Source organism: Fundulus heteroclitus, chromosome 2, assembly GCF_011125445.2.
Source record: "Fundulus heteroclitus isolate FHET01 chromosome 2, MU-UCD_Fhet_4.1, whole genome shotgun sequence".
In the NCBI taxonomy this organism is placed as follows: domain Eukaryota; kingdom Metazoa; phylum Chordata; class Actinopteri; order Cyprinodontiformes; family Fundulidae; genus Fundulus; species Fundulus heteroclitus.
Window position 1 is genome coordinate 39,918,509 of NC_046362.1, and position 71,166 is coordinate 39,989,674.

Below are 71,166 nucleotides of genomic sequence, written 5' to 3' on the forward strand. Positions count from 1 at the left end.
CAGACAAAATGGGAAGAAGTACGGACATGGGGATTTTTTTTTGGTCTCTTGTCATTCACACACAACATAAACCGTGAGAGCCGACGTGAGTTTTGAAACTGCAAAGCTTTGTCTTAAGCGGACGATCAAACGTGCATCTACACAGCACAGTGCACAGACCAGTGTGATGCATTCGTGAGCGTCAGAAAGCTATGGTGCATTCAAGAGCATGGGACATTAGATTTTTCAGAATAAAAAGCTAACAGATGTGCATAATCAAAAAGTAACAGAAATACAATTATAGAGCATTCAGTATTGTAAGAAAGCCACACAGTTTCTGGATAGATACATTATTGTATGAGTTAAGTTCTGTTCCGTTTTATGCCTCTTTCCTTGTAAATTTGAAATGACCCATGCTCCTGAATGCATTGATATGGAGTTTAAATTCCTTTTTTGCAATTTTTTTTTAAAGCAAACGGTTTGTCTTTTGCTTAAGGACATATTAAAATGCATTTATATGCAGAAAATAGTTATATGTTGGTGCAGTAAACATACAGATATAAATTCATCTAAAATTTGTTCTTATTGAGAATAATTTGTAGCGTCTTTAATATCCAAATATTTGAAGTGCGTGGTCAAGTGGCCCTCCAATGGACGTGCTGAAAAAAATGTGGCCCTGTTTATCATGGAAGTTGCCCATCCCTGTTCTAGGCCGAGCAGGTTCACCATCAACAGAACATCCAGCATCATGGAGACCCAGGAACCCAGCAGGAGGTTCTGGTCCAGTTCTCAGCAGGTCAGGTTCTACAGAACCTCCCAGAGCTCTGATCATCATGTGGACCTGGAGAGAGGATGGACCACCTGCAGACCTACCAGGACATGGACGTCCACCTGGACTGACAGGCTGGACCAGGAGAGCATTGATCAGAGAAGCAGGAGGACCATGGTGGCTCTGGAGGAGCTGCAGAGACCAGCAGCTCAGGTGGAGGTTAACCAGGAGGACCATGGTGGCTCTGGAGGAGCTGCAGAGATCCACGGCTCAGGTGGAGGTTAACCAGGAGGACCATGGTGGCTCTGGAGGAGCTGCAGAGATCCACGGCTCAGGTGGAGGTTAACCAGGAGGACCATGGTGGCTCTGGAGGAGCTGCAGAGATCCACGGCTCAGGTGGAGGTTAACCAGGAGGACCATGGAGGCTCTGGAGGTCCACCTGGACTGACAGTGATGATGTCAGTAACGTTGGGTCCAACGCTTGGGGATTCTCTGCCTCCTCCTCCCTCTGCAGAGCTTCCCTGGGAGATGAGAGCGGAGCAGCTTTGTTCTGGTCCATCAGAACCGACTGCAGCTTTGTTCTGGTCCATCAGAACCGACTGCAGCTTTGTTCTGGTCCATCAGAACCGACTGCAGCTTTGTTCTGGTTTGAATGTAGCGGCTAATTGTGAACACAGCAACTTCCTGCTTATAGAAGGCATTTAGTTGTTTTCTGTTGGACCCTGAAACTTTTCAGCGTGATCAACAGCTCATTGTGACGGCGCTGCAAACCTTCATCGTGGCTTCGTTTCAGCGCTGGGGAAAAATGTGATCTTTGCTCCAAGCACTCAAGACACGGAAAATAAAGTTATATTAATATGGTAATAACTGTAGAGTTTATAAGGACGATGGATAAGTTCTTACTTCTATATTTTAATCAGGATAATTGGATGAAGGATATTAATGGCTATAATAGGCGATATAAACATAAAACAAAATCATAGCACCATGTCTGTAAACGTTTAAATTCACATATCACCTAGACTTTGCTTTTAGAATCACAGGTTTATTTGCCAGGTTAAAGTTTTTTTATGGAGATTAGCATTTAAGGAATAAGTGCGACTTTGTTTTATGATGATGAGCAGGTGACTTCATCCAGGAGAGAAACAGATGAGCTAAGAGACGGTGTGTGATATGTAGGAGAACATGAAGGTTCTGGATGGTTCCCTCCTCAGAGCTCACCAGAACCCAGGGCCAGATGTGTGATATGTAGGAGAACATGAAGGTTCTGGGTGGTTCCCTCCTCAGAGCTCACCAGAACCCAGGGCCAGATGTGTGATATGTAGGAGAACATGAAGGTTCTGGGTGGTTCCCTCCTCAGAGCTCACCAGAACCCGGGGCCAGATGTGTGATATGTAGGAGAACATGAAGGTTCTGGGTGGTTCCCTCCTCAGAGCTCACCAGAACCCAGGGCCAGATGTGTGATATGTAGGAGAACATGAAGGTTCTGGGTGGTTCCCTCCTCAGAGCTCACCAGAACCCAGGGCCAGATGTGTGATATGTAGGAGAACAGGAAGGTTCTGGGTGGTTCCCTCCTCAGAGCTCACCAGAACCCAGGGCCAGATGTGTGATATGTAGGAGAACATGAAGGTTCTGGGTGGTTCCCTCCTCAGAGCTCACCAGAACCCAGGGCCAGATGTGTGATATGTAGGAGAACATGAAGGTTCTGGGTGGTTCCCTCCTCAGAGCTCACCAGAACCCAGGGCCATGTGTGTGATATGTAGGAGAACATGAAGGTTCTGGGTGGTTCCCTCCTCAGAGCTCACCAGAACCCGGGGCCAGATGTGTGATATGTAGGAGAACATGAAGGTTCTGGGTGGTTCCCTCCTCAGAGCTCACCAGAACCCAGGGCCAGATGTGTGATATGTAGGAGAACATGAAGGTTCTGGGTGGTTCCCTCCTCAGAGCTCACCAGAACCCAGGGCCAGATGTGTGATATGTAGGAGAACAGGAAGGTTCTGGGTGGTTCCCTCCTCAGAGCTCACCAGAACCCAGGGCCAGATGTGTGATATGTAGGAGAACATGAAGGTTCTGGGTGGTTCCCTCCTCAGAGCTCACCAGAACCCAGGGCCAGATGTGTGATATGTAGGAGAACATGAAGGTTCTGGGTGGTTCTCTCCTCAGAGCTCGGACTGAACGGGAGGCAGACGCCGCTGCGGAGCGCCGAGACCCAAAATAAACCAGAAGTTAACTAGAAGTTAACTTCTAGTTAACTTCTAGTTAACTAGAAGCAGAGAATGTCTGCCAACAGCAGCCATATAGGAAAATAACTGGATATTTACTGGTGTGTTAAAATTACAACCTGCTTCACAACAACTGCCACTTTAATCAGAGAGCTCCGCTATGGTGAATAAATAGAGTCTCATGCTAAGCGTCAGCACGTGTTTTTATTCTTATCTATTAATTTTATTTATGTATTTATTGGACCATGAGTCCGGAATAAAGTTTATCTTAAAGTTTATCCTCATATAGCTCAGCGAGCCGTTAACTCACCCAGGAGGCCGCTGACGGTCCGCTTCTGCGACACCGACCCACCGGAGGACCTCAGAGACATTTCTGCCGTCGCTAGTACCATAAACATAAATATATATATAAATAGAAATATATATAGACACAAATATTATGTCTATGGCTAGGACGCTTCGTTTCTGCTCAACAGGACGCGGCCATCTTTGTTTGGCTTCTTCTTCTTCTTCTTTCCTTTAACTGGCGGATCGCAAACAACTTATAGGTGCTTACCGCCACCTACTGTACAAGAGTGTGTAGCTTTAAAGTTTCACCTACTATATTCTATTTTTTAATTTTGTGTTATGTAAAAATAAAAACAATGCTTTATTAATTACCCTAATTTCCTCCCTATCTCCATCTGTCCCTAATATTCCTTTAATACTCCATTCTCTCCTTTTTTCCCTAATTACTTTTCCCCTCCTCTCATATTTATAGCAACTCATCAAAACATAATCCACATTTTCTTTTTCTGCACAACCCCCACATATATCATTATTCCTCTTCCCTAGCATAAACAAAAACTCGTTCAAGTATGTGTGTCCAGTTCTCAGTCTAGTGAAAATTATATCTTCCCTTCTGCTTCTTTCTCCATAATTTTTAAGTATTACAGATTTTTGAACTCTATATAATCTTCTTCCTTTCTCATCGTCATCCCATATTTTTTGCCATCTCTATGTTTCTTTCTTTTTAATTATTGATTTACCTCCCCCTTTCCCAAATGGAATCTGAACTGTAATCTGCTTTCCTATAACCTTTTTAACTAGCTTATCTGCTGTTTCCTTTCCTCTCACCCCTTCATGTGTCCAACAGAACTGAACGTCTATTCTACATCTAAATAACCTAAATAAACTCTGATGAAATTCTGAGACAAGGTCTTTCCTATAGTTTCCTTCTGAGTGAATGCTTTCTATTGCAGCTTTTGAATCTGTGCATATCACCACCCTGTCTGGTCTAACCTCCTCCATCCACTGTAAACTAATAATAATTGCAACCATTTCTGCTGTGTATGCAGACAGAAGGTCTGTTAATCTTTTACAAATACATATATTAAACTCTGGAATGTATATCCCTATTCCCACATTTCCCTTTGACTTTTCTGAACCATCTGTGTACATTTTTAAATTACTATAATACAATTGTATAATATATAAGCTAGTTTTAACCCCAACTACGTTATGTTTCCATTCTGTTTTAATTTCATGTATTTTCAAGTCAGCTTTTGTTTCTGGAAACAACCATGGTGGCACAGCACTAATTGGGTTATTATTAGAGAATGTCTTATCATCTAACTCATATATTTTTGCCCATTAATTTCCAGTCCAGCCAAAGCCCTTTCTTGTAAATTTGGAATATTCCCAACAGTTCTTTATTATGCCTGCTGCTGGTTTTTCTTAACTACTGCTTTTAATTCTGATCCAGTATGAAAATGATATTTTGACCCGTCTGATTTCTAAAGGAGTTTCTCCAGCCTCTACTAAAAGAGCATTGATGGGTGTAGTCTTAGTTACTCCAGTAACTATTTGTAATGCCCTGTATTGCAATTTATCTGCTTTTTGTAATGTTGATTTTGCTGCTGCTCCATATACCATACATCCACAATCTATTGCTGATCTCATAAGTGCCCTGTAAATATTCAGTAGTGACTGCTTATCAGCCCCCCAATAATTCCAAGCCACGACTTTCATGAGGTTTATAATTTTCTTGCATTTTGTTTCTAACTGCTGAATATGCATTTTCCATGTATATGAACTATCTAGCCATAATCCTAAATATTTTAATTCTGCTACTCTTTTTATAGACTGATCATATAATTTTATTTCTCCTATATCAATATTTCTTTCATTACTGAAAATCATAGAATAAGATTTACTTACTGACAATTTGAATCCCCAATCATATGAGCTTTTTTCTATTTTATTAACTGCTCTCTTTATATTTTCTACTACATGCAAGACATTCCTTCCCCTCATCCATATGGCTCCATCATCTGCATAAAGTGCTGATTTAATGCATTCATCTAGGTTTAAAAATATATCAATAATCATAATGTTAAATAGTACAGGACTAATTACACTCCCTTGAGGAGTGCCGTTTTCTACTTTAAAATCTCTTGAATATTCATTCCTAACTTTAACTCTTATTTTCATATCTGTAAAGAACTTGGGGGGGTCGTAGCCTAGTGGTTAGAGCAGTGTGCTTGCGCTCTGAGAAGGATGTAAGTACCCGGTTCAATCCCCACTGCCTGCTCTCTGGGTCCCTGAGCAAGACCATTAACCCGCCGATTGCTCCCCAGACGCCGCACATGGCAGCCCACTGCTCCCCAAGGGGACGGGTTAAAAGCAGAGAACACATTTTGTTGCTTTGTACTTGTGACAGTGTAATGACAATAGAGTTAAATTCTATTCTATTCTAAACTTGCTATCTCAGTGACAGTCTAGGTCCACAACCCAGAGGCTGATGGTTTTCTAGAAATGGTGGAATATGTGGCTCCAGTGTCCACTAAAAGTTCATGCAGTCATTTCCCACTTTCGCTGGCAAGCCTCCTCCTTGGAGTGAATTAAACTGAGGTGACACCTTCTGGGTTGAAGGTGTCACCTGTTCACTTTTTGTTCATGTTTGTTTGTTTTGCCTTGCTTCCAGGAACTGCAATTTTAGTAGTTGATCTTGTAATTCCTCTTTTTCTTGCTTTCTCTTCCTCTCCCCATCTTCAGCCACATGAAAATGGTTTACCAAATGTTTTTCCCAGCGAGCATATTCTCAACCAGGCATATCAGGATTTAGTTTCATCAGCTGTGATACCGAAGAGGGTACACCTATTAACACTATTTCTCTAAATAATTCACCCAGATTGGACCCATCTTCTCTAGGACTCACACCTGTGTGTTTGATCCATTTTTCTGCTGCCTGAGTTACGTATTCCTGCGGATGCTGTTGTGAGTCCCAGTAAAACTTAGGAACCGCTGCCGGGGTGGATAAGGGAAAATGCTCAGTAACTGCATCCTGCAAGTAAGTAATTACTAAAGACAATAAAGTTTAATCTGGCATGTGGAACGTTCAAGCATCATTTTCAACATCAGCTGCAGCAGAAACGGGTACACAACGTCACAGAATGGCTCTAAAATCACCCAGGGCCAGTTTTGTGCCTTTGGTCAAATTATCCGATTCAGCCAGTCACAATCTAGCAGCAGCAGCAATGATGGGCAGCTTATCCACCAGGGGTTGCACATCACCAAATGAATAAGGAACATATTTCTCTGCTCCTAAATTACTTTGTAAGGGCATCTGCGCTTTAGTGGGACTTTAAGAACGTGTTTGCATCAGATACTTTGGGATCTGTTCTTTAAATCTCTCCTCGTATGTTCTGTTCAAGCTCATTTCTGCCGCTCTGCAAATTTAACTTCTCTAATAAAACAATTCAAACCATTAACATCCGTCATAAATTCTTCAACATCAGCTGCTCCATCTGAGGACCAACGTATGACTAGGTGTAGTGCTGATAAAATCTAACAAATCATCAGGGTTGTCTTCTTGCCAATCACCTTCAAGCTCCATTTTAACTTTAACTTTTGGTTCTGCTGACTGGTGGTTGCCAGACCTAGAGTCAGTAGAAGTTGTTAATGGGCTAATTCCTGATTTATGTCTGCTGTCTGGTGTGTTATATCTAAACATAAAGAAGGACTGGCCCTGGAGGGCTCCTCACCATGCGGTCCTCAGCCTTCGTCATGGGGGGGGGGAGATGCATCCACTGCCAGAGACCAATCCCCACCTGTCATCAGGTTGGGGCTGTAGGTGGAGTAAAACACGGCGTGTATTGTTGGTGGGTGTTCTCTAGTAATGTGTTGTTCCTGGGGGTGAAGCCAGGACCTGATTCTACCGTTAACTCTCCACCCAACACGTCCAGCGCTGGATAAAGTCTGATGGGGGCCGTGTTTGAGATGTATAGGGTGGAGATGTGTCTTGTGGTGTGGGGAAATTTTCAGTTTTTTCTTTTTCTGTTGTCTCAAAAAAAATTAATTATCTGCCAACAGCTTTTCCCAACTTCTAACCTCTCTCTTACTTTTAATTTACTGTTTTACTAAAAAGTGCTCCAACCGTTTTTCCCCTGATGTAACTGCCTGCACCACCTTTCGTTCCTCTGTCCAAATTTTCCTGTTTCAACAAAAGCCATGAATGCATCGACCTGTTCTCCCAATGATTTCCAGGTCGCACGGTCCCATTCCTTTTCACCAATATCCTGACAGTTTGATTTTGGAGTAATAAATTCAAAAAGTAGCAATAAAGAATTAAATGTGTATCCAATGTTTAGTAACTAAAAGATATCCTTCTAGTTACTAAACACATTTTTATTCTGTGATCCCTTTAATTCTAGTTTCAGTATATTTAATCCTCTGACGGGTATTGTTATTTTTTTTTTTAGTTTTAATTTGCATTGTTTTATCCATATTAAGAAGTGGAGTTGAATTAAAATCTCTTTTTAAAGTTTTGTGATCTTCAATATATCTCATCTGATTTCCTGTAAAGTGCTTCGGACTGTCTTGTGTAGGAATAGTGCAAGTCTTTTTATTGTTTCCCAACTAACATTATTTTTGATATACTCTCATTAATAAATAGTTATGTTGCTGCCAAGTGTTTAAATAATGCCCACCTTGCTGCTTTCTAGTTTTAGTGATCTGCACTTTTAAATAGGGTTTTTTGCCTCCTTTTATCTGAAAAGCACAATTTAAGTAGTTATAATAAGATTCGTTTTTTTTGTCTCACAAATTAAAAAATAGGTGCTATAGAGGTTGAACCTGTTGCATATTTTAATTCAATTCAAAAATAATCATCCCAAAGCGAAATTAAAGCTGCTGTGAAACCCCGCCAAGTGTCGCCACTAGCAACCAAGCAGAAGAGCAAAGTTTGAATGATAACAGTTCTGCTTAACATGAGCAGCAACCAGCTTGACATTCACAATATGCAAATAAAAAAGAACAATGCATGAAAGAGGACAAACATTTGATTTTGAGGACAGAAAGGACTTGACTAAAAAGATATGATTTAAAAAAATTCTCACATAAAAACAGCACCTGAATATGTTAACATCTTAAGTATGGTTTACTTAAGCTCTGGAGTTTTACTTTCAGAAGGCTGTAGGCCGTGTTGGACTAGAATCCTCCATGAGGCTCAGGAACAGGAACCTTGGAGGCCGGTTGTGCTTAATGAGATCCAGCTATGAGGATGCACCTGCTGGTCACACCCTGCAATGAGAAAAGCTGAGGCACACACACAAATCTGTACATAAAATGTACATAAAATGTGGCTTTGACACAGTCATGACATCAGCATTCATCTGTATTCCAGACACAGGATGGATCCATAGGAAAAAAGAGGGAGAGATTAAAAAACACATAAAAAAAAAAAAAACAGTACATGATGTTCACCGAGTCACAAATAAACGATGACGCCAGTGATTCCATAATCTTGAGGTAAATCTACAGCAGGGTTTGCTAAAATTGCAATTTTGCCATTACATGCCACAGAAAATGTGTGCATAAGGTTCCTGGGCAGAGCAGAACATGTGATTACAGCATTATTGGGCTGAGTGGTAGCGTCATTGTCTACCACATAAAGTTTGCTGCTTCTTTGGTATTGTTACCACAGATGGGCAGTGTACATTAAAGTACAAAATGCTTTAAAAAGAGTTTGTTTGTTTTATTTATTTATTTACAGAGGATGAGCACATACCAACTTTTCTGATCAGCATATTAGCTTGTGCACACATCATACAATACTGCCTATAAATATCATGATCATCAGACAGATCATCATTTATGTAATGTCCCAAATATTTAACTAAATGGTGGGAGTATGTAAACTCCCGGTTCAAGCTGTGGGGTACCTCAGTGGCCTCATCACAGCCTATAAATGACTATGAACTACTAATTCAGGTGAAAATAAGCTGATCTTTGTGTGAAGGTGCTGCTGGGGCTGTTTCCACAGGATTCTGTTGCAAAGTAAAAAATCTGAATGTACGTTTGAGGACTTGTCGTTTATTTTCCTTTCATAAAGTTCTGTACAAAAATAATTACAAGCTGGGTGCGATTTGTTGGGGGGATGGAGGGATTTATCCCCCCCTGCCCCCCCCCTGTCATTCATGTTTTATCCCTGGGGGGATACATTCCTCCCCTCTCTGATCTGAATAAGTAATATGGATGTTTCAAAATTTATATTAATACATGTCTTGTGTCCTTCACATTTGTAAATTTTATTTTTTGTCTGTTTTTAAAGAGTATTATTATGTTTTCTACTCAAAGCGGTTAAAGTAAACTAATACCCACTCCCGAGTCCCGACAGTAGATGGTGCAAGTTTAAAAACAAAAGTCTAACCTACTGGATCTAGCTAGCTACCTGAAAGCAGCTGCTAGCTAACCATTATTAATAAAACTTTGATTCATTAATAAAACTTTTGAAATGATCCCCCCCTCAGTTTTTTTTGCAAATCGCACACTGTTTACAAGTTTGTTAAACAGCAAGGCAACGATCCACTTCAACATAAAGCTCTACAATATACAGACCAGGGTCCGTATTCACAAGGAATCTGAACTCTAAAAGTAGCTCTTAGTGACGTCATTTTAGATTTTTACCTCGGTGAAATAAAAGTTATTCACAAAGCATCTCAGACCTTCAGAGAGCTCCTAAAATGTAAAATGTGAGTAGAGAGGAGAGCGTCTAGCGAGTCTGAAGCAGGAAGATGGTGGAAACAGAGCGAGCTGATTGGCTGATCCACCACCTGAAGAGGACAAGAGAGGAGGAAATTAGCACATTATCTTCTTTAACAACAAAAGATAAACTATCATCCCCATAGAAGGATCTTAATTAGTTTCAGCAGCTCAATAGGTTAAAGGTGATGTTTTGGTAATGCTATTTTATTGAGGATAAATAAATAGGAAAAAATATTGAATAATCATGAATAAAAATTGGAGAAATGTACAATGAATGTAGTACAGAGGATTTTTTGTATTATTTTCAGAAACGCTCTCAATAATAAACAGTTTAGAAGACATGGAAACACTCGAGACCAGATAAAAGAGGTGAAGCAGTATTTTCTGTATAGTTCATGATGATGTCAGCATCAGAGCCTAAATAGTAGTCTAGAAGGTTGCTGGTGTGATGCCGGCTCCTCTCTGGCTCCTGATTTCTGCACGGAGAGCTTCTCACTTTCCAGGCTGGAGCTAAAAGCAGAGAAAGACTTCCTGATCTGCAGCAACGAGTTTCAAAGTCGCCTCTGGGCTCCGTGACCCAGGGACCGATTCACCTTCAGCTCTCCTCTGTTCTCCTCCCAGAGCTGAGAGGAGCTGCTGCTCTCGCTTTCTCCACCTTTTCCTCCATTTTCTGTCATTTTGCCAAATCCAGCCTCTTTATGCCAGCAGGCGATGCCAGTGAAACGCTGACAGGTGAGAACGCGTAACTATCAGATGGATCGTAGACATCATATACGTAGACGCCTGGTTGGGTTAGGGTTCGTACGTCAACGTCACCGCCATGTTGTATGTGTCAGAAAAAAGTTAAGTTCTGTTGCAGTGAACGTCGATCCGAGAAGATGATTCATTCCTGTGTTGCATGGAAATGTACCAACCGTTCTATATATATATATATATATATATATATATATATATATATATATATATATATATATATATATATATATATATACACACACACACATATTACACATATGTGTGTGTGTGTGTGTGTGTGTATGTGTGTGTGTGTGTTATGAATATAAAAATCAGTTGGCTAAATCTAAACATTGTGGCCTTCATTATTTTGTTTTAATTATTTTTATTCCTTACGAGTGTGGGTTCTTACTATCTTTATTGGAGCTTTAGCTTGATGTTCATCAGGATCCCTTGGCTTGAAGCCACAAAAAAATAATACTTCAAAAATAAATCCACGAATCCACTTCTTGCTTTTAACTGTTTACTAAAAAACGTAACCCAACATTTCAAAAAACATAAAATATATCCACAAAATTAAGTATTTCAAGGTCCAACGGAACCTGGGAAGGGCGAGGTCAAAAAACGATTATGCTCCAATCTCCGTTTCATTCCCCAACTTAAAAACTTTTATTGTGAAGTTTTTAAACTTCACAATAAAAGTTCTATTCACCCAATATCAATATACTGTACATATGTAAATATCAATTTTCAATCCTTTTAAATCCCTTTGAATCTTTAAACAAAAAAAAATTTCCAACTAAAATGAACTGCATTTAGGCTCCTACAACGAGAGAATGAAGCCAAAGGGATACGAAAATAAACTTGTAATATTACAAAAATAAAAATATTACTTATATAAAGTATGTCCTGAAATTAAACTCCCTCTGATACTGTTTAGGTGACTCAGACTAACTGCAGATTTGCCACATTCAACATGGCGGACGCTCTGATGCAGCAGAGGCAGAACCCGGCCAACCAGGCGTCTACGTTTATGATGTTTATGAGATGGATGGAGTAAAAGGACCAGGGGTCTGTTCTCAGTACGTCGCTAACTCAGTTAGCAGGATTTCATTGTTGACGATTTGGCATGATCCTGGATCGTTTGGTTCTTCGAAACTCATCCTGGACTTGTTGTCATAGCAACATGTGCGGCAGCTTAAACCTGCTCCAGAGCAGGCTTATTTCATGTAAACAAGATTAGATCATGGCTGTATAAGCGGAGGAGAAAGGGAAGTCTGTCGTAGCCATGTCCATTTTTACGACTGCAACCTGTTGCGGAAGATGCAAGAATAATTTGCAGAGTTTTTCGAATTAATCGCGTATTGCGCAATAGACAGGATCCTTTAGCGCAGTGTGACAGTGTAATTCTAGAGAGATTTTTCTTGGTGGCTGTTATAAACAGACAAACATTTAACAGTGGCTTTTAAAGAGGAAAACGTGATGTTGGAGCCATAAATCTAAAATATTTAAGTTATTTGTATGATGGTTTGCTTTTTATTTTTATCCTAGAAGATTTGTTCGGGCCATTTTATTGTGAAGTTTAGTTTTACTTTGAAAGGCTTGTTTCCTGTCGAGCCGTATATTGTATTAGAAAAAACTATGGATGGATTATCTAGACACGGAGCAATACAGTTTTACCGTGTAAACTGTGGATGACTTGGAAAAGGAAAATTTTCATTTTTTATGGATAGAGATTTTTTTTTTGTTAAAATTCCCAGTTTGCACGCGTCCTTTTTCTTCAGCGTCTAAGGAATGACACTGAAATTTGGATCTCTTGACATAACAAAAGCCTTTTTAAAATAAAGTATAATAATTAAAGGCTACCATTTTGTAGAATATTCTTGTATTTCACTTTTATTTGATCCCATGTTCTAGTGGGTCCCGTGGAGGCTCTGATATAAAAGAACAAAGTAAATATGAGATTATTAAAATGCAAAAATTCATACTGTAGAAAGTGATAGAAACATCTACCATGGACAGTATTTACGCATTAATTTGTCTGCTGCTTTTTGCCAGCCCTCTCTCCTGGCTTTAGCAGACTTTGAGGTGTTCCCTGTCGTTTTAATTAATGACTCAAATTCAACATAGCCTTCCATTAAAAGCTCTTGTTCTGCTGGGAGAAAAACTGTGGGCGTTCTTTGTCCATGCTGAACAGCCAATAGCAGCGCTGCTGATCAATGTTTCTACTATCGATACATTTCCCCTTTTAAACAAACGCATGAACGCGCAGTTGTCTCAGATAACTCAATCCAGTCATACTAATCATAAACAACAGCTGTGTTAGAAGAACCCAGTTAGCCAGATCAGGATTAGCCGGATGAAATCATCCTGGATGTGTCATTTGATCTCAGATGTTTTAAGCAACGTATGAAGAACAGACCCCAGAATGGAGAATAAACCAAAAATAATGATGAGGAAGAACAGAAGGTGCTTTCAAACATTTTGATGCTCTGTCAAAATCCATTAATTTTGCTAAGTTTAATCATCATGTCACACATTTCTGTATCCAATATAATCGTAAATTTCTCCCCTTTGTAAAAGTCGGGGTGGACACCGCCTCCTCACTGAAACTTCCTCAGTCTGAGGCGTCTGAATCCCTCTGAAGCTCAGACTCCTTGGCAGGAGCAGCTCTGAGTCTCGGGGACCTTTGGGGAGACGGTTCCAGGTCCAAAGCTTCCTCACACCCCGCTGCATCTGCTCACCTCCACCTTTGACACACATTTCAAAGATCGGCTGTTGTGGGTTTACTCTCTAGCGTGTTATTCCTGCTTGTCTTGTTTTCACAGGTGGTGTCAGTTTACCTTCCTCTTTCTGACTTTGCAGCTCTCTGGTGATAAACCCAGAGGGCTGGACTTCCTCTAACCCGTAACCCCAGCGGTTTAAAGCACACAACTCTCTCCACCAGCTGACGTAGGAGGACCGACCTGCATGAATAAAACAGAAGCAACTTTTCTACTTTCTGCTGCAGGAGTTGAACGTTTGCTCTGCTGCTGTGAAACCTGTGAACTTTGACCCTACAGGCTGTCATCTGTTATTCTGCAGCAGCGAGGTGATAAAGCATGGACCTTGTCCCGTGTTGCAACAAGTTTAGAAATCATCACTTTTTATGCTTTCTTTCCTGTCAACTCATTTGTTGCTTCACATCTTCCTCAAAGACATGACTTTCATTTTTAGTCGTTCTCACTCATCAGCTCCTTGTTTCAGCAACGCTCAACCACTTTTGTTTCCTTTGTTCATGTTTTTAAAAAGAGCAACAGGCGTAAAGGACATAATGTCCTGGAAACCACTTCCTGTTTTACATTTTTAACCGTCAGCTCAGAAATATTCAGGTTGCACAGTGTGCATCTAAAATAAGAGCCACATGAAAGTATTCACACCCCATCACCCACTCTGTGCAACATAATTCAGTGACAGACCAACACCTCGCACAAAATGATTCACAGTTTATACAGAAATCTGAGGAGTGTGGTGGACATCCTGACTCTGAAGAACCTCCTCTGGCTGCAGGTCTGCTGGGTTCCACCAGCTTTGGACGCCTGCATACTTTACTTCTTTAATTCTAACCCATATATCTGCTCTAAACTAAACCATCCCAGAATATCTCTGGCTGCATGTTCAGGTCTCCTGCAGCAGGATTGCTGTTCCTTGGTCTTCACAGCAGAGCAGCGTTTCTACTCAGGTTCAACTACACAGCTGGACTGAATGAAGGTTTATTTAAGGGTGTCGTAATTAAGGCGGATAAATACAAATGCCAGCCGTAGTTGTCAGATTTTACCTCTAAAACATGTTAAAACACATGAAGCTTTTTCAGTTTCTGTACTTTGTGTCGGTCACATAAAATCCTGATAAAGTACGCTAAAGTTTGTGGTTGGAGTGAGATGAAACTGGAAAGGTTCAGGGGTGTGAATACTTTAGCAAGACCAAGTCCAGCTTCAGGTTTTACAGCCAGAAGAAAAGGCCTTTGCACCTTGCTTAGCTGAAACTGGTCCGAGTGAATCATCAGGACTGAGAAACGCTGCCGGGTCGCCGCTCCGTCGTCTTCTAGAAAACAAACTCCTGAGAAATTAAAGCTCTCACAAGGACTTTATTGGCTTTTTTTCTTAATTTTCAAATATTCAAGTACATGGATGTGAAAGATCCGGGACACAATCAGTGGTAAACGCTTTCTAAAAGAAATAAGCCTTCACGGTGTTCCTTGTACGGCAGAGTTCCCCTCAGGCTAAGACACGTAGATCACTTGTAAACATGATACAGCTTCAGGTTAGGATTACAAAAAGTGGTCTGGTAGAAAAATATCTTCTGTCAAAGGTTTTCTCTTCTATGAAGATCTTCAAGAAGGACCTCACAGTATAATCTGATCTGAAAAAGGAGCAACACACAAAACGGTCTCAGGGGGTCAAAGGCCTTTGGTTTTCATGAAAAAGACTAAAAACGACATTAAAACAAGCAGAAAAGTCCTTCACTGCGCAGCCGCAGCAGCCGCAGCAGCATCAGTCCACCGCCTCCACCCTAAGCCGCTACAATCAGGCGTCGCTCCTGAGGTCGGCGGAGGCGCACAGCCTCCTCTGGACGAAGTGGACCAGCACGATGAGCAGCATCTCCGAGGTGCTGCTCAGCGCCACGATGAAGGGCGCCTGGGACGCGAAGTCGGCCTCCAGCCGCCGGAAGGACAGCTGCATGACGGCCAGAGCCAGCAGGCTGTTCTGGACGCCCACCTCGATGCTCACGGTCCTCCTCTGCGGGGCGGCCAGGCCCGCCGCCCTGGCCAGGACGGCGCCCACCAGCAGCCCCAGCACCGGCACCGTCACCCCCACCGCCACGATCTGCGGCTGCACGTCGGCCAGGATGGACGCGCCCATCTGGTAGGCCATGAAGATGCCGCCCACCATGAGCCCCAGGCTGAAGGGCCGGATGAGCACCAGCAGGACGCGCGTCAGCGCCGGCAGGCGCAGCTTGACCAGCATGCCCAGCGAGATGGGGATGGCGATGAAGAGCAGGGTGCCCAGGATCTTCACGAAGGGCACGTGGAGCGCGGCGTGCACGCCCAGCAGCCGGCCGTAGAGCGCCGACGACAGCGGCATGGCCGCCGTGGCCACCACCGTGGACACCAGCGTCATGGAGATGGCCAGCGTGACGTCACCGCCCAGCAGCAGGCTGTACAGGTAGCCGCCCCCGCCGCCCGGCGCCGAGCAGGTGATGACCAGGCCCAGCGCCAGCGCTCTGGGCAGCGCCAGCAGGCGCGACACGCCGTAGGCGTAGAGCGGCATGACCAGGAACTGGGCCAGAACCCCCAGCAGCAGCGGCACCGGGCGGCGCAGCAGCCCCCGCAGCACCTCCACCTCCACCTTGCAGCCGAAGGCACACTTGTTGACGAAGATGAGGGGCAGCAGGGCGAAGAGCACCGGGTTCTCCGTGAAGTGGGCCAGGCCGCCGGACTGCAGCAGCCGGCTGGCCTGCTCGTCGTCGCCGGGCTCCACCCGGATGCTGTAGTCCGTCCGCTCCTCGATCAGAACCGGGCCGGCGCCCCGGTCCGGGCCCAGCAGCTGCATCTGCAGCGGAGCCCTGCCCGGGAACCCGGAGCGGATGCTGACCACGAAGCTGCCGGCGGAGCCCGCGGGGCCCGCGGAGCCCGCGGCGCCGCCCTCCGTCACGTTGAGCACCGACAGAACCTCCGGGTCCAGGGAGCGAACGCGCACCGTGCCGCCGTCCGCGGAGCCTCGGTACCGACTGGAGATCACGATCACACCCTCCGTGTTTTCCGGGAACTCAAACTCCTGCCACGACCCGTCCCCGATCGTCAGGAACCGGGAGCCGTTCCTCCGGCCGCCGTCGGTGCTGCTGTCCACGGTCAGGTTCCCGGTGGCCCGGGCCCGGTTCGCTGCGCCGACCAGGAGCAGGCAGAGCGCGAAGAGCCTCATGGCAGTGAGGGCCAGGGGGCGGAGGGGCGCTGCGCACACACGCTTCTCCCCGGCCAGGGCGCTCCGCAGGCGGCTACACCGCCGCCCGGCCCCACCAGCACCGGCCGCCGCTCATTCCTGTCTGGGGGACAAAAGCTCCGCGTCGCCAACCGGCTCCTCGTCTCGCTTGGTTCCCATTTCCGTGGCGCCTTTATAGCGGAACCCAGACATCACCACGCCCCGTCCGGTCCTGGCGGAGCTTCGCTGCTCAGCGGCGGCGCCGGGAATCTAACCCGCAACCCCGCCGTTGGTCTTCAGGCTAGGAACCCCGGGATGAACCTCGTCTGCGGTGCTTTTTCCTCCAGCCTGATGGAGACTGACGGCACCGGAGCTGCTTCCGGTCCGGAAGTCAAGCTGCGGCAACAACACGCGGACTTCCGCTGAGGCTCGCCAAAATAAAAGCAGGTTCAGCTCAGCGGACATGGACGCTATTTACATCATCGTCTCCTAAAATAAGTCCTGCGTCAAAGCTATGACGTCATAAAGAGTGATTCTGATAACCTGAAGCATAAATCCCGCGAGAACTTTCACCTTCAACATTTATCCTGGAAGGTTCTAGTGAGGAACAGATTAAGATGCTTCATCTTCAGATACTTCACACACCTGGAGGTTCTGGGTCATCAAACCGTAGTCCCACACCCAGGAAAGGAACCCCAGATCCGGATGCTGCCACCACCGCGTTCACTGCTTTGCCTAAAATTTATGTTGGAAATAGTGAACAAAAAATCATGGTTGGTTCTTTAAGACCGTAACAGGTTCTGCTCGGGGTTCTAGGGACACCGGGGAGAACCTGTCCCATAATCTCATGAAGTCAGTCTGAAGGATTTTTTCCTCCCATTGAAGGATTTCCATCACAAATTTCAAGGAGTTAAGAGATTTCACAGATTAACATTTATTCTGCAACAATCAAAAACTCTCAATAAAGGGTTAGGGTTTTACCTTAGTTAAATATCTAACTTTAAATACACATTAATAAATTGGAAGCATTTATTTTTAAAGGATTTTCCTGTCCGACCAGTCTAACAATGACTATATTGATGGTGGCTAACCCACATAGTCACAGCTGTGTGTGGGTGGGGCAGCCAGGGATTACCAACAGAGCAGGTGGGTCACGTGGTTCACAGTTGAGGAAAATTAATCTGGTTCTGAGGGAACATCTAGAGATCATTTCTGTCACAACTGTTGAACAGATGCCTGATGTTTCATCATGTGAACTGAATCTAACCCCTAACCCTTTACTTTTCCACCAATACAAACTATAAGCACCCCCTATGATGAGGTATTCATATATATATATATATATATATATATATATATAACAAATAATACAAAATGAGAATAGTTAACAATACTAAAATACACAATAATAAAAACCCTAAAAGAAAATGTATGAAAGAGAGATAAAATAATCTGCACATCTTAAGTTAACAGTCAGTGCAAACAGGTGGTTTTAACAAAGACTTTAAAGTGAAAAGCGACTGGGCTGTTCTAATACTCAAAGGAAGACAGATCCAGAGTCTGGCTGCAGCCTAATGCTCGGTACCCTCTAGTTTTCAGCCGTGATCTCGGCACTAAGCCACTTGATTTCCTGTTGAACGAACTGGAACATGGACCGACAAAAAAGACAGAGGGGAACTGACCCATTCACACATTTAAAAACCGTTAAAATCTTGAAACGAATCCAACAACTGACTGGAAGCCAGTGCAGTGAAGCTGACACAGGAGTTAAATGCTCTCGCTTTTTGGTGCCTGTAAGTAAAGGAGCTGCAGCGTTCTGATCTACCTGCAGGCGATGAGCGGAGGCCTCATTGAGCTCACAATACAAAGAGTTGCAGTAATCCACACGACATGTAATGAAGGCATGAATGGCACGCTGTAGAGCAGCATGAGGAAGATATGGCTTCACTTTACTTAGCAAACGCACCTGGAAAAAGCTCGATTTAACAACTGCGCTTATTTGCTTATCAAATTTAAAAGCGCTATCCTAAACCACACCAAGGTTTCTAGCAGACTTGTGACAGTAGCTGTGTCATCAAATGGATTTCCAAACACAACCATTTCAGTTTTCAGTCATTTAGCATTAGACAATTGTGGCACATCCAGTCCTTCACTTCTATAAGGCATTCAAACAGAATGTTCAAATTTCCTGAATTTAAAGGCAAATAAATTTTCAGATCATCTGCAAAACAAGGAAATGAAATGTTATGCCTTCTAAACCCAAGTGGCAGCAAATACAAAGAAAACAGTAACGGGCCCAAGATAGAACCCTGCGGCACTCCATGACCGAGTGAGGCAGCATCAGAGGTAGAAGGACCAAGACGCACAGAACAAGAGCGGCCTTCCACGTCTGATTTAAACCACTGTGAGGCACTACCTTAGTTCTCAAGGTTCTACCTTAGTTCTTGGTTCTCAAGGCGTGAAAGAAAGATTTTATGATTGACAGTGTCAAATCAAAAGCTTCCAGGATCAACAGTTAACAAAAGATCATTAAAAATTATTTAAAGTGCCATTTCAGCGCTGTGGCATTGCTTAAAACCAGATTGATATTTTTCTAAAATATAATTTGCTTCCAAATGAATTTAAATTTGCTCAAAGACTAAATTTTCCAGTATTTTAGACAAAAAGGCAATTTAGAAATTGGCCTAATATTTGCAAGGATCAAGGTTTGCCTTTTTAACCAAATGGTTATGTTTAAAAAAGCCTGTGGACAGTGAGAAATTTACAATTCCTAATAAATAAGGCCCAATCACACCAAAACTGTCTTTAAGCAAATTTGGTGGAAGACAGTCAAGTGGGCAATTAGAGGATCTTAACTTATATATAACATAGGGCTGGACAATATAGGACAAAAGCATATCGATAAAATAGAAATCATATTGATCAGTATCGATAATTATCAACAAATTCAGCCCTGGCCATTTTATGCTGTTGCTTAGCAACCTAACTCACAAACATTGAATTCAAACTCAACCCTTTATTCAACCAACTTTTTACCAAAACTACAATATTTTAAAAAAGAAAAAAGAACGTGTGCTCTCTGAACTCTCTCAAGGGGGCGGAGCTTGGTTCCTGGGTCTGCGTTGTGATTGGTTGGGAGGATGTAACAATGTAATATTAATCGATATTGCCTAGAATACAAAAGGAAGGAAAACTGTTATTCTATTGAACTTTTTATTGACCTTTTTTTCTATCAATGATACATATATTATTATTGAATTATTGTCCAGCCCTAATATAACATCAGATCACTGAGAGATCACGGTCTCTAATCAGAATCGGTTGAGTCCCTAATAGCAGAGATCTTATGTACAAAAATATTTTCACACAAAGTTTGCGAAAATACAGCATTACTAGTTTCAACATGATTCCCGTCTATTTATAACATTAAACAGGACTTTGGGTCTGTTACTATTTGTCATATACTCAGCTTTTGAACACTTTACTGTTCTCTGATAATTTGCCCAGCAGTTCCTTAAAATGTCCAGAGAAACATGAAGTCTGGCCTTTTTCCACCTCCTCTCTGCTCGTCTGCAGACTCGCCTAAGCGCACGATTGGAGTCATTCAACCATGGCTCACATGGAGACACCACCACGGCACACGGGGGTCTGCTGGAGTCCTAGCTGTTCTGGGACCAATGCACCATCAGGTAGGCAGTCAACATCGTAATGTTCTGGTTCTGAAAAACTAAATCAACTGCTGACTGATTAACGATCCATCATTCTAACTAATTCAGGAGGAGCCAGTTCAACATTAGATTGGACGTGAAAAAAGTGCAGCTATGGTCACATTAACCCCTTCATCTAAATGATCCAAGTTTACTTCTAAGGACAAAACAAGATTACATATATGACCCATTTAATGAGTTTTTCCAGAAACATGCTGATCAATGTTAAAAAACAAAATCTGCAGCTTCATTAAAGAGGGTCCTCACGGTGACCAGAAATAAAAACCTTCCTCCGTTGGTTCACTGACGCTAAAAAGTCTTAACCTGACCCTGGCCAGATGTATTTCGCTCCGCCTAGCTTCACTCTTCCATCTGGGACAGATCCATAGGAATTGCCTTTACTGAAGGCTGGGCCTTATCAAAAATCCTTGCATATGATTGGATAAGCCACTTGTCTGTCATCTTTATCGACGTGCTATTTCAACCACTCACACCGAAGCTAACCGTGACGCTGATGAGAGCTACGCAGGAAAAAACAAAACAAAACAGCCAACAAAAGCCTTCAGAGGCGTTCTCTGATGTTCTTTTAATGAAACAATATTAGGTAGACTGGACAACACGGAAGAAATAGCATCATCAATGTTAACGCTTGCTTCCTCCATGCGAGCCGCCATTGTTGTCTGAATCAAACCAGTCTCACGGTCGCTTCTCCACTACGTCACATCTATGAAACTCCTGCCCTGCGTCCTGATTGGCTAGACAATAAAATTGGTTGGAGAAATCACTCTCTATGGGAGATGTCCCAGGTGGATGTGAAGCTAGGCGGAGCGATATTAATCTGGCTAGAGTCAGGTTAAAAAAGTCTGCAAAGTCATCAAGAAAAGGACCATCTGGACCAGGGGTCCATAAATTACAACATCCTGGTCTTTAAATGCCAAAGACTTCCAGCATAATCTTACATGTGTGATGAAAGCAGAGGAGATTCAAAGCAGGATTTAATCTGTCCCCCTCCTGGCTCCAGTATGAAATGAAAGGTCCAAATTCTGCCTGATAAAATTCTGAATGTGATGATGCTGAAGTGACGATGTGCCCTACCAGTGGTGCTTCTGGGAACAATGGATGGGGCCGAGAGGATCCCGGTTGATTGGGGATAGAAGAGTTGACAGAGAGCAGAGGGCGGGGTTCTCCTCCACACCCCCCCCCCCTCTGACTGCTGGCAGAGTTAAACAGGGAGAGACTGGGACAGGATGAGGGCTGAAGAACAGCCTCTGCTAGCAAACAGCAGCAGGCGGAGGAAGCTGCAGCCTTCAGCCGGGTCCTGCAGGAGTGGCTTTTACCCTGCAGGGTCCTGTGGCCATGACTGAAAAGCAGTTGGAGGAATGTTTAAACTGTCCAACTGTACGTCTGTCTTCCACCGTTCCACTGGAAGACTCCATAGATGCAGCGGCTTACAGAAGTATTCACGCCCCCTGAACATTTCACTTATTGCCGCATTACAAACATAAACATATTTTACTGGAATTTTAGGTGAAAGATCACAAAGTGGTTTACAATGGTGAAGCAGAAAGAAAATTATACATGATTTATTTCTTTTTACAAATAAAAAACTGAAAAGAGCATTGTGCAAAAGTATTCAGCCCCCTGAGTCCTTTGTGGAACCACCGTTGCTGCGATTGCAGCTCCAAGGCTTTGTGTCTCTGGCAGCTTTGCACGTCTACGGACCTTTCTGCCCGTTCTTCTCTGCTAAACAGCTCCAGCTCAGCCTGGTCTGGACTTTGACTAGGCCATTCTAACACATGGATATGTTATAAAGTGTTCTATTGCAGCCCTGGCTTCATGTTCAGGGTGGTGGTCCTGCTGGAAGGTGAACCTGCGCCCAGTCTCCAGTCTTTTCACACTCCAACAGGTTTTCTTCCCAGGTTTCCCTGAATACGGCTCCATCCATCTTCCCTGCTGAAGCAGAGCCTGATGCTGAAGCAGCGCCTGATGCTGAAGCAGAGCCTGATGCTGAAACAGAGCCTGACGCTGAAGCAGAGCCTGATGCTGAAGCAGAGCCTGATGCTGAAGCAGAGTCTGATGCTGAAGCAGCGCCTGATGCTGAAGCAGAGCCTGATGCTGAAGCAGAGCCTGACGCTGAAGCAGAGCCTGATGCTGAAGCAGCGCCTGATGCTGAAGCAGAGCCTGATGCTGCCAGCAGAGCCTGATGCTGAAGCAGAGCAGAGCCTGATGCTGAAGCAGCGTGTCTGACGGGGGGACGGTGCAGTGGTGGTTCCTCTCCACTGTAGCTTTACAGTCGGCCGTACTCTTTCCGTTTCTGCGTGAAGGACTGAACAGAAAGCTTTCTACAGCCTAAGCTGCTGTAAACTTCTCCACCTTATCCTGACCTGTCTGCTGTGTTCCCTGGACTCCATGACGCTGTTTGCTGCCCAATATTCTCTGAAGCTCTGAGGCGTCACAGCAGCTGCATTGCTACTGAGGTCAGATCACACACAGGTGGAGTCTATTCAGTCATCAGCAACCATCAGGCAGCTGCTCGCATGCAACACTTTTACACACGGCACATTTCAGTTTATTTGTAAAAATGTTTTAAATCATGCATTATTTTCTACTTCACCAGTCTAACCACTTTGTGTCGGCCTTCCACATCTATTTATATTAGTATAATATTTCTGTATTTTATTGTTTTTTATTGGTGTACAGCACTTTGGTCAATGGGGTTGTTTTTAAAACGCTTTATAAATAAACTTGTATTGTATAAGATTCCAATAAAGCACATTCAGAGCCGTAGTTTAACACACCTCTCTGCAGCTTCTGTACTGTTACCCACCCATTATCCTATTGAGACGGTGTCTTTCCCACGGCCAAAACTTAACAGATCAAAAACTGATCTAAATGGAACAAATCATAAAAATCTAATAAAAAAAATCAATACGACTCACCTTGAAACAAAAAATAAAACAATTAAATGTGGTCTATTAAATATAAGGTCTCTCCCTCCAAAGACTTTGTTAGTTAATGAATTGATTTCTGATAATCAGATTGATTTATTTTGTCTCGCAGAAACCTGGCTACAAGAGGACTACGTTAGTATAAATGAGTATAAATCTGTAGAATGACATCCATCTGGCGAGAGTCGGTTAAGCATCATTCGCTTCATGACTTAAATTCACAGGCAGGAGGAGGAAAGCAGAGTCACTGTTAGCGACAACCTTTCTGGTGTATTTCTAGAGATTTTTACAGGAATACTGGAAGCTTGGGAGTCTGATTCATCTGTTTACTCAGAGCTAACAAGGGCTTGTTTTTACACTTTCTGATGATTCATAAAGCAAATGTTGTGATCTGGCTTGTGTTGCAAATGAGATCATTAGCAGCCACGATGACTAACCCAAAAGCAATCTCCCTGAGATGACAGCTAAGCACAGGATCAGCAGCCGTTATCCTGCAGGGAGCGAACAGCAGATGGAAGCTGCACCAATACGGTCATTAGAGGAACTGCTGGGATCTTTCACACGCCACAACATTTATGAGCTTCATAAAGCCAAACTTGCAAGTTGTGGCAAACAGAATCCCAACTGATAAACTTTATCATCTGCAAGAAAATATTTTAATCCTCCTACTATTTGTATTTTAAAATGAAATATTTGGATCACTGTTAGAATTTGCTCATTTTGAGAAGCACATTCAGTTTTGGGAAAACATTAAAATCTACTTCAGTCACAGATAATCAGAAATTTAAAAGGACCAAAACAATAATATGAACGTTTTTCAGGTTTCGGTGCTTCTTGGTTTCTAAAGACTAATGCTGTGTTCCAGTTACCTGGGAAATTGAAACCAGGAGCTGGGATTGGCGTAGACTGAGAGAACGGCGTTCCAGTTAACACCGTCGAAGAAGTTGGGATTCAATATAGTGACGGCCTGGAAAGCTGTTTCTGTTCGTAGCACCTCTTATAAACGCTGTTTAAATCTGTACTTTTAATTTGTTTGGCGAAGAGTTGCAGCCGATAGACGTAACATTGATTGTCTTGTCAAATAAATCTGTTTTCATCACAGCCAACTGCTGTTAAGGCGAGGAGCTGCCATATTGAATCCGATAATCGGCCTTAAAACATTTCTCCAACTTTCTAAGTGGAAAGTCCGACTTCATGGGCCGTTCCAGTTGATTCTTCCAATCCGAAGTTGGGATTTCCAATTTCCGACTGTAACTGAAACGCAGCATAACAGACATCTACTTAAACACAATGTTCTCTCGTCTTTCCCTTGATGAGTTTCTGAAAGAAATTCCCTGTGTGACGTCTTATGTCCTAGAAAAACAGAGAGAAGTTTCTCAACTTTCTGATCACCGTAGAAAAGTAAAATATACAGGAATATTTGTGACCAATCAGCATAAATGGTTTCTTCCCGAGTTTGGAGGCTCCTGTAACTGGCGGGTTGCCGGTTCGAACTCCTGCTGCGAGGATCTCAGTCGTTGTGCCCAGCGGCTCCAGGGCAGGAGTGAATGACTGCAGTGTGAAGCAGTTTGATAAAGCGCTGGACGGGACATTCATCAAACTGATCAACAGACAAAAATCAGGTTCCTCTACTCGTCATACTGAGAATCACCTGTGTGGAAGAAATTACTTTTGTCTACAAGCACACCTTCACGAGGGAACACAAAGTACTGAGGGACAATGACAGCAGGCAGAACTTTATTTTTACAAGATAAATATATAAAACCAAAGTGCTGAACAGTCATGGGAGTTTGAGTATAAATAAAGCCTCTCAAAATACTAAAATGGATGACAAATAGGAAAGACAGCAATCCAAACCCCAAGAAGCATCCTGATACAGATATTTCTGGCTTCACCTTCCTCTCACTGTGGTGAACACCATCACCAGAACTTCCCAGGTGAACAGATGTTAAAATAGGACCAGAGGTGTTATTCAGTGTAATTCTTTAGGAGGTGGACCAATCTGAGCTCATAATGAGCATCCATCTGAGGTGCTAAACATCCACCTCTGACAACCAAGGACTCCAAAACAAGGACATCAAGAGGCTAGCAAGAATTAAAAGGCAGCGTATGACTGAGGGCAAAGGAGAATGCCTCGTTTTCATTACCCAGCAGGCTGCTCTCTATAGGCACTGAAAGAAGAAGCACCTATGCAAGCACCTGCATCCCAAAATAAGGCGTTTAAAGCATAAAATCTGAATGCAAGAAAAATAATTAAATAGATGCCTAATAATAAAGTCAAAGTGGGATTGTCTTCTGTTTTGTCCTCATTGATTCTGGGTGAATCTGATGAGCACAGAGGGATTAAATCTGTTATTGTTAATAGCATCTGGTCACATCTGGAAACATTTAACCAAGAACCTCACCAGAGATCAATGACTGTCCCATAAACAGCAGAGCAAATCAATTAAATTCTTTGTACAAAAACATATTTTACAAATGTTGATTACAAAGTTTATACTCAGATGCCTGCGATGGGAGAGGAGGCTGAAAGGAGTGAAGAGGAGACGGTAAGCCCAGGATGTGTTTGGACTCTCAGAAGCTGTTTCTGGCTGCTGTGTGTTTTTATAGGACAGGATAATCAATACACTCATTAGCTTCTCCCAGCAGCACCAGTTCAATAGAAACACATTTAGCTCCAGTCATGGCCAAGCGTACAAAGTGCTCTGCCTCCATGCAGCTGGTGGTCTCCTCAGCAGCAGCCTTCAGTTCCTCAGCGCCGCCAACCTGCAAGCAAAGGGTTCATGTTTCAGCTTTCTGACTTCCAGGAAATGTTTCTGACTGTGGAGGCATCAGCCACCTTCTACGCTCTGTAGCCGAGATGTTAGCTCATCAGGACTGGCTCAGGGATAGCTTCTTACTGTTAATCACAACGGAACCTATTTCTCTAAATTCATACATATCCTGATCATATTGATCATGTGAAAATAAATGCAGCAATTTCTGTGCAATCAAATACACAAAGTGAAATTAACTGCTTCATATCATGTTTACAGTCTTGACTGCACCTGTCTGTATAGATTATTGTTTCTGTTCCTTTTATATGACGCTAGTATTGCTTTTCAAGCTTGTTTTAATTTGCACCAAAGGGAGTTGTGCTCAAATTTCGTTGTAGCCACGACAATAAAAGCTATTCTATTCTATTTATGCCGGCATAAAACACGTGCATGTGTTGCTGCCCTCCTCTATGCCCAGGGTTAAGGTCACATCTACAAAGCTTCCCTGTTCCCGGTGCAGCTGGTTCTGGGAGGATGGACCTCCATGTGCTTAGAAACAGCAGCGCTCCACCTGCAGGTAGATCAGAGCCTCCAGAACTGACAGAGACACCTGGACAGGTGAGGAAACGTCTTCAGGAGAACTGAGAGAAAGTCCTGCTGCCTCTGATTTAAGTTTACTGATGACCCGGATCACTGCAAAGACTTTAGGATGGGAAGCGAAACGTCTTCAGCTTCAGAAAAGAAGTCCAGTTGTTTTATTTTTTAACCTTTTATTTTTTTTTAGGTTTTTATGGCACTAGTGGCTCGTTTTTCATACAGTCGGCTGACAGGAAAGGGGGTAGAGACATGCGGCAAAGGTTGGACTCTAACCCAGGGACTGAGGGACTACATGGGTCGTGCGCGCTAACCACTGCGCCACCGAAGCACATACTTTTATGTATTTATGAAAGACATACTTGATTTTTGTTAATAGAAACACCAAATTAGTTACACACTGTCCCTTGAAGTTTTTTAACAGACTTTATATCTGTAAGGGTTTTTAAACACTAATGGAACATTTATGATTGTGTTTTTTGGTCTGCTGGTTACACCAAATATAGCTACGAGTCCCTTAAATAAGCACCTGATGGTCCGATAGCATTTGCCGCCGCAACTAGCCTCCTTAGGAGACTTGCTACCAACAACTTAAACGTAACTACGGGATGTTTAAACATAACGCATCGTCTGACAGTGCTACGAGCGTTATTACAGCATTAATAGGGAACATTAATGTTGGTTTTAGTTGTATTTTGTGTAACTCAAGAGAAACCCACCAAGGGTTAGGGTTGACCCGAATGTGCCCAACAGTCATCTTCCCCTAACAGCACCCTCATTTTGGTTAAAGTTTGGGCGTTGCATTGTTGCAGAGAAAGCATCCTCTAACAATAAATGAGTCATGAATGCCGTAGCTACAGTATCTGGAGTATAGCATTGAAAAATTGTGCTACTTGAGATTTGTTCTTTCTCCTGGATAGTGGGAAAAGATGCATTTTTCTTAAACTGCTTCTCATCCAACTTGGGGTAGTAGTGGTTTTAGGGGGAACGGTTGAACAGTGGCCAGAGAACAGGGCGCCTGCAACGTTCTGGGTTAGAATCCCACAGACTGCCACTCTGGGTCCCTGAGCAAGACCCTAACCCCAGAAAGCTGCAAAGCAGCAGCCCACTGCACCCCGAGGAACGGGTTAAACGCAGTGGATGAGTTTCATTGCAATGTGTGCTGTAATGAAAATGAAGATAATAATTATTAAGGTTGCCTTAGTCATCTCACTTCTAATTATTAGAACTCTATGGAAGTGTTCAGTTTTAGAACTTGGCTGATGTTCTCCAGCAGTGATGGAACCACACATGAAAACAGAGCCGTACCGTCGAGACAGCTGGTCCTCCTTCTCTTGGGCCCGTGAGGTCTCTCCGCCCAGAGAGGTAGCTCCAGCCGGCAGCTGGTTGAGCTGATCCATCACCTCCAGGCCGCTCTGCTCTGCAATCTGGTGGATCAGATCGTCCACCTGCTCCTGGGGTGTGGTCAGTGTCATTGCTGAGCTCATGGAGTCCTCCATCACCTGGTGCAGGTATGAGGCAGGGCATAAAGCAGCAGATGTGTTGAGTTTTTGGAGCAGGAGAGCTGGAAGGACTCAGAGGTACAGAAACTACAGCCACTCACAGAGGTGTGGACGTCAAGGTTCTGAACCTGGCTTTCAAACTTATCCATCACAGCAGAAACTTTCTGTAGATCCATGGAGTTCAAAGCTTTGTCCAGTGCTTTGGTCACCTGGCCCATACTTTTAGTCACCTAAGGAATAAAAGACATGATTTTACAAATATACAGTCTGGCCAAAAATAAAACTTTTAAATTTAAGGGTGAAGCAGAAGTTTAATTGATCCATGTTAGCATCTGCTGGTAAGACACGGGGGTAACTTACTCCCTTCATGGTGACCGCAGTCTGCACTTTAGAGGCCACCGCATCGACTCGTGACGCCATGCGCAGCCAGTTAAGACCTTCATTTTTTTTCCTGATGGCGTTCTCAGCATAAACTCTGGCACATTCCACATTTTTCTGCTGCAAAGCCTGTTGAGAAAACATCCTGTTATTCATGTAGTATAATGATGTAAGGTCCTCCTTTAGTGTGGATTAGTGGGTTGCTGTATGTTTATCTCCTCATTAATCCTTAAGGAAAACAGCTTTTTATTCAGTTACGAAGGCGAACTAAGGGCTGCAGCTCTGAAACAGCCATAACCTAGGCTGCTGTTGTTGAGGTAAAGCTGTGCTGCCACCTGCTGGCAGGTCTGTGCAACACCCACCATAGATGAGGGTCTTCACATAAATCACAGCTACTGAACACAAGTTGAAAACATGCATCAAATCTAGCAAAAGAGAACAAAATAATAGTGCTTCCTCTTTGGTGCATCCAGATAGAACTTGGCGTCTGATGCTGATGCCAGTTATGAACCTTTGTCTGACTGGCATGAAGGAGCAGAAGAGACAGCGCTCAGTGAATTACGTCATGAACGCAGGTTATTGCACTCATCTGCCATTGTTTCTATAAATAAATGCACAGATCCATTCATTAACAATTCATAGGAGAAAACAGCAGGATATAAAAAGTGATGATTCCCATCTTTACATCTTTACTGTGAACAATGATTATAGATTCCAGTGTGATAAATAATAGAACAGAAATATCCTCTATTGGGAAAATTCGGGTCTACCAGCAGCAAAGTAAAAGGCAATCGAACAGACAGACCCCAGTCTGTCCTGGTTGGTAAAAGCACCTCAGCAGCTCCCCCAGCGCTGCGTACTGAGCCCACTGATGACTCTGATGAGCCAGAACTGCCCTGCAGGTTCAGTACGAACCACATCATGCAGTACGCAGACGACATGACGGTGGTGGGTCTAATCAGGGACAACAGTGAACTGGCCTACAGGAGGTCCAGCACCTGGTGAACCAAAACCATCCTGAATGTCAACTAAACAACAGATCAATGTTGCCTTCAGGGAAAATCAGCCAAGTCGTCAAGCCCCCATCGATGCTGCAGTGGAGCCAGTCAGCAGCATCAGATTCCTGGGTGCAGATCACACTTTAACCAAGTCCCAGGTCCAGTTTTTTTAGTTCATTCATCCTTGGAGTCATTTCATCCAATCGCTGCTGCAAGCTCTCACCTGTACAGAAAATATTTGTATCATCTGCAAACTAAACAACTGAAATACTTTTGAAACCTTACAAATGTAATTAATGTAGAGAAGTGTTTTGGTCCCAATACTGACCCCTGGGGGACACCACCATGTCCAATCATAACAACTGATAATCATCTATTTGCCCAAATAGCTGCCTACTGCTTAAGTAGCTCTTCGTCCACTCCAGAACCATCTCCTTTACAACATAATGCTCCAATTTCCTGATTAATATGTTGTGATCAATTGCATGAAATGCTTTTTAAAATCAACAAATAGACTCACTGCAAACTTGTTTTTATCTATGGAGCTGATGATTTCCTCTATTAATCCCAAGACTGCCAATGCTGTGGCTCTCAGGGATCTAAATCCATGTTGACTTTCAGAAAGTAGTTTCTTTATCAATGAAATTTTCCAGTCTGTTGAGGAGTTTTTATAAAATCTTGGAAAACTGTGGCAGGAAAAATGACAGAAACAGGCATTTAGTTTGTAACCTGACTGTCTCCAGATGAATGTCGCTGCGCAGAGCTCCACACGGCAGCATCAGGAAATGTTGTAAGTGCAGTTTTAAGATTAGATAGACAAGTACTATCTGTAATATTTCAGATGCAAAACAACTTTGGACTTTTTGAAAAACAGAAAAAACCCTTGAGGGATCCAATTTAAACCCCCCTAAGTAACATTTTATCTTAATATATCCTCGTCTAAATCCCTGTTGCGTTAATCTAAGTGATTATGAGACGGTTGAGGGGTCTGTCATCTCCCCCTAGTGTCTCTGGCTGAAAAATCAACCTCGCAACTTTCCATGCCTCCAACACGGAGGCGGTCTTGCGGCTCTGTTGTCGCAGTAAGACGAACAGCTTTACGGCAGCCCAGTGCAAGGCCACTGGCATCAACAACAGTGTTACCAAGTCTGCTTATTATAAGCAACGCCTGCCTGGTTTTTTAGGTCACTATGAACACGAGCTATTAATAGAGCCGGCCACCATCCGTCCGCATACACACATCTCCCTCTCTCCGTCTGATTAGCTGCTGCGAGATGCGCGCTGTAGCTGTGGGGAGCAGGTTTACGACAGGGCTATCTTCAAAAGGTCCTGCAGAGGGAGCACCACTCAAAAATGACTTTAAGCAGCAGGCTGTGGATTTCTGGTCAAGAACTGTTTCTATTGGAAATACATCATACAATGGATTAAATAAATGCAGATGTCCAGTTTTCCTGAGGGTTAAGGTTTACCGTGGTGAACCCACACTTTGCTCGTGTGTTTTTTGTCACGGAAACAAATTTGCAAAGTCATTGCAGAAGTTGTTGAACCAGATTTCAGGAGGAGAGCGATTAGTCATGCTCTTGACAAAAGTAAATGAGCTCAGGGAGTTAACGTTGTTTTTGACTGTCACAGAAATATAACTGGCTGCCTAAAAAGGACCCACGGTTAGTTGAACAGGTTGGCCCAAATATGTTGTAGTTTTCCTATTAACTTAAAAATTGCTGTTTGTGACACGTAAAAACTCACGATTACTTCAAAAGTTGTATATTCTTTGTTATATTTTGCACCCATGGAGGTCGCCATTTTTTCACCTGCGCAATGCATGCTGGGTTAATGACGTGATTAGGTCCTACTGGACTGGAGCCTACAGAGGAAGGCTAACATTACCCAAGTTATTTATCATATTGTGTTTAAGTGATAAAATAAAAAGTCTCCATCGCTTTCCACATGAAAAAAAACAAAACAGAAGCGCGCCGTTGGAAGAAGACAACTTCCAAAGGACCCACATTTGTGCTCTCAGCACATTTCTCCAGAAGACTTTGAGTCATTTTACCAACTAAATTGATGACAGCAGGTGGATGTTACCCTCGCAGACCAAAACCTGAAAGGATCTTGCATGGAGGAGGATTAGTGAGGAAGCTGGGATGTCGGGTAAGGCATCAAAACCACGGTAAAAGTTGAGAAAAAGAACAGGGTAGCTCGTCCCAACGTGCGTCAGACTGGTATGACCTGCTTGTATAAAGTGGTTGGATTTGGCTAAACAGCCAACGTTAAATGGAGTAAAAAGGAGGAGAAAAGCGAACTGGACAGAGGAGCAGCACCTCTGTTCACACAGCTCTGGGAGGAGAACCCATCAGGCCGGGTTCTCGTCAGCTCACTTCTACGGAGCACTGATAATAAAAATAATATTTTATTTAAATCGCCTTCCAGAGCTCCCAAAGGATGCAGGCGATCTTTAACAGATGTGTTTTGAGTTTAGATTTGAAGTGAGAAAAAGTGTCAGTATTGTGGATGTCTGGAGGGAGAGAGATTCAGAGTTTGGGAAACTTTAATATTTTTCCTGAAACGATGTCACTAAGTGGATTTTTTTTGACAGGATCAAGAAAGAATTTGAAGAGGTTTAAAGGATGTGAATCCCACAGCATCGGCTCTTTCTCAGCCACAAACACTGGAAAGCTGTGAAGACTGAAATATGTCAGCCGCCAACATGTGTTCACATCTGCACATGTTAAAAATGCCAAACAGGTCATACTTTGCTTATTTCTCACAGAAAATCTAAATATTTAGTGACTTGCATATGCTACTGATTAGAATGGTTCAATCAAAACACTAGATCAAGTTATTGGTGATTGCTTCTGGTTCTTTGTTGTCTTTTATTGAAGACAACATATGAACCATTTCCATGTATGCTTTATCTAGTGTTGAGATTTGACAGTAGAAATGAAGAGAATAACGACACACGGAAGCAAGCAGAAGAAAACGGGTAAAATATGGAACGAACAGAAACCTGAGGGAGCATTACATCTGATCCTAGCCCTCACCTTCTTGACTTTTGCCTGCTCCTTTTCAGACTCCTTCTCTGCCTTCTTTGCCAGTCTCTCAAGTTGCTTAGCTGTGAACTGCAAGACAAGGAAGAAGGGTGGATAATATATGACAGCTGATGAACTTTTAGCTTGTATGTATGGTAGAGATCAAACATCTCAAGGACATACCTTTAGCTGAAAGAGCGTGTCTGGGGAAGACAGAGCAAATAATGGGCATTAATAGGAACTGTAAAACAATAGATGGTTCTAAAAAGTTCAAAATATTATGTGCAGTTCTTTTCCAAATGTTAAAGTCCTAATGACGGCACAAATAATGTCTGGGTTCCAGTGAAAGCTTGCATGACTGAACTGAGGAATCTACACAAGCATTTCAGATTTGGACTGTTGTAACATAATTTAACATCCATACCAACTGTAGGCAGCGTCAGGGATTTACCAACCTTTGCGTGCTTTTACTGCATTTCTTTCTATTGCATACTGGTACTTTCTTATATTTAATTAATTCTCTTATTTTTTGTGGAGCCTAAAAGAGAGGTTCATTCCACTCTGTTAAGCATAATTAGACATGCAGAGACCTCTGAATCCTAAAACTGGATACAAGTCTCATCTTTTTTAACATCCAGCTGTAGAGGTAAGCAGAAAAAATACCAAATCCATAAACAGATGGATCATCAATTTCTTATATTTTTTAATAACTTCACCACTAATACTGATATTAAACTCAACAATATTTATGAACATTCAGCAAAACACCATGCATCTTGTGTGGACATATTTCTGAAACATTTCTATGTACGATGATGAAAGTAAATGCCCTGAAACACAGACCAATTGTGCACTTTGTTTTGTTATGACAACCTTTTAATGTTTCAAAGAACACCTTAAAAATGTTTGGACACCCCCTCTTATTCAATAGTTTGTCTCTAGTTTTATTCAGCCCTCCAGGAAATCCTGCGAAATTAGCTATGTTTACAGGGAAAAAGTAATTGAAAAAACAAGTGTCATGTAAACACCCCAATGGGAATATTGTGATCAGATATCAATCGAATAAGAGAGGGAGTTTATGCCTGATAATCTGATCAACGTGCAAATAAACGCTGGTCAGGATCAAATTATTCTGAAAGTGGCAAACTGACTTGAGTGTGCATGTGCAGCCGGCGTCACCGTGACGTACTAAGAGTTGCTAAACTATGCAATACTGCTTTTAAAAACAAACACATCCAGTTGTCAAAAAACCAGCAGGCGAAAAAAACTGCAGGTTTTGACAGATTTAATTTGATCATTTGATTAGATATCGCCATCTAGCGTCAAAACAGAAGATGTATTTATGCATTTATACTTTAAAACGTCTGAAAGCACAAAGTAATGTTTTGCATGTCTATTTATTGACTTAGTTTTACCTGTTTCTGAACAAGTAGCAACCAGTTATGCTTTTCAGCTGCTGATAAAAATTGTAAATAATTTACAATAAGGAAATAGTTGTGAAAAATAACAAATGTCTTTATTACTTTTACTTCTTTTCTGTACGAAAAGAAAACAATGTCACAAGGTGTTATCATTAATGAAATCCACACAACATATATTTTCCATTAATTTCTCATTTGTGGTAATACCCGCTCTGCTCAATCCTCTCACATTTCAGTTCCGCTACGTTATTCCCCTCAAAACGATCGCTTGTTGCAATTTTTTTTATAATTTTTAGCAGTAAAGGCAAAAACAGTGAAGGTCCCTTCATTTTTGATGACGCAGTTATGACACAGAGGAGCAAGTTGATGACATCACCCATAGCGTCCTAATTGGACTCTTGTAACCTGCGCACTGGAACCCTTAAGTGCACTTCCACCACTGAGCTATATTATCCACTGGAGTGCTGATTTTGCCGAAAAACTGAAGCCAATGGCCGCCATCTCTCAAGTATGTGTATATGTATATATGTATACATATATGTATACATATGTAAATATATGTTTTTGTGTATTATTTATTAATGTTATGTGTATTATTTATAAATGTTATGTGTATTATTTATAAATGTTATGTGTATTATATATATATATATATATATATATATATATATATATATATATATATATATATATATATATAAATAAATAAAATGCAAAATATTTCAGCACATGACTTTCTCAGTACTTGATAGTTTTAGAACATAACAAAAGTATATGGCATTAGGCATTTTAAAAGTTTTAAGCCCACCCTGAACATGAGAAAATCCTCGTTATTCGATGCTGTAGCGCACATATTCCCTAGTTACTGGAGGGAAATAGGGAGTACCAATATGGCGGCTGGTGGCTTCACAGCGACTCTTTTTAACAGCGGCTATTAGCACTCCAGTGGATAATATAGCTCAGTGACTTCCACCAGGTGCTCACTTCATTTAAGTGCGCAGGGTTTAGTGAGAGTATTGGGACATTTCCACTTTAGGGGCTCTCTGAAGGCCTGAGATGCTTTGTGAATAACTTTTTTCACAGGAGGTAAAATTCTCAGAAAAATCTTAAAATTCGCGAAATTCTAAGATTGTTCCCAAAATGACGTCACTAAAAGCTATTTTAGTCTGAGCATTCTTTATGAATACTGGCACTGATTTCTAAGGAAAAATAATTGTAGCTCAATATTTGGCAGAGAGTCGTCATTGGTTTTACTATTAAAAATCTGCTGTTTCTTTAAGTTTTAGTGTGTCACGGTGAAAACTTCAGGAAGTGTCTGCTTGACATTATGTCATCCAACAATCGTCAGCTGCCATCAATAGTTTCAGCGACAGTCGGAATAACCGGAACAAATCTGGGATCAGTGCCGGAGGTTCGGTAAAAGTTGGAGCAGAACGTTAAGGAACCCAAACAGCAGCTAAACTGCCTCCAACACGCAAGCTAACAGCAGCTACCGGTATTTATATTGACAGAACCAGAAGAACAGGGTCAGAACCGGGTTCTGTCCACAACACGTACCCTCCATGTCAACAGGATGTCCGACAATAATAGATGCTGTGTTCCTCTTGTTTACTCAGCGAGCAGTTCTGGACCTGGGCTGGTTATCCTTCTTCCTAGTTCGACGGTTGTTGTCTTCTTCTTCCTCCTCCTCCCACTCCTCTTCTTCTCTTCATGCTGTTGGCAACCAGCGTGGAAGTGCACTACCGCCCCCTACTGGACAGCACGGAGTAAATCCAAAACCAGCCCAAAAAAAAATAATTAAATACAAGACGATTATGAGCCATGCACGATTAAATATTGGCCTTCTGTAAAATCTTGCATAGTAAACCCAGGTAAAGAAAAATAATTTTAAATGGGGCGCATTTTTCTGAAATAGATTTGTAATATGTTCGTAAGTGGATGTACTCATTAAAATTATTTTTAAAATTCAAAATACGTTTGCTGTAAAATTTATTTTCATATACATTATAAAAAATATATTTGTAAAATACAACTCAAATTTCACAGGAATACATTGAAAATATATATTTTCAAACCACACTTGCTAATAAAGAATTCCCATTAAGTGTTATAATAATAATAATCTGTTAGTGATGCGCGGGTTGGCAGTTCGGGTTAACCCCTGAGGAATGACAGTGTCTGCTGGCTGTTGTCTCTACTGCGGCTCTCCACAGCACTTTATTTCAGCCTTAAGATAAGATAAGATAAGATAAGATAGTCTTTATTGATCTCACAATGGAGAAATTCACTCGTCACATCGGCTCATACAAGAAGGTGCAGAGAAGGAAAGGTGCATTCAGTTATATACAGTGAATCTTCATATATACAATGGATCAAAAAGAATACCAAAAAAATAAGAATACAAAAATGGAAATAGGAATGTAAATGTCTCATTTACATTCTTAGTGGTCTATATATATATATATATATATATATATATATATATATATATATATATATATATATATATATATATATATAAACATATCTATATACTTAAATATATACATATACCTATACGCCTACATACATACGTACCTACGCGTATATACGTGCATATACATTGTATACATTTGTACATACATACATACATACATACATGTGGGCTGACTTATGTTCAGGTGATGATAGCAGCAGAAGTCACTACATCAGGATTATTGCACGTGTTGTAGTACAGTGTATTAAATAGATTATTGCACCTTGGTTATTGTACATTAATTATTACAGTTATGGTCACAGTTGCAGTTATAGTGCAGCATTGTAAAGTCTGATAGCAGGAATGAATGACCTGCGGTAGCGCTCCTTTTTACAGACAGGATGTCTAAGTCTGTCACTAAAGGAGCTGCTCAGCTCCTCTACAGTCTGGTGCAGGGGGTGGAAGGTGTTGTCCATGATGGATGTGAGCTTGGACAACACCCTCCTCTCAGCCACTTCCTCCACAGAGTCCAGAGGGCAGCCCAGGACAGAAGTGGCCTTCCTCACCAGCTTATTCAGCCTCTTTCTGTCCCTCTCTGTGCTGCCAGGAGCCCAGCAGACGACAGCGTAGAGGAGGGCTGAGGCCACCACAGAGTCATAGAAGGTCTTAAGCAGAGGTCTGCTCACTCCAAAGGACCTCAGCCTCCTCAGGAGGTGGAGGCGGCTCTGGCCCTTCTTATACAGAGCGTCTGTGTTATGAGTCCAGTCCAGTTTATTGTTGACATGAACACCCAGGTATTTGAAACTCTCCACAGTTTCTATGTCCTGCCTGTCATGGTTTGTTTATCGAACTCAGGACGCACACACGGGACTAAAAGTTTGAGTCTTTATTGAAACAAGTATGCTGGGTGGTGAGTGATGAAGACCGGAGATTCAGGACTGCAGAAGGTCAGGGATGAATGTGATGGCAGGAGCTGACGGCCCGGAGTGAGAGAGTCACAACTATCCAGGCAGCAGGGAAAGCTCAGTACTGCTCGGCTAGCAGGCCCCGTAGCCACAACAGGTTAGCAGTTCATTGGAGACACCAGGGCACAGAGCTGAGCTTCTCCTGGGCGGCTAGTCAGGTTAGCAGAACTTGAGAGGCACCAGGGCACAGAGCAGAGCCTTTCCAGGATGGCTAGTCCAGTTAGCAGTTCTCTGGAGACACCAGGACACAGAGCAGAACTTCTCCAGGGACAAACAGCAAAGTATGAGTCTATAGAAAACTGGCAGGACTAACCTTAAACAAGAAAAACAAATCTTCCAAGGCAAAACGGGGACTGGCATGGAGAGGTGTGGATTGATGACGGCCCAGTGCTGAACTGAAGGCAGAGGGAGGTTTAAATAGAGCACTTCACAGGTGGAACAAGGGTCTGGCTAATTGACTGGTAAATGATTATCAGGTGTGACTGACTGCTGAGGAGGTGAAGTGAAGATTGACAGAAAATAACTGATGACTGAAAACTAACAATAAATAAAGTCAAACCTAACCCAAAAGAGATGAAAAAATGAAACAGAAAAACAAAGCCAAACCAAAACTCAACCATAACACTGCCCCTGCACTGTAACGAATTGCTGTAAAAACCACAGCATGAGAATACAGCCATGAGGCTGGATTTTGAAAATACAGCTCTTAGCTGTAATCTGGAAAGAATATCGAATTTGCTTGGACCGTTGGATCACGGGCATAACCTTACTGTAAAATTTAAATATACAGTTGCATTGTGGGAAATTAACGGCCGGAGACCAATGTTTGCAGGGTAGACGCTGACGAACGCGGACGCAGAAGGATTTTCTCTGGTTAAGTACTTTTTGCAGTTTTTTTTGTCAATTAGTGGATAAAAATATATGTTATGTGATGATACTGAGCTTCTCACGCATCTATCAAATTTTTGCTAAAGTTATCCCCGGTTATTTCTAAGCTAGAATCACGAGCACCACAAGTACACACGTTTTAGGTCTGTATTGGCATTTATTTTTTTACCAAGAATATGCCGATGGTGACATATTTAGCTGAAATTAATATGTATAGTGGTATTGGGGTAATTACTTCACTTTCCATCTGATAGTCCGTGACAACCGCAAACTGGCATATTCTGTGCCTAACTCTGGCACACTGCGTCTGAGACGACATTAAAAGGTTTTTTAAATGAGCCTCATCCAGACAGATGCATGTTAGTTTCTGCTTTATTTGGTTAAACTTCGTTTGTAATTATTCATTAAAATAATTAGCATTTTTACATTTATGTTCAGGCAACTGCCCAAATGGTATTTCATGATTGCGGGGTGGATTCATCCTCGCGCTGCCGTTACTCTTAATCAAATGTAGTTGCCATGCGCGACATCCACCAATGACAAACGTTTCCATCTTGCTGTCTGAAAAAAGATATAATTTTCTGAACGACCACCCTACATCATTCGTTGTTAGAGTGAGCATCTCATTCGGATGAGGACGTCAAAGCTTAGGCTGCCCTGCTGTAAGTCTGTCAGAAATCTATGTGGAAAAAATAATTTATCTGTGTTCTTAAATTTAATAACCAGTTGCTGCTACTTTATTTGAGACAAAAAAATATTGGTGTTCATTAGACATTTAATATCATCGGCGGAAAGAGTTTTATTTAGCTGGAGAAGAAAAAAAAAGATTTGCGCTTTTATTCCCTCAAATCGGTCAGAGTGCCTCAATAAATAAACGTATATCCCTAATGATTCTATAGGTTGTTTTTTTAGGTTGTGGCGCTCATATAAAATCAGATTTTTTTATTCATTTTTTTAATTTATTATTCATTTAATGTGCACCCTGGACTAAAATAAGCTTTAATTTCAGGACCAGGATGATTACCTGTCAGTTTTGCCCACATAAAACTGAATCTCTTTTTTCATATTTGAGGCACATGAGATTTCACAGAAACCTGCCAAATGTCAGTTTTAGATGTGGAATAACAACCTGTAGCATGGTGTTCAAAAACTTCAATGCTTTCAAGTCTCATTCCTACAGGTTTCATAAGCAGCAACAAGCAGCTATGGATTCAGTCCACACCAACGATTTCACCTGTCATGTTGAATATTGTAATGTGCATTGTGATGATTCAATAAGTTTCTTTTCACATTTGAAAACTCATTTAAAGGAAGGGACAAGTGTAACTTGTCCATTTAAACAGTGCACCCGAACCTTTACGATTTTGTCTACATTCACATCACATTTATCAAGATGTCACAAAAGAAGAACAGAACATAATCTGCTTGAAGGCATTGTCCAGAAAAGCAATAAAAGTGAAGGTCATAGTGAGGAGACCTCACATGTTACAACTGTGATGGGTCATTCAGTAGATATATGTAATGACCAACCTTCAAACGATGCCATGATAGAGCAGTTTGATGGTAATGCGGAAAATATGGACGAGGACTTGTTTCTTTAAAGTCTGGCACTCTTTAATTTAAAGATGCAGGCAAAAATGTTGCTTCCTTCATCTGTTATTCAGACTGTAATTGAAGGGTTCCAAGAAATACACGACATGAGCCAGTTGAATCAAATGAATGAAAAACTTGTATTGCTTGGAGTACCTGAGACAGATATTAAAAAAGTGATAGATGAAGTAAAGGATGATGATCTTTTCCGGAGTTGCAATACTCACAAACTAAAAACGGATCATAAGCGAAAAACTGTCTTTAAGGAAAACTTTAAATACTTGGAACCTTCCTCAATTTGTTTGGGGAACAATGAAGCAGGAAAGGAATGTTTTGCTCAGTACATTCCAATCAAAAAAACAATTGCTGGTCTTTTTCAGAATAAACACAAAATCTTTGCAGTCTATCTCAGTTTAGCAGACATTTTGCCCTACAAACGATCTACTACAGATCATATGCAACTTGTTCTTCTTTGCAGAGACCAAGATTTCCATTACTTTGGACAAGACCTTGTGCTGGGAACACTGGTGAAAGATCTGAAAGATCTGGAGGTGTATTATTGTAGGTGATAACCTTGGCTCTAACTGTATTGGCGGTTTTACTGAAAATTTCAGCACCAGCCGTTTCTTTTGTAGATTCTGCGAAATAGAAAAAAAAAGCATTTGAAACTGACCCACTTTCAACTGGACCTGCCAGAACTGTGCAGTCATATGAAAATAATGTCCTGGCTGAAGACCCAGATCAGAAAAAAGGAGTCAGGTTTGACTCACTGTTCAATGAGCTAGCAAACTTCCATGTGTGCAACCCTGGCTAGCCCCCGTGCATTGCTCATGATCTTTTTGAAGGCATTGTTTCCTATGATTTGGCCCTCTATATCAAACATCTTGTAAAAGTTGATAAACAATTTACATATGTGGACCTGAACAGAAGAATTGATCAATTCAGGTACCTTGGAAATGATGCACATGATAAGCCAGCTGAAGTCAACCCCAGCAGTGAAAAAGTTGCAGGACATGCAGCTCAGAACTGGTGTTTCCTCAGACTGCTACCTGTCCTATTTGGAGACAAAATAAAAAGCTCAGCAGAGAATGATGTGTGGCAGCTTGTTCTACAGCTACGACAAACGGTGGAGTTCATTTGTGCTCCAGCTATTTCATCAGGTCAGATTGCCTACCTAAAAGTCATGACAGAGGACTACTTGTACTATAGAAAGAAACTGTTTCCTGACCATTCTCTGAGGCCAAAGCACCACTATGTCCTTCATTATCCAGAGCTGACTTGTAAATCTGGGCCACTCATTCGCTTGTGGACACTTAGGTTTGAAAGCAAACATACATATTTCAAACAGTGTGCAAAAAAAACTGCATAACTTTAAGAACTTGTGCTCCACTCTGGCTGAAAGGCATCAGCTCCTTCAGGCTTCCTGAAGTGCTGGCAGCCTGTTCCCACCTACTGTAACTGTTGAAAGGGGAACTGATTTTGATCTGGCTGATTACAATGATGACATCAGAGATGCTCTTGCCAGTCTAGACTGCCAGCCTGGTCTGATTTCACACCAAGCAAAAGTGAAAGGGACAACATACAAGAAAAATATGTTTCTTGTGGTGGATCAATGTGAGGAAGGCATTGTCTTTGGAGAAATCAAAGCTATTCTACTTAAAGAAAACTCTGTTTACTTCTTAACAGAATGCTACAGCTCTGTAACACTCAGTGATCAAGGCCTTTACTGCCTTACCAAAAACTGCCTAAAGGCTGCGTTGTGTTAGTCAGGAAGAACTTCTGGATTAAAATCTATTACCCATGTAGAAAGTGTGTGCTTTGTCAGTGCTTGCTCTTCACCACTCTTTTCCTTCTCTAGAATAATGTCAGCAGTTTCTGTAGAGGAAATTCAGATGGCTGTTACTAAAGCCCTTCCTGGACTTCCTCAGGTGAAGACGGAGAAGCTGGTGGAGAAGCTTGTTGGCTGGGGCGTAGAAACCATTGAGGATCTAAAATACGTTGAAGGAGCTCCTGGAGCAGACCTGTCACATGTTCTTCCTCCCATCCAGATTCACAAACTGCTTGACAACTTCAAGACAGGTTAATAATACATTTTGTCAGTTTTAAGAATTAACTGTTTTGTTAAGGTTGCTGTTGTTCATATTGTTTTTAGTACTGTTGTGGTAAAAATTCACAAACTGTTCTTTGTTATTCAAGAAAAAAAAGAAAATGTAAAAAAAGAATGTATTACTCTTTCAGCTGGGGAGAAAAATGTGTGTGAGAATATTCCAATAAGAAGTCCACCCTCCTCTTCAACTAGTTTGGACATTGTGAATCCACCAACCTCTTCATCAGCTCCTTCAAGTTGGCCAGAGACATTTCAGATTCCCTGGGACCAAATGCCAAATGATGAGTGAACTGCAGTAGCAAGTGGGAAAAGACCACTTCCACCTGTCGGTAGAAAAATTATCAGAATTCTAGTTGATGAAATGAGGGAAAATGAAAAAAATCCGACTAAAGCCCAATGCCTCACTGTTGCTCTTAAACTAGTCAAACAATATCCAAAGAGTTTTGCAGATTATGACAACCCAGGATCAATTTCTGAATCAGGATGCTACTCCATATTGAAACAAATGAAAACACGGGTTGAACATGTAAATAGAAACAACACATTGACAGCAGGCAGACGACGTTCAGGTGGCATTTCAGAAAATGCTAAGATCAGAAAGAGCAGAGGGCCAGCAGTGACTTATGGAAGCAGCAGATGGAAACCTGAGCCACCGCTTTCAGAGAGCGATGATATATTAGAAGACAAAAGACAGACTTTGCTAAACATTTATCACCAGTACAGCCACAGCGGAGCAGACAAAGCTGATGTCTGGGCTTTAATGAAGGAAACCTATTATTTACAAAGAAAGCATAGAAATGACACACAGGAGCCTCCTATTAAAGAAATTAAATACAAGTGGCCATACTTGTTTGTGCAGAAGCACCTCACGGCACATTTTGAAGAACTTACTGGTGTTAATGCACAAAATCAACTAAACCGTGCAATGGAGGACTGTGGCACTCTACTTATTGACTTTTTTAGAAACAAACCAACAAATGAAGAAATTAAAAGCCTATTGTCAGCTGATGAAGAGGTTGGGTTCATGGTTGTCAAGCTTCTCCTCGCACATTTCCAAGAACATCAGGATGGGCTTCTGCTTTATGCAGATGTGGCATGAATATAGGGTTTTGTCTAACCTTGGGATGTTTTTTAGAGGTGTGCTACAGCTGCTGATGTTGAAGGAACTCACAATCTGCCATCAAGTCCACGACTCATTGCCCTTGGTAAGTAGCATCTGCACAATATATTCCTCAGTGCGTCTGTATCTTCCATTCTTCTGTCTATAGACCAGGGGTTAAAGTTCTCTGTCGTTGCCACGGATTTCCGTCACTTGGAAAACGAGCGCAAAAAGTTCCATCTAGACTTTTTATTCAAGGTTTTAAACAGAAGCTGCGCTCAACCAATGAAACCTGGTCCGATTTGGGAAAAAGTTAAAAAAAAAAGAAAATTCCACGCGTGCTTTTGTGAACCAAAGTGATTCTCCAGCAGTCAATAAGCGAGAGGCGAGGACACAGTACATCCTGGACAGGTCTCCAGTCACATGGCTAAAATTTCAGTTTTATTAAACTTCAAAAAGTGATTATTGTAATGTGTGATCTGTGTTAAAAAAACGTCTGACGTCATCATAGTGTTGGTTATGTGTCCTGCATTGTCCAGGTTGTGGTCGGCCCTGTGTGATCATAGATTTCTCCCGAATGTGGCAGGGAGCCAGAGGAGTTAATGTTCAGGTGTGAAGTAGATGATGTAGTGATGCAAGCTGCTGTCTTTGTACTAGTTGTAGTTTATGGAGGTTTATGGAGGACAGGGAGGGAAGTTAAACTGTAAAGTGAAAAGGTGAGTGAACTGTGGAGCAGTTTGGCTAAAGTGTGAAGGAAGAACTTGATGCTGCAGAGATGAAAGTTAACCAGGTGATGTTCTGGATGTGCAAAGTGAAGGAGAGGATGTACAGGATGATGCCAAGGCTCTGAAGCTGAAAGCTGCCACAGATACAAGAATTGTCAATGGATATGTTAAAAGTACCAGATTTGGTTAAAGCTGACTTTGCACAATAAGCAAGTGAGGTGACTAATGTGGCATTATGTGTAGATTATTTTTGCTGTAACCCCTGCTTTAGACACATTGATGGAAGCTCCAGAGAGATATTGACATCTTCTGTATCTGCTAGCCCTACATCTGTAGTCAGAAGGGTGGGAAATGCATCTTGTCTACAGACATAGCATGTGGACAGAGACAGAAGATGCGCCTGAGCAGTAGCAGATACGTCTCTATGTCACTGATTTAGAGATGTATCTGCCATCCCTCTCTCTGTCTGCTGTCCTTAGATATATATCCATAGATAGTGGACACATCATCTCATTGTGTCTATAGGCAGAGTGACGGCACATCAGCTGTTTCTGTTGTCCTTGTCTGCGGAATTCTGAATAGTCTGAATATCATTAAATGTACTTACCCGGTAACACATAAAAATAGGAAACTGAAGAAACAAAGTGCCTGAACACTAAATTAAAATTAAATGTTAAAATGAAAATCTTTTTTTTTTTCAGGAGACACCAATAGCCTTCAGCATTGGATGGTAAGCCTGGAGGGTGAAGTGGTTTGTGAAGCACACAGCCTACATTCCTGGCTGGTCTTGCTGCACTGTTTGCAATGTTTTTTTATTTTTAACCTCGAGTATCCGGATGAGGCCACATGTACACTGTCCATTTCTAACAGAAGGACAGGGAGACAGCTACAATTAGGGAAGGTCAGAGAAGGATTGTATGTCCACCAAATCTGTCCTTCTCATCCTGTCTTTCTTTAACTGATATAAATGCAGTTAAATTTAATGAAAATGTCACGTCTTAATAAAAATTTTTCCTTTCAGTATCTTCTAGCAACCCCTGAATGGTTTCTGGTGGTGTTCAGGAGAAAGCCCTACTAAATACTTATTTTGGCTTTGTGTGGGTGTTCAGTAGGTTTTAACCTACAACTTTTAAAGTTTGATTGTGTTAGGATATCAACAAGGTCAAGTGGAACGAGCTGTTTATCCCAGAACTGCATGGCACACTTAGATGGCACTGACCCAAAAGATTGGCACATATCTATCAGATACCACCCCGGAGGTGACACAGTTTCTCTGCTGATGTCACAGTTTGGATGTGTACCGCCCTTGTATGGGTGTGTCCCGAGATCCCTTTATAATGTTTGTGTGATGAGCACTCGAGGCCTCCTGCCGATCAGGGGCCCATCAGCGCTGGTGTGACTGTAACTATTTCTCTGTCTTTACGTAGATAAAATATAATACAGCATACTTGTCTGTTTTATGCGTCCTACATTGAAGGTAATAAGTAAGTGGGGGTCGCCTGACTGGGTAAAACGAACTGGGTCCACCGAGGGTGCTTCACCGTAGATGGGACACGGTGAAACAATAACAATTGTGTTGGATCCCTTTCTTTGACTGAAGACTTGTAACTTGTAAAACCTTGTTCTTGTGTCTTTGTTTGACAGTTTGGAAATTTTGACCCTTAGAAACTTTTGTTGTGAAAGCTAAGTATAATATCTAAGTGTAAAAATAATAAATGTAACTGTATATAATAATATAAACTTATAATATATACTTATATAATAATAAATTTAAGTAATAATATGAAATGCAATATAATATAAACATGTGGGTTATGCATATTTTTATTTTTGAGATCAACTCTTGTTAAAAGCAAATAGTGTTGTTAAGACATGCTTTTTGATATGCTGCAGTTTGTTGGTTTTAAATTGTCAATAAAATAATTTTAAAATGGTTTTGTATTTTTCTGTATAAAAGTGGAGAGTTTGTAGAAAATTGGCATTTTATTTCAGCAAGTAGCAATCAAATTTTTATTGTATTTCTATTACAGGGCTACTGTAATTTACTGTGATTTTATTACAGTAAATATTTACTACAAATTAACCAATATAATTACACCAAAGTTGGAATAAAATTACAGTAAACCTGTAATCAAATTAATGTTGTAATGAATTACTGTAAAATATTTATATTGCAGTCAGTTTGTCATAAAATTACAGTAAATCTGATAATTACAGTAAAGCTGTAATAATTACATTAATAAAATTACAGGAAAATGAATAGAATTACAGTAAATTTATCAAAATTACAGTAAAACTGTAATAAAATTACAGTAAGACTGTAAATAGAATTACAGTAACCTGACTGTAAATATTACAGCAACCGGCTGGCAACCCTGCTGCCAGTAATTTACTGTAAATTCTACAGTATTTTTTTAACAGTGTGGATGTTCACAGGTGAGTGAGGTGGGGGTCTTCTCCTGAAGTCCATCATCATCTCCTTGGTCTTACTGGTGTTTAAGCACAGATGGTTCTTCTCACACCAGTCCACAAAGTCCATGATGACCGACCGGTACTCCAGCTCGTTCCCCTCAGACACACAGCCCACAATGGCCGAGTCGTCAGAGAACTTCTGAAGGTGGCAGCTGTCCGTGTTGTAGGTGAAGTCCCAGGTGTAAAGGGTGAAGAGAAACGGAGACAGAACGGTGCCCTGGGGGGCCCCGGTGCTGCAGAGTGCCACCTCTGACTGACAGCCGTGCAGCCTCACGTACTGAGGGCGGTCAGTGAGGTAGTCCATGGTCAGTGAGGTAGTCCATGGTTAAGTAACTCTAGGGGTTCTGGCGGCTTCCAATATTACTAATACCAATTTGAAAACCTCCGGACTTGTAATCCGGCCTTCTCTGAACCGTAATAACGGTACCTTTCCTGTTCTGTCTCTGGTCGACTCTTGCTCTGAACAGAATCTAAACAGCCCAGAGCTGATAGATAAATAACACATCCCAGTGCATAATTTACCTTCACCTGTCTATGCATCTGCGTTAGATAGGAGCTCTTTACAGACAATCACCCAGCAAACTGAGCCATTAACCCTTTTAGCTTCAGGAAATCGCCACGAGCAGCATAGGTTTGTATGAGATTACAGAGACTGGACTGCAAAATTGGTTGCCATGGAAATTACAGATAAACGGACTCTGAAGGCAAAGTGTCTGACATACTCAGACTGGACAGAATGACTGTTATGGATGATATGTGTCAGCAAGGACGTCTGCATTACAGATCTTCTCCACCAATGGGATAATAGGAATGTTGATATCATACTGGGAACGCCCTGAATGGGTGGACACATGTTTGGAATTGAATGTAACTAACGAGGTTCTCAGGGGCCGGTTGCGTTGTTATGAGAACATAGTTCTGTCTGTAAACATTCCTCTGTCTTTTAGATTAAATATCGTAAATTATAGTTACCGTTTGAAGAGTCTTTTTATTACTACAGAAGTCTACAATGCAAACACCACATTATCAGATAAAAGGACCAGGGGAGGCTGAGAACAGGTCGAAAATTTGAACAGATTCTTTGTATTTCCCACCAAAGGGTTTGCCTATAGTCTTGGGTATCCGTGGCTTCAGAAACACAATCCACAAATTAACTGGTCCAGTTCCCGTATTGACTCCTGGAGTTTCTATCTAAATTTCCTCTCGATTATCATGACTTGCAACAGGTTTTTAGCAAGGACAATCTCAAGGCAGGGATCATTCGGCACTCTTCATCCCTGCTGGGGCCAGGATTCTTTTTTGTGGAAAAGAAAGATGAGACCCTTCATCTTTGCATAAACCGATGATGCTTAAACCAAATAACTGTAACGTTCCTGGCACTGGGGCTGTTAATTGCTGACACCTGTTCCGGCTCCACCTCACCAGTATAAAGGTTCCGTGCCTTTCAGCCTCCAGTGCCAGAACGTCTTGAGCCAACCCGGTGATAACTTCCAGCCTTTTGAATAACCTGTCTGTCAGTCTGAAGCCGACCTGTTTTTGCCCTGTTTTTCGAGCCAGCCCTGCCCTTTTCGGATCCTGTCTGCCCGCCCTGAGTTCTGCCTGTCAGTCTCTGGATTTGGATTGCTCACCCGTGTACCGACCTTCAGCCTGTGAGTACCTGAGATTGCCTGTCCCCTAAACTGCCTGCTCTTTTGGATTTTGACTCGGACCTGGACCTGGAACCCCCCTTTCGGATTTGCCCTTGGAAACCTCTGCCTAATCAATCGCCTTCACGTTATCGGACCCGGACTGGACTCGGACAAACGACCTTGGATAATCCCGCACGGACTCTGCCGCCCTCAGGGGCCAGAAGAAACACCGACAAGCCCACCCTCCACCAGGTTAGTGATCCAGCTTCTAGTTACCTTTCTATCTGGCTCCGCTGATCACTAACCTGACGTCTCGTCTCCAGGAGCTGCCAGCCGCCGAGCGTGAGCCGCACGCAGCAAGGGCCGTGCAACCCCTTCTTTTAATAAAATATCAAAGCGTCACTGACCTGTTTTCGGGTTGTCTTTTGGGTCCATCCAAATTCATAACAGTACGTTCTGGCCAAAGTAAAATGGATCCTTCACCCGAGGCTCAGTGGCGCGCGGGGGTTGAAAAATCGATTTCAGAGCTAGAATCCGGTGTGTCGGAGATTCTCAGTCATCTCCGCAACCCGATCAACCCGTCCCCGCCACTTCCGCAAACAGCTCCTCCGAGCGGCCCGTCACTTCCGGTTACGTCGTCCGTACCTGAGCCGCGTCTCACCCCGCCAGGCTCTTTTAGCGGCGATCCGGAGCACTGCCGGGCTTTTTTGACACAATGTGAAATTCACTTCGAGCTGCAACCGTCCTCCTTCCCTTCTGAACGGTCAAAGGTGGCCTATGTAATCTCTCTGTTGGCCGGAAAAGCCAGATTATGGGGCACCTCCGAGTGGCAAAATGATGCTCGTATTTGCCACTCGTATTATGACTTCTCTAGAGAACTGACTCGAGTTTTCAGCCCGGTGCTGCCCTGCAGGGAGTCCTCTAGGGGGCTCTTATCCTTGAGGCAGGGGGACAGGTCCGTCTCAGACTACATTATTGATTTTCATTTACTGGCAGCAGAGAGTTTATGGAATGAGTTCGCCCTCATGGATGTTTTTATTCACGGTCTTAATGATAAGATCAAGGATGAACTAGCCACCCGGGAGTATCCCAGATCTTTAAAACAGCTCGAGGAGCTGGTCACACGGGTGGATCTCCGCCTCCTGGAGCGAAGGAGGGAGCGTCGCTCAGTCTCAACTACTCACCCTCGTTTTTCTGCTGCCCCCTCCGTTTCATCATCTGCTCCTCCTAAGCCCCCAGAACCAGAGCCGATGCAGATTGGAAAGGCGGGGCTGTCCAAGGAGGAGCACCAGCGCAGACAACAGTTGGGCCTCTGCCTTTACTGTGGAGGAACTGGTCACCGAGCCCGTTCCTGTCCGGTAAAAGACCAAGCTCAGTAGGGGGTAAGGGGTCCCTGCTGAGCTACACCAGACTCTCTGTCCCCTCCGACCGGTTACTTCCGGCCACCCTAACCACTCCTACTAAGTCCCACAGGGTATCCGTTTTCATCGATTCTGGAGCGGACACTGAGTTCATGGATGAGGCGTTGGCCAAGAAGTTGAACATCCCTCTGCTTCAAGGCTCCTCCCCCCGCAGCGTGCTTGCCCTGGATGGACACGAACTGAACCACTCCCGCCTCATCACTGAACCTGTGGAACTGACTATGGGAGGTAATCACAGAGAAAAGTTGGTTTTTATGATTATCGACTCCCCGCAGGTCCCAGTGATTTTGGGCGCGACATGGCTCCGAAGACACAACCCTCAGATTGACTGGCGACGGGTAGAAGTTACGGGCTGGGCGGGCTCCTGTTCTGAATCGTGTTTGCTTTCTGCTCAGCCACCCATTTCTCCTGAGGGTAAGGATGCTGACTTCTACCCTGATTTGTCCAAGGTTCCTTCCTGTTACCATGATTTGAAGGAGGTTTTTAACAAGGCCAAAGCCACGAGCCTTCCTCCTCATCGTCCCTTTGACTGCGCCATTGACTTATTACCCGGCGCCGTTCCGCCCAGAGGGCGTCTTTACTCCTTATCACCTCCCGAGTCCCAAGCCATGCAGGACTACATTAATGAGTCCCTAAGGGCCGGCATCATTCGCCCCTCCTCATCTCCTGCAGGGGCGGGGTTTTTTTTTTGTCGGTAAGAAGGATGGCTCCCTTCGCCCTTGCATCGACTATAGGGGGCTCAATAGCATTTCGGTTAAGAACCGATACCCCATCCCATTAATGAACACTGCGTTTGACCAGGTCCAAGCAGCCAAGGTGTTTACGAAGCTGGACCTACGCAATGCCTATCATTTGGTCCGCATAAAGGAAGGAGATGAGTGGAAGACCGCTTTTAACACACCAACGGGCCATTATGAATATATGGTGATGCCCTTTGGCCTAACCAATGCCCCAGCGGTTTTCCAGAACTTGGTGAATGATGTTCTGAGGGATATGATTGGCCGTTTCGTTTTTGTCTACTTAGATGATATCCTCATTTACTCTGAAAATCTAACTCTCCACAAACAACATGTCCGCTCAGTTCTTCTCCGGCTTCTCCAGAACCAGCTTTATGTTAAAGCTGAGAAATGTGAGTTTCACTCATCATCAACCTCCTTCCTCGGCTTCATCCTATCCCCCGGTCAGATTTCAATGGACCCGGCCAAGGTCCGGGCCGTCACCGAATGGCCCACGCCTGTAGATCGAAAGCAGCTCCAGAGGTTCCTGGGGTTCTCCAATTTCTACAGGAGGTTCATTCGAAATTTCAGCCAAGTTGCTGCCCCACTTCACGCACTCACCTCCAACAAGACTAGGTTTGCTTGGAACGAGCAGGCTGACCAAGCCTTCAAGCGCCTAAAAGGTCTTTTCACCTCTGCCCCGGTGCTTGTTTCTCCTGACCCTGAGAAGCAGTTTATAGTGGAGGTGGATGCTTCAAGTTCCGGGGTTGGAGCGGTCCTCAGCCAAGAGTCCACTGACGGCCGTATTCACCCCTGTGCTTTTTTTTCCCGTAGGCTGTCTAAAGCTGAGCAGAACTATGATGTGGGCAATCGTGAACTTTTGGCTGTAAAGTTAGCTCTCGAGGAATGGAGGCACTGGCTCGAGGGCTCCAAGCTCCCGTTTTTGGTCTGGACTGACCACCGCAACCTAGAATACCTGAAGACTGCCAAGAGGCTCAACCCCAGACAGGCCAGGTGGGCTTTGTTTTTTGGCCGTTTTGATTTCACCCTCTCCTACAGACCCGGTTCCAAGAATGGCAAGCCCGATGCTCTGTCCCGGGTGTTCGAGTCCTCTGAGAAGGACCCTGACCAAGAACGGGGGTTCATCTTACCCGACACGGTAAGGTGTGCTGTCTCCCGCCTCGGGCTAGAGAGAGAGGTAAGGGAGTCTCTTGGGTCTGCTCAGATACCCAAGGCCTGCCCCAAGGACAGGTTATTCGTTCCCCATCACCTCAGATCTAAAGTCATCGACTTTTGCCACAGCTCCCGCTTATATGGTCATCCCGGCATCAGTAAGACCCTTAAGCTCATCCGCTCCCAGTTTTGGTGGCCTTCCCTGACCACAGATGTCAGCCAGTTTGTTTCCGCCTGCTCACCCTGCAACCAGGCTAAGGCATCCCGTCGTCCCCCAGCAGGTCTGCTCCGTCCCCTGCCTGTTCCTTCCCGGCCTTGGTCCAGTCTTTCGATGGACTTTGTTACTGGCCTCCCGACCTCTGACGGCTACACTGTTATCCTCACCATTGTAGACCGTTTTTCAAAGATGGTTCATTTGGTCCCTTTACCTAAACTCCCCTCAGCCAAGGAGATGGGACTGATCCTAGCCAAGGAGGTGTTCAGGCTCCACGGTCTGCCTTCCGATATCGTCTCTGACAGGGGTCCACAATTTGTGGCCCGGTATTGGCAGGAGTTCTGCGCCATGCTTGGCATCTCCATAAACCTCTCCTCAGGCTTCCACCCCCAAACAGATGGCCAGTCGGAGAGAATGAACCAAGAGGTCGAAACTAAGATTCGCCTCTTCTGCCAGTCTGACCCCTCTAAATGGGCTCGAGATTTACCCTGGGTGGAGCACGCCATTAACGCCACACCATCCTCCTCCACTGGTCTTTCCCCATTCTACGTGGTTTATGGCTTCCAGCCGCCAGTGTTTGCCACTGAAGAGGTGAGGTCCAGGGTCCCGTCTGCTCGTCTCTCGGCCATAAGGTGCCAACGCGCCTGGAGGAGGGCCAAGAAGGCCATTCTTGCTGCCTCCAGTAATCAGGCCCGCACAGCCAACCGTCGGCGGGTTCCTGCCCCTCAATACCAGGTTGGAGACAGAGTTTGGCTGTCCACCAGAGACCTTCCCCTGAAGGTCGACAGTAAGAAGTTGGCACCCCGGTATATCGGGCCTTTCACCATTTCCAAAGTGGTGAATCCTGTGGCGGTCCGTCTCCGTCTGCCTCCTGCTATGAAAGTCCATCCCACGTTTCATGTTTCACGGGTCAAGCCTGTCAAGACCTCCAGTCTGGTTCCCACCGCCACGCCCCCACCTCCCACCCGTCTGGTTGATGGCTCCCCTGCATACACCGTTAAGAAGATCCTGAAGTCCCGTATATGGGGTCGGGGCACCCAGTACCTCATCGACTGGGAGGGTTACGGGCCTGAAGAACGCCAGTGGGTTCCCTCCCGCCATATTTTGGATAAATCTCTAATCAGCGACTTCCACAGGGCCCATCCGGACCAGCCCAGGGCGCCTGGAATTCGCCCTTGAGGGGGGGGCTCTGTAACGTTCCTGGCACTGGGGCTGTTAATTGCTGACACCTGTTCCGGCTCCACCTCACCAGTATAAAGGTTCCGTGCCTTTCAGCCTCCAGTGCCAGAACGTCTTGAGCCAACCCGGTGATAACTTCCAGCCTTTTGAATAACCTGTCTGTCAGTCTGAAGCCGACCTGTTTTTGCCCTGTTTTTCGAGCCAGCCCTGCCCTTTTCGGATCCTGTCTGCCCGCCCTGAGTTCTGCCTGTCAGTCTCTGGATTTGGATTGCTCACCCGTGTACCGACCTTCAGCCTGTGAGTACCTGAGATTGCCTGTCCCCTAAACTGCCTGCTCTTTTGGATTTTGACTCGGACCTGGACCTGGAACCCCCCTTTCGGATTTGCCCTTGGAAACCTCTGCCTAATCAATCGCCTTCACGTTATCGGACCCGGACTGGACTCGGACAAACGACCTTGGATAATCCCGCACGGACTCTGCCGCCCTCAGGGGCCAGAAGAAACACCGACAAGCCCACCCTCCACCAGGTTAGTGATCCAGCTTCTAGTTACCTTTCTATCTGGCTCCGCTGATCACTAACCTGACGTCTCGTCTCCAGGAGCTGCCAGCCGCCGAGCGTGAGCCGCACGCAGCAAGGGCCGTGCAACCCCTTCTTTTAATAAAATATCAAAGCGTCACTGACCTGTTTTCGGGTTGTCTTTTGGGTCCATCCAAATTCATAACAGTACGTTCTGGCCAAAGTAAAATGGATCCTTCACCCGAGGCTCAGTGGCGCGCGGGGGTTGAAAAATCGATTTCAGAGCTAGAATCCGGTGTGTCGGAGATTCTCAGTCATCTCCGCAACCCGATCAACCCGTCCCCGCCACTTCCGCAAACAGCTCCTCCGAGCGGCCCGTCACTTCCGGTTACGTCGTCCGTACCTGAGCCGCGTCTCACCCCGCCAGGCTCTTTTAGCGGCGATCCGGAGCACTGCCGGGCTTTTTTGACACAATGTGAAATTCACTTCGAGCTGCAACCGTCCTCCTTCCCTTCTGAACGGTCAAAGGTGGCCTATGTAATCTCTCTGTTGGCCGGAAAAGCCAGATTATGGGGCACCTCCGAGTGGCAAAATGATGCTCGTATTTGCCACTCGTATTATGACTTCTCTAGAGAACTGACTCGAGTTTTCAGCCCGGTGCTGCCCTGCAGGGAGTCCTCTAGGGGGCTCTTATCCTTGAGGTAGGGGGACAGGTCCGTCTCAGACTACATTATTGATTTTCATTTACTGGCAGCAGAGAGTTTATGGAATGAGTTCGCCCTCATGGATGTTTTTATTCACGGTCTTAATGATAAGATCAAGGATGAACTAGCCACCCGGGAGTATCCCAGATCTTTAAAACAGCTCGAGGAGCTGGTCACACGGGTGGATCTCCGCCTCCTGGAGCGAAGGAGGGAGCGTCGCTCAGTCTCAACTACTCACCCTCGTTTTTCTGCTGCCCCCTCCGTTTCATCATCTGCTCCTCCTAAGCCCCCAGAACCAGAGCCGATGCAGATTGGAAAGGCGGGGCTGTCCAAGGAGGAGCACCAGCGCAGACAACAGTTGGGCCTCTGCCTTTACTGTGGAGGAACTGGTCACCGAGCCCGTTCCTGTCCGGTAAAAGACCAAGCTCAGTAGGGGGTAAGGGGTCCCTGCTGAGCTACACCAGACTCTCTGTCCCCTCCGACCGGTTACTTCCGGCCACCCTAACCACTCCTACTAAGTCCCACAGGGTATCCGTTTTCATCGATTCTGGAGCGGACACTGAGTTCATGGATGAGGCGTTGGCCAAGAAGTTGAACATCCCTCTGCTTCAAGGCTCCTCCCCCCGCAGCGTGCTTGCCCTGGATGGACACGAACTGAACCACTCCCGCCTCATCACTGAACCTGTGGAACTGACTATGGGAGGTAATCACAGAGAAAAGTTGGTTTTTATGATTATCGACTCCCCGCAGGTCCCAGTGATTTTGGGCGCGACATGGCTCCGAAGACACAACCCTCAGATTGACTGGCGACGGGTAGAAGTTACGGGCTGGGCGGGCTCCTGTTCTGAATCGTGTTTGCTTTCTGCTCAGCCACCCATTTCTCCTGAGGGTAAGGATGCTGACTTCTACCCTGATTTGTCCAAGGTTCCTTCCTGTTACCATGATTTGAAGGAGGTTTTTAACAAGGCCAAAGCCACGAGCCTTCCTCCTCATCGTCCCTTTGACTGCGCCATTGACTTATTACCCGGCGCCGTTCCGCCCAGAGGGCGTCTTTACTCCTTATCACCTCCCGAGTCCCAAGCCATGCAGGACTACATTAATGAGTCCCTAAGGGCCGGCATCATTCGCCCCTCCTCATCTCCTGCAGGGGCGGGGTTTTTTTTTGTCGGTAAGAAGGATGGCTCCCTTCGCCCTTGCATCGACTATAGGGGGCTCAATAGCATTTCGGTTAAGAACCGATACCCCATCCCATTAATGAACACTGCGTTTGACCAGGTCCAAGCAGCCAAGGTGTTTACGAAGCTGGACCTACGCAATGCCTATCATTTGGTCCGCATAAAGGAAGGAGATGAGTGGAAGACCGCTTTTAACACACCAACGGGCCATTATGAATATATGGTGATGCCCTTTGGCCTAACCAATGCCCCAGCGGTTTTCCAGAACTTGGTGAATGATGTTCTGAGGGATATGATTGGCCGTTTCGTTTTTGTCTACTTAGATGATATCCTCATTTACTCTGAAAATCTAACTCTCCACAAACAACATGTCCGCTCAGTTCTTCTCCGGCTTCTCCAGAACCAGCTTTATGTTAAAGCTGAGAAATGTGAGTTTCACTCATCATCAACCTCCTTCCTCGGCTTCATCCTATCCCCCGGTCAGATTTCAATGGACCCGGCCAAGGTTCGGGCCGTCACCGAATGGCCCACGCCTGTAGATCGAAAGCAGCTCCAGAGGTTCCTGGGGTTCTCCAATTTCTACAGGAGGTTCATTCGAAATTTCAGCCAAGTTGCTGCCCCACTTCACGCACTCACCTCCAACAAGACTAGGTTTGCTTGGAACGAGCAGGCTGACCAAGCCTTCAAGCGCCTAAAAGGTCTTTTCACCTCTGCCCCGGTGCTTGTTTCTCCTGACCCTGAGAAGCAGTTTATAGTGGAGGTGGATGCTTCAAGTTCCGGGGTTGGAGCGGTCCTCAGCCAAGAGTCCACTGACGGCCGTATTCACCCCTGTGCCTTTTTTTTCCCGTAGGCTGTCTAAAGCTGAGCAGAACTATGATGTGGGCAATCGTGAACTTTTGGCTGTAAAGTTAGCTCTCGAGGAATGGAGGCACTGGCTCGAGGGCTCCAAGCTTCCGTTTTTGGTCTGGACTGACCACCGCAACCTAGAATACCTGAAGACTGCCAAAAGGCTCAACCCCAGACAGGCCAGGTGGGCGTTGTTTTTTGGCCGTTTTGATTTCACCCTCTCCTACAGACCCGGTTCCAAGAATGGCAAGCCCGATGCTCTGTCCCGGGTGTTCGAGTCCTCTGAGAAGGACCCTGACCAAGAACGGGGGTTCATCTTACCCGACACGGTAAGGTGTGCTGTCTCCCGCCTCGGGCTAGAGAGAGAGGTAAGGGAGTCTCTTGGGTCTGCTCAGATACCCAAGGCCTGCCCCAAGGACAGGTTATTCGTTCCCCATCACCTCAGATCTAAAGTCATCGACTTTTGCCACAGCTCCCGCTTATATGGTCATCCCGGCATCAGTAAGACCCTTAAGCTCATCCGCTCCCAGTTTTGGTGGCCTTCCCTGACCACAGATGTCAGCCAGTTTGTTTCCGCCTGCTCACCCTGCAACCAGGCTAAGGCATCCCGTCGTCCCCCAGCAGGTCTGCTCCGTCCCCTGCCTGTTCCTTCCCGGCCTTGGTCCAGTCTTTCGATGGACTTTGTTACTGGCCTCCCGACCTCTGACGGCTACACTGTTATCCTCACCATTGTAGACCGTTTTTCAAAGATGGTTCATTTGGTCCCTTTACCTAAACTCCCCTCAGCCAAGGAGATGGGACTGATCCTAGCCAAGGAGGTGTTCAGGCTCCACGGTCTGCCTTCCGATATCGTCTCTGACAGGGGTCCACAATTTGTGGCCCGGTATTGGCAGGAGTTCTGCGCCATGCTTGGCATCTCCATAAACCTCTCCTCAGGCTTCCACCCCCAAACAGATGGCCAGTCGGAGAGAATGAACCAAGAGGTCGAAACTAAGATTCGCCTCTTCTGCCAGTCTGACCCCTCTAAATGGGCTCGAGATTTACCCTGGGTGGAGCACGCCATTAACGCCACACCATCCTCCTCCACTGGTCTTTCCCCATTCTACGTGGTTTATGGCTTCCAGCCGCCAGTGTTTGCCACTGAAGAGGTGAGGTCCAGGGTCCCGTCTGCTCGTCTCTCGGCCATAAGGTGCCAACGCGCCTGGAGGAGGGCCAAGAAGGCCATTCTTGCTGCCTCCAGTAATCAGGCCCGCACAGCCAACCGTCGGCGGGTTCCTGCCCCTCAATACCAGGTTGGAGACAGAGTTTGGCTGTCCACCAGAGACCTTCCCCTGAAGGTCGACAGTAAGAAGTTGGCACCCCGGTATATCGGGCCTTTCACCATTTCCAAAGTGGTGAATCCTGTGGCGGTCCGTCTCCGTCTGCCTCCTGCTATGAAAGTCCATCCCACGTTTCATGTTTCACGGGTCAAGCCTGTCAAGACCTCCAGTCTGGTTCCCACCGCCACGCCCCCACCTCCCACCCGTCTGGTTGATGGCTCCCCTGCATACACCGTTAAGAAGATCCTGAAGTCCCGTATATGGGGTCGGGGCACCCAGTACCTCATCGACTGGGAGGGTTACGGGCCTGAAGAACGCCAGTGGGTTCCCTCCCGCCATATTTTGGATAAATCTCTAATCAGCGACTTCCACAGGGCCCATCCGGACCAGCCCAGGGCGCCTGGAATTCGCCCTTGAGGGGGGGGCTCTGTAACGTTCCTGGCACTGGGGCTGTTAATTGCTGACACCTGTTCCGGCTCCACCTCACCAGTATAAAGGTTCCGTGCCTTTCAGCCTCCAGTGCCAGAACGTCTTGAGCCAACCCGGTGATAACTTCCAGCCTTTTGAATAACCTGTCTGTCAGTCTGAAGCCGACCTGTTTTTGCCCTGTTTTTCGAGCCAGCCCTGCCCTTTTCGGATCCTGTCTGCCCGCCCTGAGTTCTGCCTGTCAGTCTCTGGATTTGGATTGCTCACCCGTGTACCGACCTTCAGCCTGTGAGTACCTGAGATTGCCTGTCCCCTAAACTGCCTGCTCTTTTGGATTTTGACTCGGACCTGGACCTGGAACCCCCCTTTCGGATTTGCCCTTGGAAACCTCTGCCTAATCAATCGCCTTCACGTTATCGGACCCGGACTGGACTCGGACAAACGACCTTGGATAATCCCGCACGGACTCTGCCGCCCTCAGGGGCCAGAAGAAACACCGACAAGCCCACCCTCCACCAGGTTAGTGATCCAGCTTCTAGTTACCTTTCTATCTGGCTCCGCTGATCACTAACCTGACGTCTCGTCTCCAGGAGCTGCCAGCCGCCGAGCGTGAGCCGCACGCAGCAAGGGCCGTGCAACCCCTTCTTTTAATAAAATATCAAAGCGTCACTGACCTGTTTTCGGGTTGTCTTTTGGGTCCATCCAAATTCATAACAATAACCTTAAAAAATAAATATTTTCTCCCTCTCATTTCATCAGTTTTTGAGCCCATTCGTCAGGAAACCATCTTTTCAAAACTGGACTTACGCAACGCTTACCATCTGGTTCACATTCGTGAGGGCGACGAATGGAAAACTGCTTTTAAGACTTATATCTGTAATGATCTGAGACGGAGGACCCAGAAATCAGCCAAGACAAAATCAGTGGCGATCGAATGCAGACTTTATTTAACAAGGAACACGGCTCGCACAGAGCAACCGTCTGCGCTTAGAACCGGAACTCCTGGAGGCAGAGACAACAGGTTAGTGATCTGGACTTCTCAATGTGCCCAGCGTGCTTGAAAGGGGCGAGATCACTAACCTTGAGAGAGTTTGGGTCCGGATGGCCGGCGAGTGGGAGGGCTTGAGGGGTCTTTCTTAATACGTTTTTCCAAAACGGAGGGTCCAAGTCGTAACCGAGGGAGCAGATGTCCGATGAAGATCCGAGGGGCAATCCAACACTTGGTCAGGGCACTTATCAAGATTCAAAAACAGGAGACGGGCAGTCCAAATCCGGCAGGTGTCAGGCAGGTTCGGGTGTCCGGAGGCAGAACAGGTCGGAGGTCCAGGCTGGCAGTCCAAGTCAGCCAGGGGTCATGCTGGTTCACAGGTCCTAAGGCGAAAACAGGTCGGGTAATTAGGCAGGCACACGAGAATGAATGCTGGATTAGTCTACCGAGTCGGCACAAGATAGTCTGGCAATTTCCTCAAACCTGGAAGCTAGCTATATAGTGGTAGGAGCAGGTGGGTCAGATGAGTGATGATGAGGCTAGGGAGGAGCTGCAAAGGTGTGTGTAGAGAAGACTAAGTACCCGTGCCAAGATTATGACAATATTGGCTATATTGAGTATCTGGTTATGCACTTTGGGTTGTGTAATGCGACCGCTGTGTTCCAGAACCTGGTAAACACTGTGCCACGGGACTTTCTCAACATCCTTGCTTTTGTATATTTGGATGACATGTTTTTTTCTTGCAGTGTGGAGGAATACAGGAGACATGTCAGACAAGTTCTTCAATGTGTAATGTTTACTGCAGGTGAACCCGATATTCAGCCGGACACAGAGTTACGTTAGGCAGAACTGCAGCACAGACACAGGAGACCTTAGCAGAAGAGTCCTGCTGGCAGAGCACACATGAACTGGTAGGCCGAGGGCGCATCACAGTGCGTGATCCGATACGAGAAGAGAGGTCAAGAGAGACGTTCTGGCAGAGATGAGTTGGTAGAGGCCGATATAAGTAGGCTGGTGAATAGGTGAGCTGAGTAGACTGATTAGTAACAGGTGCAGATGATGTAGAGTAGGGTTGGTGGCTGGAGGGAGGCCAAGAGGTGAAAGGCTAATAAGGAAAGACAAGATAAACAAAAACCCAAATCATGACACAACGCCTCCTGGAGAATAGCCTGTATGTCAAAGCTGAGAAATGTGAATTTCATGTCACTTCCATAACATTTCTGGGTTATGTCTTTGAGGGTGGACAGGTAAAGACTGACCCAGAAAAGAACCAAGCAGTTTCGGAGTGGACTGTCCCTACATCCAGAAAACAACTGCAACGCTCCCTGGGGTTTGCTAACTTCTATTGCCAGTTTATTAAGGACTTTAGCACCATCACTTTATGTCGTTATGCCCTGACGTCCGTTAAAAGATCTTTTTGCTGGACCCCAGAATCCGACCAAGCATTTGCTGGACTAAAGAAAAGGTTTGTCGAAGCTCCCATTCTTATATACCTAGATTCCACACAGCAGTTTACTCTTGAAGTAAATGCGTCTGACACTTGTGTGGGAGAAGTTCTTTCCCAACGTTCTCAGATTGACATTAAGATTCACCCCTATGCCTACTTTACCAAGAGATTCACACCTACTGAGAGAAACTACAATATAGGAGACCAAGAACTCCTAGCCATTAAATTGGCCCTGGAACATTGGCGACACTGGCTCGAGGGTACAGACATACCAGTACTGGTTTGGACTGATCACAAAAATCTGGCCTACTTTCAGTCAGCCAGGAGGTTGAATCCCTGGCAGTGCCATTGGTCCTTATTTTTCTCTTGCTTCAACCTTACCATTACATACAGGCCCGGCTCAAAAAACATTAAACCAGAAGCTTTGTCCCGCCAACACATCCCTAACGAGGTCCCAGTAGATCCCAGAAGATCCAGGTAAGTGAGCCAATACAGCCATTGGCTCACTTACCTGGGACCTGGAGCGACAGATCCAGGAGGCCCTTGTGCAAGAGCCTGATCCTGGGGAGGGCCTCCCAAACAACATTGTGTCCCCATTGCTGTCCGTTTTTCAGCCATGCAGTGGACTCAATCATCTCGATTCTCATGTCATCCAGCCGAACCATAGGTTTACTCAGACATTATTTCTGGCGGCCGTCCTTAAATAAAGACGTACTGAAGTTTGTCTCAGCATGCGTTCCTTGTGCCCAGGGTAAAAACTGCCATCGTGCCCCAGCTGGTCTACTACAACCTCTCTCTGTCCCGGGTAGGCCATGGTCCCACATAGCCCTAGATTTTGTTACCGGTCTCTCAGTATCTAAGGGGAAGGCTGTTATTCTCACTATTGTAGACTGAGTCTCTAAAGCCTGTCACTTGATAACCTTGTCAAAACTTGCCACGGCAGCTCAAGCGGCCAAACTGTTGTTCCAACATATTTTCGGTCGCCATGGGATTTCTACGGAAGTTGTTTCCGACAGGGAGCCAAAATTCAGAATATATTGCCGTGTGTGCACTGATAACCCCACATGCTGGAGTTCTCATCTGCCTTGGGTGGAGTATGCCCATAATTCCCATATTTCTGCGACCTCTGGACTTTCCTCCTACGCATCCTCCCTCGGCTATCAACTCACCTTACTCAATTCCAATTTCCCAGAATTTTTTCCAGAGTCAGGTCACATCTTCGTTCATGCGACAGGGTTTAGAAGCAAATGGAAGTGGCCTTTCAATGCATCAGCGCCCAAAACAAACTACGATAAGATATAAAAAGATAAAGGCAAACAACTTTGAGTCTGACCGCCAGAATGAATGATACTGTGAGTATTTAGATACAAGCAGAAACAAACATTATTTTTGTCATCTGCAATGAATTATCCTAAAGGTGTTCATTTTAGAGTTTTAGACTATTTAGAGGCCTACAGCCATAGGTGAATTTCTCTCACTTACCCATTTTTCTAGTTTGTGCACATACTTAAAGGACAGCTTCCACATTTTCCTCTCTTAAAATATTTCATTTAAATGTTATGCAATAGGTGAATCATAACACAATATGTTATGCGTTATTCTCCTTTATAACAAAGTCCACTATATCAATTCAATTCAATTTTATTTATATAGCGCCAAATCATGAAACATGTCATCTCAAGGCACTTTACAAAATCAAGTTCAATCATATTATACAGATTGGTCAAAAATGTCCTATATAAGGAAACCAGTTGATTGCATCAAAGTCCCGACAAGCAGCATTCACTCCTGGGGAACCGTAGAGCCACAGGGAGAGTCGTCTGCATTGTACATGGCTTTGCTGCAATCCCTCATACTGAGCAAGCATGAAGCGACAGTGGGAAGAAAAACTCCCCATTAACGGGAAGGAAAATCTCCGGCAGAACCGGGCTCAGTATGAACGGTCATCTGCCTCGACCGACTGGGGGTTACAGAAGACAGAGCAGAGACACAACAAGAGAGACAAAAAAGCACAGAAGCACACATTGGTCTAGTAATCTGTTCTACATTAGATGGTAGTAGCGGGTGAGCCGTCTTCTCTGGATGATGTCACAGTTAACAGAACGCCAGACCAGGTGTACCTACTATGAAGAAAAAGAGAGAGAGCAAAAAGTTAAAAGCTGAAATGACGACAGTCATTTCAATGTAATACAATGCAAAACTGGAGAACAGTAGACTGAAGAACAGTAGAAATCAGTAGAGTGAGAAAATTAGACCCTGATGTCCTCCAGCAGCCTAGGCCTATCACAGCACAACTATAGAGATAGCTCAGGGTATGAGCCACTCTAACTATAAGCTTTGTCAAAAAGGAAAGTTTTAAGATTAGTCTTAAAAATAGATAGGGTGTCTGCCTCACGGACCAAAACTGGGAGTGTAGGATATCACATCCTACACTGAAAATTGTTTCACTGCAGAGACTTCTGCAGTATTTGTCACAAGTAAGGCAGCTTGTCTCAGTGTTAGGAGGATTAATTGATAATTTTAAACCTAATGTAACTAGGGGTGAAACGTCTATGCATATGATGATGTGCTCTTAGAAATGGTTTCAGGGATTGAGAGACGCTTCTTTTTGAAGGGAGTTAATGGCTGCGTACCCACGTATTCCTTGTCAGATTTGGGCAAAGGTCATTTCTGGTATGTACCTAAATGTCATTTCTGTTTACAGTGATTTAATTTTAATTTCATTGCCATGTACAGAATGTGAGAGTTTTCATTTTCTATTTTTATTGTTCCAACTTGAAAATAGGTGATAGCTTAAAGTTGATTGTAACCTGGTAAGACATTCATAGATAATAAAAGAAAGTTTGTAATTAGGGTTTTAATTTACACTGTCTTCTAAGTTAATGATTATAGGTTAAGTAACATCCTAAATTTTTAACAAATTTCATCTGCTGACGAATGTTGCACCACCCTCCACAGTTTATATTAAAGTGTAAATAAACCCACATGCCATCCAAGGCTACGTTCACACTGCAGGTCTTAATGCTCAATTACTATTTTTTGTGAAATCGGATTTTCTTGCGTGGTCGTTCACATTTCCAAATATATGTGACTTGTATGTGATCTCCTGTGTGAACTGAATGCGTTCAACCTAAGTGTCCCGCATGCGCACTCGAGGACGCGATGACGTCACACGTAGCAAAGCGTCCTCAGTGTTTGCGGAAGTAAACTTGGATTATAATGGTGGCGCGCATTTTTCGGTCATTAATTTATTTTCTAACCAGAGCTTTCTCTCCATTGACTGCTCTTCTCATTGCAGTCCGCTATGGGTGTCGTATTTCTTCCCGCTTCTGCATAGCAGGACGCAGAATAGTGACGTACAGGTCGGATAAATGCGACCCGGCCGTACAGACACAGGTCGCATTTGAAAAGATCAGATACGTATCGGATTCAGGACCACATATCCAAGCGGCCTGGGTCGCATTTGAAAAAATCTGATCTGTGTTGTTCAGACTCTCATAAAAAGATCAGATACAGGTCGCATATGGGCAAGAAAATCGGAATTGGGTCACTTCAGGCTGCAGTGTGAACGTAGCCCAAGTGAGCAATGCTAAGAGTGGGTTAAGCAGGGTGTGGTCAGGGCTGGAGGATGCGGCAGTTCACTTCATTTGAAGTAACATGAAAAGTAAGAAGAGCAAAATTAGTACTTTCTACATTCAAGAAATTGAAATTATCCATTTACCAGAAGAGAGTTTATTTGTACAGAATGGAAAACACACAAGCTCAAACACAGACTAACATTCAAAGCATTATTGCGCATAGTCTAAACTCCTGAGTCACTGTGGGGACATGTAGCTGACTGATATAAACTTAGGGGGATGTTGCAAGGCAGGGTCAGCAGAGAGAGTAGTTTGCCACAGATCACTCTTTATAGGCGTAGGATTTTTCTATCCCATCGTCAACAAAGATTTGCATGGCACTTTGGAGCCCAGTGAGTCTCAACCTTATTTTAACAATAGTCTTTTGTTTGGAATGTGTTGATAATGTCTATGTTGCATTTGTTGGTTGAATTTTGAAAATCCCCCCACTCCGTAAATTTGAAAAGCATAAAAAGTGATTTTAGGTATTTCTACTCAAACATTGTAGGATTTTGATTTTGTTTCACATTTTTCAGGACTGTTGGTGAAATAATGGCAGTCAGCTTGGCTCAAGCTGGACCAACTCCAAACTTTATGATGCCTTGGTGCTATAGATTCTTGTGCACTGGTTCCCCTGACTTTGAAAGCATGGGCAGATGCGGTAGATAAATACTTCATTGATCTTATATCAAAGATGAGGACACTAGGATAACTGCTAAAAACAAGCTCCAAAAAAGGAAAAGTTAGTTTTATATCTAGTCTAACCAAAACTATTGTTGTGTACTATGAGAATTTAGCAGGGTATACATTTCATCATTTTCATGTGAGGTTTATTAATATGTAGTAAACCTTTACCACTAACCATGATTCTTCCATCTGCTTATATGCCCTTGAGTCACAGTTCCAACAGACAACTTCCTGAGAAATTTGGCAAACTAAGATCCTTAAAGGAAAACAAACTTAGAAAGCAGGCATGCTGTGACTGTAGTAATAATTGGAGCTTTCAATAACCATTTATTTTTATGTGGAAATTGTTTTATGTTAGGTTGAGTCTGCAAATGAGACAACTCTTCTAGAGATCACTGAAGACATCTTGAACTGTGGTTATACAGGAATTATTCTTTTGGATAAAAAGGAAGAAATGCTGCGGTACGTGTATTGTCCTATGTTTTTTTTGTACAGTATGTTACCTTACACCACTTATAGATTACTGATGAAAATTCACTTCAGACCTCTTGTTGTGTTGATTCAAGTGACGATGCACAATCGTCACTTACAAACACCAGCCTTAGCCAACCAGATTGACTTATGTCATATACACTGTTTATCAGGATGCTAAGTCGCTGGTAGAGTACGATTTCAAAGGTGGGATTAACAGGGTGAGTTATGGTTACAGAAATGTGCTGCTGCATTATGAGTAATGAGAGTGACGCTTTTCAAAGTCCCACCTCTTGCACTGTTATTAGTCTGGTCTGTTTTGGCCTGGAGGAAATGGCGCCTTACCAGAAACATTTACGGGGTATATTAATCTGGTAAGCACCTTCTCGATTGATTTCCAATCGAGAAGGTGCTTTTAACCAGCAAAGTTGTTACTACTCAATGTTTCTAGGGTCTAAACTAATTCTTAAGATGCAGTATTTATTGAATAGATTTCTACTTCCTGCATTTGTTAGAGCAGGGGTCGCACATAATTTTTGAACAAGAGAGCAACCTTCATTGGTGTTGAGTCATACCAGTACTGATGTTTGAACCAGAAGAGTCAGAGTTCACCTTAACGTTATGTAAAATGGATACATTTTTCCTGCTTTGTTATATATATTTTCGTTTTTAAATATATATAAATGCAAGTGTGAATAAACATGAGTAATGGAATAAAATTACATTTTAGATGCAGTTCACTGGTGGGTTGTGCTGTGTTTAGAAAAGGCTCATTAGTGCCACTGCCACATATGATCCTCAGGGGCAACTTGGTGTCAGCGGATACCATTTTGGTGACCTTTTTTATATAGAGGCATGGATAAATCACAGATGCGGCGACTTCAATTGATCCAGAACGCAGCGGCTCTGCTTCTTACAGGAACCAGGAAGCGTGACCATATTTTAGAGGGAAAGAAGAAAGAAAAATCCAGACCGGAAGAAAAGTTGCTGCTGGACGACCAGGGGAGCCTCGGCTCAGTGGCTGGCCCTGGAGATCTGTCCCGAGATAATGAGTCCTCGCACAACGTGGCTTTGGGCTTGACTGTGCCTGAGACGGTGCTCACGGACACAACGTCGTCCTTGTTTTCGCGTCATGGGGAGGGTGTAGGGGAATATGGGAATTGGACCCTGCGGGCAGTCCGGCCTATTTTGATTATGGGTGACTCCAATATTTCTAGGTTACCTCCTATTGAAGATTCTAGAGTTCAAGTTGATTGTTTTCCGGGGGCCGCTTTGCATCAGGCACGTTATTTATTGAAATACAATACGGCTACCTCTAGGGAGGTCCGTTCAGTCATTCTTTCATTTGGTTTGGAGGATAGGGGCTGTATAAGTTTGTCTTTTTTGAGGCGGAACCTGAAGAGCCTCAGAGACATGGCGGAGGCCACGTTTCCGGAGGCTGAGATTTGGATGCCCTGCATTAATTTTCCGGAGGGACTTTGTCCTGGTGAGGAATCCACTATTAGATCGCTTAACTCTTTGATTAAGAGCGCTGGTTCATATATACCCCGTCTCCCTCAGCTCCAGTTCCAAAAGAATCCGGGCTCGGTTCTTTGGACTCTGGAGGGGGGTCAGGCTATGTGGGAACACTGGAGGTCCTTTTTAGTTTCCGGATGCCGATCCGTGCTGAACCCTTAGTTCTTTCTAATTATGTTTACTTTAGCCATTATGGGAATCCCCCCTAAAATAATGCGATCAGTAGGGGCCATGCTATTACTTCTTTAAGTATCCTCTTAAAATATTTTTTCTACATTTGTTGACTGGTTTCTGGGCTCGTTTTTGCGGCCCTTATTATAATTTGCTTCAAGGTTGGATGGAGTATGATGATACATAGGATGCTGTCCAGAGTATCACAAAACCATGTTGGTGCTTGGGGATTGTGACAGTGGAATATTCTTTAAAAACTTTAAAACTTTAAAATTTCTAAAAATATAAATATTAAAAAGTCTTAAAAATTTAAATACTAAAATATTATAAGGGTTTAAAAGTTTAAATATTAATATTAATATTTGAAAGGTTCTTAAAACTTTAAAAATCTTAAAACATTTCTCCGCATTTCCCCTCCCTCTGGTCAGTTACAGGGGTCAAGGGAAAATCGTACGAAACGACGCCTTCGGCCGTACAGCCGCAATGATTTTGAATACCGTACGTACGGATTTACACATACAATCTGTATGTATGTGTTCGTTACGAGGTAGTGTACGTACGCGCGCAATAAAAGCTCCAGCATTTCGCCCGCTTGGTCCAAGTCGGCGTTTCGTACGGGCGTGCCGCCTTCCGTGCACCATGTGATGGCGCTCTCTTCTAGATTTAGCGTATCGGGGGGTGTCGGAGGGGGGGGCGCGTACGAAAGGAAGGATAGCTGTACGTTACAACGGATTAGACCGCCCAGGATAGCGCCACCAACGTGTCGGAAAGTGCACTGCACGAACACAGCTACGGAGGGGTGGGGAAGCTTCTGCTATTGGCCGAGACCGTGGCTTATTTAATTAGGGGCGTTTTTTAGGGGCCAAGGCGTACATAAGGAGGGAGGCTGTACAGAACTATTTCCATTGCTTTACAATGGAAGGTGTACAGAAGGAGGGAGGCTGTCCGGAACTCGTTCCATTGCTTTACAATGGCTTATTGGCCCACCCAGCATAGCGCCACCAACGTGTCGGAAAGAGCACTGCACGGACCAACTACGGGCGGGAAGGGAAAAGTGGGGAAGCTTCTGCTATTGGCCGAGACCGTGGCTTAATTAATTATGCGTGTTTTTTAGGGGCCAAGGCGTACATAAGGAGGGAGGCTGTACAGAACTGGTTCCATTGCTTTACAATGGAAGGTGTACAGAAGGAGGGAGGCTGTCCGGAACTGGTCCCATTGCTTTACAATGGCTTATTGGCCCACCCAGCATAGCGCCACCAACGTGTCGGAAAGAGCACTGCACGAACCAACTACGGGCGGGAAGGGAAAAGTGGGGAAGCTTCTGCTATTGGCCGAGACCGTGGCTTAATTAATTATGCGTGTTTTTTAGGGGCCAAGGCGTACATAAGGAGGGAGGCTGTACAGAACTGGTTCCATTGCTTTACAATGGAAGGTGTACAGAAGGAGGGAGGCTGTCCGGAACTGGTCCCATTGCTTTACAATGGCTTATTGGCCCACCCAGCATAGCGCCACCAACGTGTCGGAAAGAGCACTGCACCAACCAACTACGGGCGGGAAGGGAAAAGTGGGGAAGCTTCTGCTATTGGCCGAGACCGTGGCTTAATTAATTATGCGTGTTTTTTAGGGGCCAAGGCGTACATAAGGAGGGAGGCTGTACAGAACTGGTTCCATTGCTTTACAATGGAAGGTGTACAGAAGGAGGGAGGCTGTCCGGAACTGGTCCCATTGCTTTACAATGGCTTATTGGCCCACCCAGCATAGCGCCACCAACGTGTCGGAAAGAGCACTGCACGAACCAACTACGGGCGGGAAGGGAAAAGTGGGGAAGCTTCTGCTATTGGCCGAGACCGTGGCTTAATTAATTATGCGTGTTTTTTAGGGGCCAAGGCGTACATAAGGAGGGAGGCTGTACAGAACTGGTTCCATTGCTTTACAATGGAAGGTGTACAGAAGGAGGGAGGCTGTCCGGAACTGGTCCCATTGCTTTACAATGGCTTATTGGCCCACCCAGCATAGCGCCACCAACGTGTCGGAAAGAGCACTGCACCAACCAACTACGGGCGGGAAGGGAAAAGTGGGGAAGCTTCTGCTATTGGCCGAGACCGTGGCTTAATTAATTATGCGTGTTTTTTAGGGGCCAAGGCGTACATAAGGAGGGAGGCTGTACAGAACTGGTTCCATTGCTTTACAATGGAAGGTGTACAGAAGGAGGGATGGTGTACAGGTCTGTCCAAATATCAATAGCACCAATGGTGGTGGGGAATGGTACTGCAGCATATGGCCAAGAGTGGAAATCTGGGCCCGTTTTGTTTCTGGAGCTATGCCACCAGCCAAGCAATATTTGATTTTTGATAATTGAGGCCTTTGCAGCTCATGGATTTGGACCAAACTTGTAAATGCTCATTTCCTGGAAGTGCTCTACAACATGCCACTAACCACATCTTCTTATCTCATTGCTAAAAGGAAGTAGCTATAGGAAGGGGATACAGGTATGAGCTCTTACCCGTTGGTAGATGCCTCAAAGGGGCTCCTGTATGCCGAGTTTGAGCTGGAACAGACAAACCGTGTGTGAGCTGTGTGCCATCAAAGGTTGCAAATTTTCACCTTTTGACCCCCACTGTGTCCACGTGGAACCACCCAGGGAGTTCAAAATCACAGGTTCTGCTCCTCATAAGGTCACCTACAAAATATGTTAAAATCAGCCTCCTGTGAAAAAAACAACAAAAGCTGTTTGCCCCAAAAAATTCAGCCAACTTCCTAAGGGTTCAAGACAGTATTTGAGTCTCAAAAGCTGAGGAAGAAAGGTTTATTTATGCGCAGTGATACCAAACTTTAGATATGAGTTCTAGCTCACCCCTCAACCGCCGTCTGTGATTTTTGTGCCTCTGGGTGCTTGCGTCTAAGAATGGCAACCGTTTGAAGTATGAAAAAGAGATGCACAAAACACAGAGAAGCAGTGTGTTTTGTGCCACTGTTCAGCATAGGAGCATCGTAGCCTCACAAACTTGGTACCAAACGAAAGAGTAAATGGAGACGATCGAAACAAGCCCACTTGAGCCCATGTAGCTTTTTCCTTTGTCTCCCAGCAGCTGGGTTTTTCACCTTAGTTAGGAGGCCTCAATAGGCCTCCTAGAAACCAGTGTTCTGGGCCACTGTTTAGCAAAGCAGCATCGTAGCCTCACAAACTTGGTACCAAACGAAAGAGTACATAGAGACGATCGAAACAAGCCCACTTGAGCCCATGTAGCTTTTTCCTTTGTCTCCCAGCAGCTGGGTTTTTCACCTTGCTTAGGAGGCTCAATAGGGCCTCCTAGAAACCAGTGTTCTGTGCCACTGTTTAGCAAAGCAGCATCGTAGCCTCACAAACTTGGTACCAAACGAAAGAGTAAATAGAGACGATCGAAACAAGCCCACTTGAGCCCATGTAGCTTTTTCCTTTGTCTCCCAGCAGCTGTGTTTTTCACCTTGCTTAGGAGGCCTCAATAGGGCCTCCTAGAAACCAGTGTTCTGGGCCACTGTTTAGCAAAGCAGCATCGTAGCCTCACAAACTTGGTACCAAACGAAAGAGTACATAGAGACGATCGAAACAAGCCCACTGGAGCCCATCTAGCTCTATATTTTGTCTTCCAGCAGCTGGTTTTTGACCTTAATGAGGCCTTAATCAGGGCCTCCTAAAAAGAAGTGTACCAAACTTGGTACTGTCATGGTTTTCAGATGACGAGCCCACATGCAGATACGATGGGGAAGCAAAGCACAGTTTTAAAATGTTTATTTAGGAAACAGGCAGATATAACGGACGGAACTATGGACAACTCGGCAGGGTCAGAACGTCACGGCTGGAGAGACTGCAAAGAGAAGAAGAGTAAGTGACTCTGAAAGGTGAACCAGGAGAACTACTAGAAGCTGCACTGCTTACCATAAAGCTGGACAGAAGTGGGTGACAGATGGATTGACCAGAGTGAGGGAAGAACCAGCAGGATCCAGAAGCACCAAAAACTGTGACAAAAACAGGGAGATCCAAAATTAGTTCAAAGTTCAAAGATGAAAAAACTCACCAGCAGGTTTTCAGGAGTTGGGTCAGAGGCCACGTCGTACCACCACTGCTTAAGGCTCTGCCGTCTTCCATCTGTCAGCGCTCTGCTTAAGAAGCCAGAGGAAGCCGCCTGCAACGAGCTGCAGGTGTGGGCCACACCCCCTCAGCCAACTAGGCACACCTGAGGAGTAGAGTTAGAGCAGGACAACACAGAGGGCCAAGGTGTACAGAAGGAGGGAGGCTGTACAGGCAACATGGAAGTACAAAACGGTTCTCTGCCCCCTATATATAGGGGCTAAGGGGTGTAGCAGAGTGGATAAGAACACTGCCTTCCACCCAGAGGAGCAGGGTTCGAATCCCACCTCAGCCATCATATTCTCATTTACAACATTAAAGTAAATAAACAACTTAGACTTGAAATATTTTTCTAATTTCTTAATAGGGCTCTGGAAGGGAAATTTGGAAACAGATTTAATAATAATTTGAACATTATCTTTTAAAAAGTGGCGTTTTTTTTTTCGATCCTAGATGTACATAACACGGTAGCAGACGTACATATAAATTGTACATAACACGGTAGGTTACGGGCTGAAGGT

At 44.2% G+C, this 71,166-nt stretch overlaps 3 protein-coding genes and 5 long non-coding RNA genes across 10 annotated transcripts in view; 4 read left to right on the plus strand and 4 right to left on the minus strand.

The window, feature by feature from the left end:
• Nucleotides 1-3,477, minus strand: part of LOC105931454 (FA complementation group A) — a 45,456-nt gene extending 41,979 nt beyond the window's left edge. For all 3 annotated transcript variants that reach the window (XM_036127205.1, XM_036127200.1, XM_036127193.1), the window contains exon 1: nt 3,281-3,477. In XM_036127205.1, the coding sequence (XP_035983098.1) occupies nt 3,281-3,368 (88 nt within the window). In that variant the 5' untranslated portion in view covers nt 3,369-3,477. The remainder of the gene's footprint in view (nt 1-3,280) is intronic.
• Nucleotides 3,478-14,837: 11,360 nt separating this feature from the next.
• On the minus strand, nt 14,838-17,167 carry slc10a3 (solute carrier family 10 member 3). Its single transcript, XM_021320498.2, has one exon. It carries the CDS (start codon nt 16,689-16,691, stop codon nt 15,297-15,299), a length of 1,395 nt encoding a protein of 464 aa, XP_021176173.2. The 5' UTR covers nt 16,692-17,167; the 3' UTR covers nt 14,838-15,296.
• Nucleotides 17,168-25,053: 7,886 nt separating this feature from the next.
• chmp1a (charged multivesicular body protein 1A) lies at nt 25,054-35,728 on the minus strand. The gene is made up of 7 exons (XM_012870464.3): nt 35,579-35,728; nt 32,784-32,803; nt 32,613-32,690; nt 28,556-28,702; nt 28,297-28,425; nt 28,002-28,195; nt 25,054-26,109 (listed from the first exon to the last, which is right to left on the minus strand). The coding sequence occupies exons 1-7, from the start codon at nt 35,583-35,585 to the stop codon at nt 26,088-26,090; spliced, it is 597 nt and encodes a 198-aa protein (XP_012725918.1). The 5' UTR covers nt 35,586-35,728; the 3' UTR covers nt 25,054-26,087.
• A 7,315-nt stretch (nt 35,729-43,043) lies between these two features.
• On the plus strand, nt 43,044-44,632 carry LOC118565153. The gene is made up of 3 exons (XR_004932216.1): nt 43,044-43,116; nt 43,162-43,231; nt 44,552-44,632. It is a non-coding gene; the product is annotated as an uncharacterized LOC118565153 (long non-coding RNA).
• A 3,226-nt stretch (nt 44,633-47,858) lies between these two features.
• LOC118565155 lies at nt 47,859-48,352 on the plus strand. Its single transcript, XR_004932217.1, has 2 exons — nt 47,859-48,202; nt 48,274-48,352. It is a non-coding gene; the product is annotated as an uncharacterized LOC118565155 (long non-coding RNA).
• A 4,485-nt stretch (nt 48,353-52,837) lies between these two features.
• Nucleotides 52,838-53,331, plus strand: LOC118565156. Its single transcript, XR_004932221.1, has 2 exons — nt 52,838-53,181; nt 53,253-53,331. It is a non-coding gene; the product is annotated as an uncharacterized LOC118565156 (long non-coding RNA).
• A 4,485-nt stretch (nt 53,332-57,816) lies between these two features.
• On the plus strand, nt 57,817-58,310 carry LOC110366950. The gene is made up of 2 exons (XR_002427111.2): nt 57,817-58,160; nt 58,232-58,310. It is a non-coding gene; the product is annotated as an uncharacterized LOC110366950 (long non-coding RNA).
• An 11,981-nt stretch (nt 58,311-70,291) lies between these two features.
• LOC118565160 lies at nt 70,292-70,505 on the minus strand. Its single transcript, XR_004932226.1, has 2 exons — nt 70,454-70,505; nt 70,292-70,382 (listed from the first exon to the last, which is right to left on the minus strand). It is a non-coding gene; the product is annotated as an uncharacterized LOC118565160 (long non-coding RNA).
• Between the last annotated feature and the right edge of the window lie 661 nt (nt 70,506-71,166).

Bases quoted from the DNA above. Each gene is read 5' to 3' on its own strand.
- slc10a3 (XM_021320498.2), bottom strand. From the start codon at position 16,691: ATGAGGCTCTTCGCGCTCTGCCTGCTCCTGGTCGGCGCAGCGAACCGG.
- chmp1a (XM_012870464.3), bottom strand. The intron at 32,691-32,783 runs GTATGTCCTTGA...CTTGTCTTGCAG, and splicing joins ACACGCTCTTTCAGCTAAAG to TTCACAGCTAAGCAACTTGA. The intron at 26,110-28,001 runs GTACGGCTCTGT...CTTTGCTTGCAG, and splicing joins GAGGACCAGCTGTCTCGACG to GTTGGCGGCGCTGAGGAACT.